This window comes from Pollicipes pollicipes, unplaced genomic scaffold (genome assembly GCF_011947565.3).
Source record: "Pollicipes pollicipes isolate AB1234 unplaced genomic scaffold, Ppol_2.1 Scaffold_6575;HRSCAF=7793_pilon_pilon_pilon, whole genome shotgun sequence".
Lineage (NCBI taxonomy): Eukaryota > Metazoa > Arthropoda > Thecostraca > Pollicipedomorpha > Pollicipedidae > Pollicipes > Pollicipes pollicipes.
Genome location: NW_023596900.1, coordinates 12,821 through 82,587, shown reverse-complemented (window position 1 = coordinate 82,587; position 69,767 = coordinate 12,821). Strand labels below are relative to the sequence as shown.

Genomic DNA, 69,767 nt, shown 5'->3' with positions numbered 1-69,767 from the left:
GACTGGGACGGGAGACCAAATGCCAGAGGGCCTCTTTCGTTAATCAGGGCCCTATGGCAATGAAAGGAAGCATGATAACTTATGATACGTATTCAAACGGAAATAATGGAATGGTCCTGTGTCAGTCAGGGCCTCCAGGACCAACCATTGAACCCTTGAACCCAATTTCAGCACGAGCCCGTTAAGCCAAACTGGAGTCTTCTTGCCAATTATTGGACCACTTGCGGCGATCAGGTGTTGTTGCGTCAAAGAGGGCTCCTGCGTCGATCTGGGGCCAACTCCGCGGGTCAAAGGGCTCCCGCGTCAGGAAGGGAACAATCTATGATGTATTTCCCTGAGGGCATCCGAATCGACCAGGAAGCCCCGACCCCTTGTCGCTACAATTGCAGCCATAACCACCCCGCGCAGAGGCAGAATTGGCCGTCAGCCCTTGGCCGGGAACGATAGTTTGTTCCCTAGTGTTCTGCCCAAGGGACTCCTGGTCCCGTAACGTAAGAAATCTCATTGGCGTTTAATAGAGTGGATCGCAAAAATGTTGAAACTGAAAAAGGACGACCCATGTTTGTGTGAATAACATCGGCCCTTTTGCAGAATCGGATTGGGAAACACATGACGAAGAAACGTTTCGAGTCTGGACGTTCGCCATCTTAAGAGCAGGAACAGCGATGGCAGGTTAGCGGCTTCCGTGAGACTGAACGGCGTTGACCGCCGCAGCTGATGCCCGGATGTCACAGCAATGGGCATTTGGTTAACTCGTGCCAGTCTGGAGCTGGGTGCTATCGAAGCGTTGTGGCAGCAGTAAGATAGTGTGAAACACAACAACAGAGATAGAGACAAAACGACTGGCGTAAAATTTCCGGTATTCAGCAGAAGACGTGGTGATGACCAGTCTATGATCAAGCATATGCTGTCGCTTCAAGTTTGCGTGGGACCATTTGCATGCCGTGTTGTAAAGGTCCGGCTCGTTTTGACAAATCTTTATGCCCGCACCGCATTGAACTCGGTGATCAGTGAACATCTTTGAGTTGCCCCCCCCCCCCCCTCTGTTTGGGACGCGCAGAAGTAAGTCGTACATTTGAAATCATCGCAAAATTAAAATTGCGTAGCCGCGTTGAGTTATGCCACCGATGCTTGGTATGCACGAACCGTTCACGGCCACTGTTTAGGTACACGCCCCTGGTTGTGTGTAAGATCCAAGCACCAGCAAATTGTCGGCGTTTTATATTGATATGTAAATACAGACTGGGATGGGAGATGTTTGCGCAGACCATGTTGCAGTGCGCTGTACTCAAGGATTGTTCCACAGTGCATCCCATGACAATCGAAAGGAGTCAGCACAGGTGGCGAAAGCGAATCAGGGGGCCACATGCGAAAATGCCTCCATTATATCTCCGCCCCCGGGGTTAAAACGAAGTGACAAGTGTTGAGTGAGTGACGCTGGGAGGTAAGCTACGTCCCACATCCAAAAAATCTGACGTAACCATTGCCGCGTTGCGTGGAAAGAAGCGAGGGATACATCGCGTTTGCCTCCAAAACTTCCCAGACGATTCGTCGTAACTGGAACTAATTTGACCCAGGGTGGACAGATCCCGGGGCAATGGGATTGATCTCACTTGCTATTGGCTGCACTCGCACGATGTGTGTTCGTCATGCTCGGAACAGTACATTTTGCTTGGACCCGCCAGCTGGATTCGCCGCATTATGGTGCGGTCCTGCTTATCTTGTTTGCGGTCGCAGCTATTCATAAAATTGAGTTTAACAGTCAGAATGTAATCCGGCAGAACTGCAACAAGCATGAATAACACCTGTTAGCATAAATGAAAGCATTAAGATATAGAAGCATGAAAGCGTGAATATATAACACCTGTTTGTAGGAATGTTAGCATGAAGCATGAACAGCAACTGTCATATCCTTGCCCAGATATCGGCACACATCTGTGGTCGATCACACTCCAGCTGACAGACGTAGGCACGTGAAAATAGGACCGAGAACATGCGATGTTATTTACGGTATGCAAGACATTCTGGCTGTTTGCTTGACACTGTACTGTCTAGCCTGTGCGACACATAACTTTCTGACCTTTGAAAAGGAACATCTCGCCAATTTGCAAAAAATCGTTTTTCTTTCTTGTTAACCACGCGCTGGGGTGGGGGTCAATTTGAGCCCCGAAAGTTTTTCCGGAATTATTTCCAAACAGCGCGGCGTAGGCCCGGCCAAATCTTGTCCTGGTATAAACAATTAAACAGCGAATCGTTAATGTCAAAAAATTTGGACGCACTTTGCAAGTTCGCTGACCTACGATAGGTCAAGTCAAGCCATGGGCTAAGCAAAGACAATTTCTAGGGAGGTCTTTCAATCTAAGGCATTAACGGAGTGTTGGGCGAAGACATATACCTTTGAGATAGCTTCTTAAACAACCCAGCAATTGACTTAATAATTTTCATTGACCTGGGGTCAAGACTTGATTTATTCCTTTAGAGCGTGCTGTATGGAGTGGTTTCTGGTGCTCATTTTTAATTTGTTGATAATAGGAACCGCAATCATATATTTTCCACGGACTTCTTAAAGGTCAGAAAAGGTCACTAACTTGAAATGAGCCAGGTCAATGTTTTGCTTTTTAAGGGCATACTACCTACCACAGTCCTTGACACTTATACAAATACAAAATTCAAACCAATCCTGTACAGTTTTGGTCACTATGATCTTTGAAAGGTCAAACAAGGTCACTGACTTTAAATTGGCACCGGTAAACCTTGGATTGGAGCAGATATCTAGATTCATGGCGGTTCCATGACAAGGTCTGGGGCATGGCCTTGTTTGACCTTGTCCGATCCAAAGGTCATGACCCAGGAACCTAAAATGTTGAAGCAGGCGAGTTCACGTATAGGCCAACACGCCCTGTGAATTTGGTGTCTTTGGCTCTCTTACTGTCTGAGATCTCAGGTCAAAGACCCCCTCCTACCCGAGTGAAGGTTATTTAACCAGCCACCCGGCGCACATGAGCTCGAGATAAGGAAGATGTAAGATAGGTATTCGTTATAATCGTGCTCGACGTAGGTAAACACAGTTAAGCAGAACACACCAGAAATAAAAACATCTACTCAAGATTGGGCAGTGTTGGGGAAAACCACACCGCCTGCTGTTCTTCAGGCATGATTTAAAAAAGGAACAGCTTCTTTGTCGACAGCGTACGAGGCGGTAGCGCGGGGTGGCGCCTGTTGGCCGCGTGTCAGCAGCAAGCTGAGGTCACGTCTCGTGGCGGATTATCACGCGTGGCTGAAGCCGGCGAGACCCGGTGACGGCGGCCGACCGGGCCGGTCCGGTGCCGCTGACCTGGGCCTCCGTCGGTGTCGCCTCACACTGACCCCCGACGGCACGGCCGCGGACGCCGCAAAACGGGAAACGCCGGTTCCGGGCGAGGTGTCATTAGCCGCGCCTTTGGTGTGCAGTCGACGCCGCAGGCCGCGGAGGAGCAGTGCACCGTGTCGTTGGCGGAACTGAGCGAGACTGGGTCATCGGATGGCGGCGGGCGGTCCCGCGCCAATCACGGTCAGTGCGCTGGGCAACAGGCAGATCTGAGAGCACGGAGAGAGAGGAGGAGAGAGAGAGAGAGAGAGAGAGAGAGAGAGAACGAGAGAGAGAGAGAGAGAGAGAGAGAGTGTGGTGTGTGGTGTGTGTGTGTGTGTGTGTGTGTGTGTGTGTTGTGTGTGTGTGTGTGTGTGTGTGTGTGTGTGTGTGTGTGTGTGTGTGTGTGTGTGTGTGTGTGTGTTGTGTGTGTGTGTGCGTGCGTGCGTGCGTGCGTGCGTGCGTGCGTGCGTGCGTGCGTGCGTGCGTGCGTGCGTGCGTGCGTGCGTGCGTGCGTGCGTGCGTGTGTGTGTGTGTGTGTGTGTCCATTCGGCGACTGATTGCTTCCCCATCAACATATTTCCGAATACTTCATAACAGCCTGACTGAGAAGTACGCAAATAGCGCGATTTATGCGGCTCATCTACCAACAGGATTGAGGATATGTGCCAGAGAACTATCTGAGGTTAACACTACATATTTCCAACATTCAGACAATTCGCATTAAAGCTGTACGTGGCCAAACAGAAGGCTGGATGTCTCAGGTAACAAATAAGCACCACCAAGACGCTGTTTTTACATTTCCCTGAAGTAGCGACGTATTCTGGCCAAAGCCCTCAAACGTACATGTGTGCCGTCGCGCACACGCACTATAGTCGCCTTAACACGGCCTGAACAAGATATCCTCATCAAAATTTTCTGACTAGCCGTAACAGCTCCTTCAACATTACAAGTTTTCAGGACTCCTAAATGGGCTGTGGAGGGCATGTAAAACACTAGATGAGCTGAGGCCAAGAATATTGTAAAGAGCGCAGCCAAACATCCTGTACTTACACTAAGCGATGTCTTATAACGTCAAGACTGGAACGATTGACTCCACTCTGAGGTTCATGTCCGTTCAGGGGTCGAAAAAACTCATCTGTCTTGCCCGCAGGAGCGCCAGAATAGTCGCAGTACTTGGTGCAAAAAATGTTGTCAGAGCGATGTCGCTAGCCATATGGGGGACTTTGTCTTCTTTACGTTGCGCTTTGCGTAGCAGCGAGAAAGGGGCACATAGTTAGCTTTAGTAAAAGAATAAATCACCTGCGTAGTTCAAAAACAGGACATTGCAGTGTAGCTAAAATAATCATGCTTTTCTGGGCTAAACGGTTCTATGTGTAGCGAAACGCTTCCCGCAGATAGCAATTGCCCACGCGCCTTGTGACGAATTCGAGCGAAAGCGAATCAGGTGCTGATCGCTACAGCGCCTGGTTGTGGTCAAGTCTTTGCTGTAGAAATAATGGCTGGTATATATTTTTTGCAGCATAAGCGTTGTCGTGTAGTACTTAAGTTGTGTATGAGTTTTTGCAGTAAAAGTGATGTCACCTGTAAGCAAAGACTGTAACAAGCTGCTATAAAACTGGTGACGGGGATAAAATTTACAGTATAAGTTCTGAGAATGCGTCTTGCAACATTGTATCAGTTTTGCAGTAGACGTAATGTCGCGTATGACTGATGTCGTAGCACTCTTGTCCGTATGAGTTTTTGCCGTGGCACTAATACACAGATTTCCCGCAGCTCAGTTAACCGCTATGGCGCGCAACTGTTCCTTGTAAGTACAACGGATGTGGTCAAATAAATTTGGTCATAGAGCTCCACCAGATACCACGTACTGATTTCAGTCTAAACGTGCTTCAGAACAAGGCCGTGGCCTGGTTTGCATAAATGTACCGTGATGAAATCACATCTCATTTCGGAGTCTTCTACGAAAAAAGTTCGGACTCGTCATTCAAGTGTTACCGCAATAAAACGGATCAGAGTCGGGCGTCTTCTTCCTCTTTTGCTAGAGTGCGCACCAAGCCCCTAAGCAGTGATCGACTCATCAGCCGACTGGGCTGCACCGGACAGCAGAGTGGCGGGCGGTGTATAGTCCGCGTCTGATGACTGAGGCACACCGCGACGTCGTGAATATTGGGCTAAATGTTCTGTGGTGCAGATGGTTCCCAAACGTAATACTTTCCCCGAGTCATTGAGCATTACCAAAATCTGCATTCCGGACGGTCCTGAATGCCCGCTTGGATTGGACTTATTGGTTTGATTTGACCCGCGCCAACTCAAACTATGACCCAGAGTTCAGACCCCACTTGGCTTGATTCTGACTCAGTCAGGATCAGCCGCGTCAATGTGCTTGAACCAGCATTTGATTTGAATCGCTATTTGAAGCGAGCCTGATTCCAATGTTGGTTTGGGTCCGAAATATTTTAAATCAGAATCCAAACGAATCACAACGGAACGCTGAATGCATCACAGTTCTGACGACAACCCACCGTAGTATCATTAAACTCTAGACAAGAGGGGTGCCGCTTCAGCCCCTTTCGGTGTCCATACCTGATTGAACGAGGCGAGCTTGATGTGAACATATTAATACCGTATTTAGAATAGCAGGAGGCACGAACACACGACCTGCAGCATACCAGGAGGCGCCAATAAAGACTTGATACACAAAATATATTGAAATTACTCCTCTGAATCTAGCATTTGTTATGACTCAAGCAGGTAGAACGTGGGGGACATTAGGGGTGTAATCTTGCTAAAGGGTTCATGTTTACTGTACTCACCACCCGCCCCGCCGTTCTAAGTGCAAAAAACAACACCCTGTGTATGAGAACAGGAAATGCAGAATTTTCGCAAGTGATCTTGCGGCGAGGGTGAAGAGAGACGGTCACAGCGCGTTTTTGCGTAGAGCAGTAGTTGCCGCCTGATCCCGCACCGCCCACGGCCCGCTCATGGGGACAGGAGCTGTTGGTAGAATGCGATTGATATATGACATACATGCTGTTAACAATAGCATCCCGGCACAAGCGCTGTAACATCAGCCTACATGAATAAGCACAGCCCATACCGCGAGGCCGAACCGAATGTTTGAATGTTGGAATGTTTGACACCTTGCCTAGACCGAGTTTAGCTTCAAAAGTTGACCGCGACGGAACCTGCCGCGTTCACTGGAAAACACCAGCCGAATCAGGCAACTACAGACTTTCACCACAGAACAATCAATCTTCGATGCGATCTGAACACCGTCGCCATGGCGATGCATAGTCTGACGACACACGAAGGCTCCTTCCCATTGGACGCACGCTTGCTGGGTGAGCTCAAGATCCACCGGTTCCGGTATCTCGTGTCCCGATCCAGCCGCAGCCTCTATACCTCAACCGGTTCCAGTATCTTGTGTCCCGATCCAGCCGTAGCCTCTATACCCCCACCGGTTCCGTTATCTTGTGTCCCGATCCAGCCGTAGCCTCTATACCCCCACCGGTTCCGGTATCTTGTGTCCCGATCCAGCCGCAGCCTCCATGCCGGTTGTGGCGAGATTGTAGTACGGCCTATGAAGAAAACCTGCCCTTATATCCGTAAAAAATCCGTATTTGATGGACCGCAACTTTGATCAAGCTTCTCTCACAAGTCGCGGCAGGCTCTGTAGTCAACAAGTTCACCACTTCGATGCGACTGAACCAAAACCTCACAATTACCCCCTCCCTTTCTCCAAAACCATGAGCCCGACAGTACAAAGGGTACTCTACAGCAATATCAGGCGTACACGTACAAGCTATCCAGTCGAGAGCTGTGGTTGCTACTGGTATTGGAGCCGGTTTCCAACGCTTCGATACTAGCTGGCTTTTCATCCGGTAAAAAACTCGCCGTTTTACAACTCCAGGCACGGCTATAACACCGGAGGTAACGATTCGCTACCAGCTGCGGACATGGTGGCACCGTAATATTGTCAGCTCCTTGGTGCAGAGATTGAGAGCATGTCTTGCAGGGGTGAGTTCAGGATTCAAATCCATGCCAAGCACCACTTGCTGCAAAACCGTTCATACTCGCATCCGCGTAAGGCAACTCCGGTTCAACCAACATGTTTTGACAGATTTTGAAGTGTCTCACGATGCCGTGGCATTCTCATGTAGCCTCCCTCGCCTGGCCAGCTGCCAACTGACAAAAAAAGTTTAGCTGGGAGCGAATCGGTACTGGTGGTGCTGTAGCGGTACCGACGTTCTTGGCACGTGCCCCACATTGATCATTGTCTGGCGCCCACCTCTTGAGCTGCTGGGGTGGTAGACAACTACACCTGGCTCTGAAAATAAACACTGTCACACGTCCATGATTCACTGAGATAGGTCTCGCCTCTCCTCCAAAGACGGACCGCAGGCGCCATTACAAAACTTGGCAAGAAAGACAGCGATACCAGGACACACTGCATAGCAAAGGTAGCATAGAGCACATCAGATAGGGAATCCAGCGGCATTCCAGGCCAGCAGCGTGATATCCGTCCGCCGTCAGCGGCTTCCTGCCCCCACTCTTGACCAGCTGTGGCTCAGCCACCGGCCGTCCACCCACCTCAGCACTTCTTCCAGACCAGCAGCTTGTTGTTGGCCGGCATGTCCACCTCGGCGTGCAGCTTCAGACCGTGAGGCGCCGCCGCCTGGCGCAGGTCCCGGATGTCGCGCACGCCCCACTCCTTGTTCTCGGCACGCAGCCGTGCGTCAAACACCACGTTGCTCTGCGGGCTGAGCGTGCCGTCCTTGGCGTATGGGCCGTAGGTGACGAGCACGCCGCCGGCGGCCAGCGAGCGGCCGGCGCCGGCCAGCAGCCCCAGCGCGCACGACCACGGCGCGATGTGCATCATGTTGATGTTGACGAGCAGCCGGAGGGAGCCGGCGGCCAGCTGCGGCAGTTGCGCGGCCCAGTCGCCGGCCACATCCAGCCGGCGCGCCGCCAGCACGTTGGTCAGCCCGGCCGTGTGCTGGTCGATGCTGAGCAGCAGGCGCGGCTCCAGCTCGGTCGGCTGCCAGCGCAGCGCCGGATAGTGGCGCGCCAGCAGTGCCACGTGCTGGCCCGTGCCCGAACTCACTTCCAGCGCGTGGCCACTTGCTGTGCACGGCACCTGCTGAGACAGCACCTCCAGGATGGGCGCTGCGTTGCGCTGGGCGGCTGCATAGTTCATCATTCTGGTGTCAGGAATCTGGAGGTGCAGGCAGACTGTGGTTACTGCTGTGGTAGAGCACTGTGTTTGGATGCTTCATTTCAGACATTTTGATGTTATACACCAGGTCTAATCACTAAGCCTGACACAGATGTAACCAGCTGCATTAAATCACTAATAACTTACAAACATGTAGGTGATGTTACATTGCAAGTGATTAGAGTACACAACATTAAGAATGCATACCAACAGGTCCGACCTGTGCATTGGAATAAGAGCACTTCAGCCCAGACAGCCCAAAAGGCACGGACACAATGATGTAGTGGCCTCATGCTAGCTCATATCACACTGTGTAGATGTGGCTCACCATAGTCTTGGTCAGGCATATCATTTCCAATTAACACAAATGAAGAACATGTAACAAATCATGTTGTGGGCATAGGCCATATATTGTAATTTTGGAGGAAAGTTATGCCAGCCTATATATCAAGCATGCAAATGTCTTCAAAATGAATGGATCAAAATTAAGCACACCTTTGACAAATAACACTGTTGCTGTTAACTGCATAATGCAGTAAGTTGTGGTAACTGGCTGCAAAGATATAGGCTTTCGAAATGCCAAGTTCCAAGTTTAACTTGATGACGGCCAAGTTCAACAAGCCAGATCATCAAAATGAAAATATTTATCACCACGGAACTGCTGCATAACCACTAAAAAGTCTACCGATCTGCTCAGCGCCCATTCGTACAAAACATCGCGAACAAACGTGGCCTTGATCCTTACGTAGTTTGAGCGCCGAAGGCCACACACAATGTAACGTCTGCACACCGCCCGCAGCCGGCAATGCTCCCGCAACACTATCACGACGAGCACAACACACAACCCAACCACTCAACATCACCCGCCCACAATCATCTGCCAGATGTATCGACTGCGCAGTTCTCGTCTACTTCGGTGCTGAAACCTGAATGAACGCAACCGCTAAATCGAAACAAGTGCAGCATATGCGCGATCACGATGGGAATCCCATGAGCGCTAGAATTCCAGGACTGGGAAGAAATTAATGTTCTGTGGAACACGCTTTAGCCTAAAACCCACTTTGAATCTAAATCAGTAGCAAACATGAACTACTCAGGGCCACCTTGGATAATGCAGTACGGCATTAGTGTGAATCTGAGTTGGCAGCGTGGACAGGCACGCTGACCGGGCTGAGTTGACCGAGACAGCCTGCTGCCAGCATGCGCCGCGAGAAGCACTGAACGGTGGCGGGTTGGAGCGCAAAGTACTTGTTTTGGAAAGAGCAAGGTACTGCTGTCAGCATTTTCACGTGGTGCTTTCATCACCAACAGGTCGCGGCAACTCTGCTGTCGTTGGTGGCAGTCCCCATCACAGCGACCTTTCACACCAAAGATGTGCTCCGACCTCACAGCGACCAAGCCGCTGCCGGCGTGACCTATGACCACAAGGACCGCCATTACGCCGAGAACAAGGGCGGTTCCGACTGCGAGCCAATCACGAGCGACCCGGGTCTGGGCGCCGGGCTGGCCGACGGCGGCGGGGCCGAGCCCTGCCGCCTGCTCGACGACAGTCCCGGCGTGCGCCGCCTCCGGCCGCGCCGGCAGAACCCGCTAGAGGCGCTGCCGGCGGCGGCGAACGTCAGCCAGCTGGCTCCGCTGCCGGTCGGCGGCCGCATCCGCGACCCGTTCCTCCCCAGCGACACGGCGGTGCTGGGCTCCCACGCCAGGAAGGTCAACGTCACCCGGCTGCTGACGGAGCAGCGGCTGCTGGAGGCGCAGCTCCTGGCTGAGGGCCGGGTGCCACAGCCCAACTCAGCCGCCTACAAGCAGATGTTGAACGCGCTCTCCACGGACGAGGCTCAGGAGCTCGGCCGCGCCGGCCTCCGGCAATCACTCACGCTGTGCGGCTGCAGCGGCCTCCGGGACAACAGCACCGGTAACGTGACACAGGGAGCGGACAGGAGCCCGCATCCAGCGGTCCACCTGCCGTACTGCGAGCCGGAGCCTGTCCCACTCTGCCAGAGGAGCAGGCCGTTCCGCACCAGCGACGGAGAGTGTAACAACCTGATGGTGAGCGGTTCGGGTAGAGGCGTCGGCACAGAATACCGTCTTACATGCGCCGTCGATCGTGTTCAGGAAGTTACAAACAGTAAGCCCGTTGTGAAGGTCTCTTCTGATGTGGTCTTGTGTCACGATTATGGAAATACGTAGCTATTAACGGTTTTCGTGGACAAGACTTCCTTTACAGAATCCACCCGTGATCCATTTCTGATCAGCTGGCCCAGCAGTTTCCAGCACGCATGCATCTGTTGTCACTGCATTTAAGTTTTTAATTATGCCAAATTCAGAAAAATGTTGCGACCAAAGTTCACATTTCTAATTTATGACTGCAAACGTACTGTGAATAGATATAGCTACGACTTAAAGCAATGCAAGCTGCCACATTGTATAGACATTCTCGATGTACATGTTCGGTATCTCGCGAACATTTTATCCATGCACGTACCTATTCCCGACATTTTACTGATTCCCGTATTACTCGCCCTTCCTGCTAGGGAGAGCGCAGGCAGCAGACAGGCAGGCAGGCAGGCAGCGCCGTAAAGCCAAATCAACTGAATGCGTTGTAAAACCTCAATGGCGATGATCTGTATCTAGTTATCCGAAACATCCATACCCTATCCAGCCTGTCACCCATTCCATCTGAGTAGCCGTGGGTTCACTTGACACGTGAAGTCCTTTTGTAGCTGCGTAAGATTCAAGACATTGGAAAAATATCAGGAGTACCCCATACTTCACATACATATAATCATACCCATATTCTATTTAACAAGTTGGATATGGTTGTAGCTTGCTGATATGCATTCGCCTTCCAACAATGAGCCACATTGTACGTAGGCTTCATGGCACAGCGCATCTGCTTCCATCACAACCCCCTTTCGCGTGTTTCAGCACCCGCGCTGGGGTCGCGCTCTGACCGGACTCGGTCGCCTGCTGCCCAACACGTACGACGACGGCCTGTTCCGGCCGCGGCGCCGCGCCGCCGGCGGCACAGCCCTGCCCTCGGCGCGCGCCGTCACCGCCGCCGTGCTGCGCGACAGGAGCGTCGAGTCGGACGCGGCGTCCGCTGCCCTGGTGGCGTTCGGCCAGTTCCTCGCGCACGACACCATACAAACGCCTGTGTACCGGATCAACGCGCACACGGGGCTGCAGTGCTGCGGCGCCGACGGCAGCGCGCCGCCCACTCCGCCGGTGCACCCGCAGTGCTTCCCGATCGAGGTGGCGGCCGACGACCCGTTCTACGGCACGCTGGGGCGCCGCTGCCTCAACCTGGTGCGCTCGCTGTTCGCTCCCGACCCCGCCTGCGAGGCGCGACCCGCGGCGCAGCTCAACGCGCTCACAGCCTACCTGGACGGCTCGGCGGTGTATGGGGTCGACCACTACGCCGAGCGGCGGCTGCGTGAGGGCCGCGGCGGCCGACTGCGGGAGTACGGCGGCCTGCTGCCGCCCAGGTCCAAGGCCGCGCTGACGTCCACCGGCCGCCTCCGCCGGGACGTCACCGGTGGCCGGCGGCCCGAGCGGGACCCGCGGCTGAGTCCACCGAACAAGGACAACTGCGACGGCGCGGAGTCGCACCGTCGCGCAGTCGACGCCGAGTCGCCGAGTCGCGCCGCACCGTCACACAGTCCCCGGCAATCTCCTGTCGCTAACGGAACCGTGGTATCGATCTCAAAGCTGTCCTCAGGACCCGACCATGATGAGCTGGAGTCCTCAGGCCTCCCTCCTGAATCCGCGCCCCGCCAGCAGCCTGTCTCTCGCCTCCGATCTCCAGCGAGCGTGTACAGCGAGCCTGACCCTGTACCCGGGGCCAAGCACCAGCGGCGGCGGGCGGCCGACAGCGCCTGTCACGCGGGCTGCGTGGGCTGCATCTGCTTCGACGCAGGTGACAACCGCGTCAACGAGCAGCCGCCGCTGGCACTGCTGCACACGTTGTGGGTGCGCGAGCACAACCGGGTAGCGGCGGCGCTCGTGCGGCGGCACCCGCATGCCGGCGACGAGTGGCTCTTCCAGACGGCGCGCAAGGTGACGGTGGCGGAGCTGCAGCACGTCACGCACAACGAGTTCCTGCCGAGCCTGCTGGGGCTTGACTTCAGCCTGCGACACGGCCTGCTGCCGCTCAGGGAGGGCTTCTCCACCTTCTACGACGACGAGGTCAGCGCCGAGCTGTCCGTCGAGTTCACCACGGCCGCCTTCCGCCACGGCCACTCGCAGGTGCAGAACGACCTGTGGCTCGCTTCGCGCTCCGGCGACGTAGCCGAGCGCTACCTGGTGCCCGAGCTGTTCGCGCCGTCGCTGCTGCTGGCGCCGGAGCGGCTGGCGCGGCTGGCGCGCGGCCTCCTCCGCCAGCCCGCGCAGCGTGTGGACGGCAACTCGGAGCGCGCCGTGTTCGGCGACCTCTTCCGCAGCCAGCAGCCGTCCGGCCTGGACCTGCCGGCCCTGAACGTGCAGCGCGGGCCGCGACCACGGCCTCGCCCCGTACGTGGACGCGGTGGCGCTGTGCCTGGGCCTGCGGCTGACCACCTGGTACAGCCTGCGGCAGCTGATCCCGGAGGAGGACGTGACGCGCCTGCGCACGGTCTACAGCAGTCCGCGGGACGTCGACCTCTACATCGGCGGCCTCCTGGAGCGCCACGCGACCGGCGCGCAGGTCGGTCCCACGTTCCAGTGCATCATCGGCGACGCCTTCTTCCGCCTGCGCTTCGGCGACCGGTTTTTCTACGACAACGGCGAGCTGGTGCACAGCTTCTCGCCCGTGCAGCTGCGCGAGGTGCGCCACACGAGCCTGGCGCGGCTGCTGTGTGACACGCTCGGGCCGCTGTTGCCTCACGTGACGCCGCTGGCGTTCAGCCTGCCTTCGGCCGAGACCAATCCGGCGGTCAAGTGTGACTCGCTTGCCGTGCCGGAGGTCGACTTGAGCGTGTTCTGAGCGATGCTTTCGCCTGCCGTGCCGGAGGTCGAAATGAGCGTGTTCTGAGCGATGTGTTCGCCTGTCGTGCTGGAGGTCGACATGTGCATGTTCTGAGCGATGTGTTCGCCTGCCGTGCCGGAGGTTGACCTGAGCGTGTTCTGAGCGATGTGTTCGCTTCCGTACCGGAGGTCGACCTGAGCGTGTTCTGAGCGATGTGTTCACCTGCCGTGCCGGAGGGCGACCTGAGCGTGTTCTGAGCGATGTGTTCGCCTGTCGTGCCGGAGGTCGACCTGAGCGTGTTCTGAGCGATGTGTTCACCTGCCATGCCGGAGGTCGACCTGAGCGTATTCTGAGCGATGTGTTCGTTTGCCGTGCCGGAGGGCGATCTGGGCGTGTTCTGAGCGATGCGCAAGGGATTTCTAGCGAGGTGTGAGGTTTTTAAACTGTGAGTGTCACCGTGATGTGACATCGTTGAACTGATCATTTACGCCACGCTGCTTTGGGTATTGGGATTTATGTGTCGCAAATACCTTTGGACATCAATAGATGTCAATATGGTGGCAATAGATGTTATTTATGCAAGTCTGGATTACAAAAGGCTTATACGCAAAAATGCGGTTTACGAAATAATACCCCTTTCGGTGACTTTTTGCCAAAACACGCTCAGGCTGAAATCCAGGGAGGTAAAGACCCAACCCCTTTTATGGTTCAAAATCATCTTCCGAGCACAGGACCACCAGTCAGGAAAATAAGTGAATATTTTCATATAAAAAGTCGCCGACCAGGCCTTAACGTGCAGGGCTCACCATGGCCGATTATGCGAACGTGATATGTGTCTTGATGTGTGATGTGTGCTTGCTTACAATCGCTCATGCGTGTAAGTGACACCTAACACGTGATCCACGATGTCTGTTTAATTGAAATCATTTGAATGTATAAGTGAACGGCCGCCAGAGCAGGCTCCTGGAGCTGGAGTCGGAGTCAGAGCACCTGCGCTCCCAGCTGGACGCGCCGCGTGGCCAGCAGCGGGACACGGCCGGCAGCCCGGACGAGCTCCGGACGGTGCTGCGGGACATATTCGCTCGCCTGGGTCTACCGCTGCAGCTCGTGAGTGATAACGGCCCCAGTTTGCTTCAGAGCAATTCGCCATCTTCACAGCAACCAACCGCATCAGACGCATGAAGCGTGCGAATCCAGACTGCTGTCCCCGGCTGGAATGGCGTATTTGGCGCCCGGCTGTCGTGTTAGCTGGTGGAGGCGACACCACAAGTACTGCCCCAGCAGGCTGACATATAGGGCCCCGGCCAGAGCACAGGGCCCTCTGGGCAAAGGAAAATTACCGAACGCCAAGTAATGGTTTCATGTCCCTATACGATCAAGAGTATCCGCGTAGGCCAAAAGAAAGGGACCTGACGGGACTGAAAGGTCCTCCGCCAATGAGATCAACATAGAGAGCCCTAGTTCAAAGGATAGAGCTCCGGGGCATCGCGTGGCTTGTTACCTTACCTTTCATGAGCCCTAGCAACGGCGCAAGGCCCTCCGAGCAAGTGGAAAGAATCCAACATCAATGTGAAGGGCCCCTGAGCAACGAGTGTACCCTGGGATATGGGACCCCGGAAAAAGCGTGTAAAGCTTTTCGCGCGAATAGGAAGAATCTGTGGAGGAAACTCCGATTTATCAAGAGTGCCAAGGCATATAAGCAGGTCAGGGTGTCCATTTGTATTCTTTTGTGAGCCCCCCCCCCCCCCCATTGTTGAGTTGGGCTCGTTCAATATGGGCTTGGTCCCCCTAGTGTTTTTGGCTTGAATGCTACAAAAAACGTGAAAATGATCATAACACAAATACTATGTTCTTTAATCTTTCCACATAGGGGCATCTCGTATCACTCTCATAGCTGAAAGTCATGGTTGCTCTCACTTCAAGATAAAAATCGTAACACTTGAGCGGATAAACAATGCAATAAACTTCACATACCTGGCGCAATGGTTTGTGAGGTTAAAGTAAAAAGCTCTGGAACATGGAAAAGGCCTAAATCCATCATGGTTAACCCAGTCCCCGTCTCCCACAACCAAACTCAGTGCCGCCTCCCATGACCGCCATAGGCGAGCGCTATCGGCGCCCTAAGATGGCTTCTAAAGGGGCACCTTTACATGCTGATCAGAAGAGACGCGTGCGTTCAGTGCCTGCTCCATGGATCCAACCCTGCATGACTTCTGTACTGCTTAACTTTGAGACTTTTATGACTTATGCGAAGGTTGAAAACACATATTGCGTTTAATCAAAATAAAGTGGGCTAAATTCGGTGAGAAAAAAGTATGGGGGGAGGTAACTTGTCGGGCCTTCGGTTTATCCCCCCCCCCCCCCAATAGTTTACAAACATTGACATCCCGAAACAGATAGTGTTCAAACAGCAGCGTAGGGCCCTACGAAAAAATGCAAAGATATCAGGGACAATGTGGAAGGCTCCTTAGCGATCTGACTGACCCGGTAAGTGTGCACATAGGGCCTGTTCAGCGTATAGGGTCTGGACAAGAACGTAAGGCCTTTGGACAGCGTAATGATGCCCAAAGTTTTCCCCGATTCACACGTTTTCAATCCGTGAAGACTTAACTTTGTCTGGGAATGGGCTCTTCATTTTCATTTGCAACTATTTTTGGTCGCCTGTAGCCCAAGGGCATCCGATTTTGCTCTGCTTTGTGTTAAAAAAATGTTTCCGTTCGACCAGCTATGGGGCCCCTCAAAGTCTATGGCCTCCTTCGGAGCAGAAGGCACAGGGGAGACATGGGCCCGTGCCTTCTCCCCCCCCCCCCCCCTCTGTATCTGCCAGCGGCCTGAGCAGCTTAATTAAATGTTCCCTACCAAGAACATAGTCATTCATTCAAATAAGAAGTACGCAACACACGACATGGAGGACCCCCCAACGAAAGAGTGTGCCCGAGCAGGTTAGCAGATAGGGCCCTCCACTCCAACAAAAAGTACCCAAGATCTAGTGTGGAGGGCCTCCGAAAGTTCGAGTGTACCAGAACAAGTTATCAATGGGCCCCCTACAGGAGCGTAGGGTGCAAAGTTCTAATACCCAATATGCAGGGCCTTAAACAATCCAAAGTGCCCGAGCAGGTTATGCAGGTGGTCGGCCCAAACAAGCGTGAAGGGCCTTCCATTGAGAATGAAAATGCCAAAGACCCAATTTGGAGGGGCCCGAACGACCGAGTGTACCCAAGCAAGTTATCGCATGGGCCCCCGACAACAGCGTAGGGCCCTAAGAAAGTGACAGGGAATTAGAAGCACTCTGAACCAATGTAGAGAGTCCATGAGCAAATCGCGAGTATGTCGTAAGGCTAACCGCGACTAACGTGAAGGGCCCCCGAAACAATCGAGAATACCCGGCAGGTTAACATATGGGGTCCCCGGCTGTAGCGTACGGAGCCTTTCGGGCAAATGGGAAGAATTTGTGGAAGGCCGCTGATTGACAAGAACACCCCGGCACAGAGGCAGGAAGGGCTCCAGTGACAACCCAGAGCCCGCGAGCAATTGCAAAGAAAGTAACCGCGGAAGGCTCCTTAGCGATCGCATTGACCCAGCCAGTGGGCATATAGGCCCCGGAAACAGCATAGCGCCTCCGGACAGCGTAATAAGCCTTGTGATATCACAATCACGACCATCGCAAAGAGCGAAGTATGGTTTTCTCTACTTGTGGGCCGTTCACTTTCGTTTGCGACTGTTTTTGGCCGCTTGGAGGCCCAGAGAAGTTCAATTTTCTTGCGTTCTGTTTTAAAAAAAATACTTCTGTTCGGCCTGCTCCGGGCCCCTTCTAAGTCAATAGGCCTCTTCTGGGCCCAAGGAGGGCCATGACCTCGTAGCCTTCCCTGGATCCGTCCCTAGCTGTGGTAAATGCTTGTCTTTTCGCTCCACTTGCCTTACTCACGCTGTCAGGCGCAGCGGAAATACCGCCGCAGAACTCAGAGGCGATGGAACAATGCCTGAGACTTCCTCTCTATCTCTCTCAAGTACCACATATTTATTCGGCTGAACCGGTAAGCCATCAAAAGCCACCTGTTGCCATGCCTGAGACACTTGCGCTTGAGATATGTTAACACACCGGCTAGGCATATGATGCTAATAATCTTTTAAAGTGATAACATAAACAGACCAATAAAGCGTTGGTGCAAACCCAGGGTAAACGTTCGTGTAGCGTGGTGCCTTGCCACTTCGTCTTTGGACCAAGCCGCAGCGACACGGGAAGATTGCATTGCTGCCCCATCTGCAGGCCAGCTTTTCCGCTCGCCAGCTCGGAGGGGATCCACTGCTTCTTTGACGAAAAGTACCCGCAGTACTCGCTGGTAGCCCTTCTCGTCCTTTTCGACCCGATTGCCGTCGACAGGATATTCTCGCCATCGTTTGTTTCAGTCTGGACATTAGGTGGACGTCGGCTGGAGTGCGGAGGTAGGTCGGCTGGAGAGGAGGGGGGGGGGGGGGGGTACGTCGGCTGAAGTACGGACGAACGTTGGCTGAACGGCGGGCGAAGGTCGGCTAGAGAGCGGGGAACGACGGTTAGAGAGCTAACGAAAGCCGGTCGGCGAGCGGGCGAACATCGCTTGGAGAGCCGGCGAAAGTCGACTGAAGAGCGAGGATGCGCCAGCTGAAGTGCGGGCGAAAGTCGGGCTGACGGCTTGCCGACGTTTTTGAGAAGCGTGGAGATGCAAATTAATGGTATCATTTCATCTACATGTAGAGCTACCTTCGTATTGAGTCGGCCTACAATCGCCAAGATCATTGAATAAGTCGCAAGATCGCATAAACTGCCTGTTGTCTCAGCCTGAAGTCCGCCATTCGGGACGCTGATAGCAGTGATCACTTCTGCAGCGACCTAATGACTTTCCTCCGCCCACGTAGATAGAAAAACTTCACCCTTGCTTCACGCATTGAGTGAAAAAAAATGCAGCCTGAGCGCAAAATAGGGCGAAGAAAGAGGTCCGTTGTCCGTCCTGGTGGCTCAGTTTGTCCGTCCTGGTGGCTCAGTTGGTTAGAGCGCCTGCCTTCCGTTCCACCCACCTGTGGCAGGGTTGGTTCGAGTCGATTTAGGGCGCTCGCTATTTGCCCTTGACAGGTATGGTCTGCGGTCGGTAGCAGCGGTCGCGCTAAAGGTCAGTTGACGTGAGAGGGCAGGACGGACCGTACCGAGCATTGCGGCACGTTAAGCTTTCGTCACCAAATTCTGCCGTTGCCTGGAATTGCGCGATCGGATGGTGGGGTCAGGGCTCACACAACAAGCAATGCTTGGCGTGAGCGCTGATTCCAGAAATCCATCCATTTAAAGGGTTCGGATCAAATTCATAAAAAGCCGAGTGTCCTACTGTATTTGGCAACATTTTCACTGAAAAAGTACAATGTGGGTGAAAATGCCTCAAAGTGGGATAAAATAGCGCACCACATCGCATAACACAAAAGGAGAGATTTTACTGCGAATGTCCTCAGAAATGGCATGGAAATAAATGATTTCCCGTTGATAACCACGAAGACAACATGGCGGGGTCTAAAAAACCGGCATATGAAGCAGACACACAAGTTCTTCGACACGGCTCGTCTGATCGCCTTGAAACACTCACCAATCGCTTCCGTGCAATGTGGCGCGTCATGGGGAGGCAATCTCGGGACCCAACGTGACGGTCAAACACCGCGAAAACGTGAATGCAGAGTTTTACATGCAAGTGCAAACAACTCAGACCTCAGAGCCTGCTGCACCGATCGCTGTAAAGCCTTCTACCATCGGATGCCCCATACTTGATTCCCGCGTGCAGCTGAAAATTTGGTACCCTTAGGTCTGACCAAATGTAGTCAAATTTCACAAATTCTGAAATCAATACCTGTAAACAACCCATTCAGGAACTATTGCTTCAGTCATGTCCAAACCTTCACTACTCGATGGGGCATACACAGCAGCTCCAACGTTTGCCATGAGGCCATACCATGGGTGTAGGAACAGGAGGGGGAGGGGGGGGGGGGGGGCAGGAGGGCCATCGCCCACTTTTCAAGGTGGTGGTGGGGGGGGGGGGGGGCAGCAGTGTTGACTGCCCCCTCCCCTTTTCAGATTAAGGTTGTGATTAGCTTATTCTGCACTACATTAAACAAACATGCTGATTTACCTAGTTCACCAGCCATCTTTTCGACATGCGTCATTCTGTCGTTTGCTCATTGGCCATCACTTAGTGTCAGCCACAGGCCGACGCCGCGCGGCCTTTGGAGACTGCAACGCCGGGTGTCGATTCTAGTGTTGCTATGACTTGCAAGTTCAAGCAACCGCAAGCGCATGTCCAAAACCTTATCACATAGGTTTTATCAGCAATCAATTCCTCCTGAATCTTGAATTTTCTAAGACGAACGTGGATTAACCATGGTAATCCAAATTTGGGACCCTATTTCGTCTGCAATCTACGTTCAGGGAAGTCCTCGATGCCTTTAAATGGTACAGGAAGGCATGGGACTGGAGTCTATGAGACGATCATTAAGCCACCTGCGGCGATCAGGGATGTTGTTGCGTCAGTGAGGGTTTCTGTGCTGATTCGGCGCCAACTGTGCGGGTCAGAAGGCCTTTACGAGTACGGGAGGGGAGCAGTGTGATACGATATATTCTTCTAATGGTCCCTGAACCGACCAGGAGATCCCACCCAGTGCGGCCAGAACGACAGCCAGAAGACGCTTCGCGATGGAACGGAATGGACGTTTGACGCTTCACCGAAATGGTATTGTGCCCCTGGCGTTCTAATCAAAGGGCCATTGCCCGGAAGGAAGTAAGGGGTCTCATTATTGTTGAGTAGAGTGGGATCTCATTACTGTCCATAAGAGCGGGTCGAAATGAGTAAAATGAAAAACGAACGATGCCTTCCAATCTTTGCCTGAGAACATCTGTTTTTTTCAGAATGGATTAGTGCAACGAATGATATCAAAAGTTTTGGACATGCCCGCCCGCAGCCTCGAGCGCAAAGACAGCGATGGCCCGGGTTGCAGCTCCCATAAAACCGAACGGCGTCGGCCACTGCGAGTGTCACCATATAGCGGGAGCCGTGTTAATCTGTCTTCTGGAGAGGTTAATAGTTACAGAAACACGAAAAATAGAGATTGTACCTTTACTGTAGCAGTTCCACCACCAGATTCCAGTACCATTTCGCGGTGCTTCAAGGGCCAATCCGTTCTTATCAGCAGTCTGAAAATCGCACACGTGAAATGTACGGCCAGACTGCCGTGTAGATATAAGATTTGATGTCCTGAAGCGTCCAAAGATACTTCTCCCACAAGCGTCATCATTTTCACCCGCCCGTTGGCCACGGCTCAGTATTTTAACTGCTGAGCCAACTACGCGTTGTCTACGGAGACTGCAACGCTTGACATCGATATTTTTTAAATTCAAATATTTGCGAGTGCGCATGCTCAAAATTACGCCATATAATTTGCATCACTAATCAATTTGAGTGCTTGAAGGTAATTTCTTCGGAAGCACCATCATTTTCGTTCACCGGTGGGCGACAGCTAAAAGTTAAGCACTGGGCGAACGCTCCGCGGACCATGGCGAATGCAACGTTTGTTGCCGAGTTTTTTGTTGCTAAGATTTGCGATGGCGCGAATTAAAAAGCCACGCTACATTTATTGTATCACTTATCGATTCTGACTGAATGTTGAGCATTTCCAGACAAGCATGGCTTGGTCATGTTAATACACAGTGTTGATCGTACGAACCACAATCAAATTTCCATCTTCAAATTTTGGTCAAACATCTTGATTTACAATCTACCTTTGCGATGTCCTTGCAATTCCTGTAGAACTCAGATAAAGATATGATGAAGTTTCTGAATTGTATCGGTTTAAGACGAGTCCGCCAAACCATTGTAAATTAAAGGCGTCAGTGATTTAATCTATGCGGTCATTCAACGCCTGCTTTCTGCAGCTTATTGACCCCAAAATACAAACTGAATTGATTTCAGCTAGCGTCTGGTTTCTGTTCTGGTTACAATGTGAAAATAACAATAAAACGAAGAAAACCATGCCAAGCTATGTCGGTGATTTCTTTTAGGGGATCACCATTAGAGGGGCTTTTGTCAACCCTGTGTCCCCCTTGGTAAGGAATTTGCTACACCCCTGCCTACACACAAAATAAAATCAAGTTGTTTGAGCTGAATGATGGGCGATAAAATGTCCATTGCGCCAATTTATGCCTGAGGCAAGCAGCTTCTCGGAGACTTTTTCTGCGTTGGTGCGGTATAAAGAAAGATAATTTGGAAAAAGCTACTGTCGCAGGTGTATATCATATGGTTACACACCAATTAGTACTAATGCTGATCCAGAAATATGCAACAAAGCGCGGTACGATCAGTACGAAGTCAGTCATGCGGGAGACAGGCCAGGGCAGTGGCCGTCGACGGCGGACGGGAGTAGCATCCAGGTAAGGAGTATGTGACAGAAGAGCCTTCATTCTATGACTTTTTAAGGAGAATCTCCAGTTTTATCTCTTTTGTCACATTGCTTTTGGCAGCTTCAGGCTTCCGAATTTGTTTCACTTAAAATGCTGAAAAGCAGCCAGCGAAGTGGAGGCGCATGAAAAAAACTGTCGCACTATTAGCCACCGATACACTTTCAAATTCTCACCAGCCTTCGTTCAGGTCGTATTTTCGCATCTACCCTGTGGAGCCAGACTGATGGGCGAGAGCCTCCTCCTCCTCCTCAAGAGCCTCCTCAATGACACAAAATGCCTACTCACACGTAGAATTTGACCTCCTCATGAAAGACAATGTTGAAATGCATGAATAATATTGGGAAGCTGGATAGCCTTATCTAGCATGGCAACCATGACATTTGAATGAAGAGCAATAACAACCTCCATCTTTACCCCCTCCTCCGGTCATCGGGTTTGCTTTCCACAAAAATTTCCTTAAGTAACCCCTGAGCTCGGCCCCCCACTCGTTGAAACGTTGCTATGCCTATGAGTCATACGCTATTGTTGCATAGTACTAGAGCGCGCGGCATTTTTAGTTCTACTTTTTGCGGAGGTGCACATTACAGCAATATAACATCTGTCAGGGGCGTATCCGGGATTTCGTCAAGGGTTGGGGGAAGGGGGGCACGCAACGTTGTGGTCCCCCTAGAGTTGGGGGCCTTCCAAAAATATCATCGCATTCTGGCCATCAAATTTTAGGATAAATAATAAATACCATATAAATATACATGTTCTATATATATATATATATATATATATATATATATATATATATATAGTAAATGCCTAAGTGAATACGGGACCCATCTTACTGTGCGCAGCCCTGTAAAGCTGGGTGTGCTACGCATGTACACACATGGAGATCACTCATTTTTTCCCGATCATGTTAAATCCTGTGATTTTGAGGCTAAGTGTATCGGAAAAACAGGCAAAATAAACTCAAGCTGGCATTTGAATGACATCAAAACCAAGCACGGACTTAAGTCATAGCTTATTTGCGAATAGACGACTGGGCGATGTAGTCAGCTGATGACTGATAACCAATGCATAATTTTTATTTGATATAAACGAGCACAAAACATCCTAGCATTCAAAATATGCTAAGAACCTGATGCACAAGTCTGATAAGTGTCAGAAGGGAGAGGAAATGACGCATGCGACGTTGGAGGCACGTAAAATTACATGCGACAATCGCTCGTAAAAGTTCATCGGTGCATATCCGATCGCTGCTCTGAGGCTGAGGACAATACCCAGTCACCAAGACCAGTAGGAACGGAACCTAACCGATTATGGGTACCGTGCGAAGCCAACAAAGAGGCTCCCGGCAACAAGTATAGGGTCCTCAGGGTAAGTTAAAAGAACCCAAGACCGACATGGTGGGCCCTTAAACGATCGGTAGTGCCCCGGCAGGCTGACATGTAAGACCACGGCCAGACTACAGGACCCTCTGAGCAAAGGGACGTTACCCAAGACCAAGAATCAATACCCCTGTGTAATCAAAGGTGCCCGGGTGGGTTAACAGAAAAAGTCCCGATGGAAGTGAAGAGTCATCGGCAAATGAAATCAAAGGGAAAGAACCCTCGATCGAAGAAGAGGGCCCCGGAGCACCCAGTCTCTCGCAACGCTCGAAAGACGCTTCAAAAGGGGCAAACTTCCAGATCGACGTGAGTATTCGATGGAACAGTTAGAAAAATTTGACGGTTCGACATCAGCCAACCAAGCCGATAGCGGCGGCCGTCCGACAATGACCACCAAAACAGCATTATCCTTGTCGAACATGCCTAACGCGAGTGCTGCGCTGCAGTTTGCAGCTCGCCTTACGGCTACCAACCGGAGGTTTCGGCTTTTATTAGTGACGCGCATCAACTTAAGCTCTTCACTGCCAAAGCCGCGTTCGTCAAAAAACGTCTGAAGGTGTTATATATAAGGTGTATTATATAGGTCACGGCTTTTATTAGTCACGCGCATCAACTTAAGCTCTTCACTGCCAAAGCCGCGTTCGTCAAAAAACGTCTGAAGCCAGATAACATCGAGCTTGCGTCGATTAGCGAATCATGACTTCCACAATCGACGCCAAACAAAACTACACTCACCAAATTCTCAACTGTTAGAGACGATCAGGTATGGGGCATCTGATGGTAAAGGTCTAGCAGCGATCGGTTCGGTAGGTTCTGAGCTATGAGTCGTCTGCAAGAAATAATTTTGGACTTGGTGAACTTTGACGACTTTTGACCTGAACTAGGTTGATCAGATTTGCAACTGCAAAAGGAAATGAGAGACAGCTCTAGATGCATATCATCCAATGGTAAAGGTTTCACGGCGATTGGTGTAGTAAGCTCGGATGCGTATTGAAACTTCCAGAGTTCATGAAGTCCAGTGGTCAAAAAGTCCAGAATCGCAGCATCCAACGTTCATAAGGTCCAGAAAACGTCCAAAACCGCTGGGCAGAAAAGAATCATGAAGTCCAGTGTTCAAGTCCAGCGTTCATAAATTCCAGGTGCGTGAGATCCACGGGTTGGGATGCTGTACCACTTCCTCGCAACCCTTCAACTAATGGTTCGGATATTGCGCGATAGAGGGATACCGGAGCTGATTTCGCCCGCCTCAGCCGACGAGTGACGTCATGCGATACAGTGCTGCCCAGTTAAACTACCGCATATGGATATGGATAACGTTTTGTTTGAGCGCACAAACTTTGCCGCGTCAGCACGCCCTTGGCAGCACGCGCATTAAAAAATTCAAAACTTTGATCCCTGGCTCGTGGCATCGGAAATAGCTGGTTATTCCGCAGTAGCTGCACGTTAATCGTGGAAAATACTTGTCGGGTTGCCTGCTGTTTAGTATTGAGGGTTGTGGACGAGATTCTCCGCGGTATATGGTTTCGTTATTTACTGTATGTGTTGGTGATGTTTCTCATTTTTTTAAAGGAATTGATGACTGATGTGTAAGGTTGACTGATTTGATGTCTGCTCCAGGTAGGCGCGCATATATATCTCCAGCTCCTGGCACGCTAGCCTACATTGTTCGCGATTTTATCTGACTGATTCCCCACCCTCCTCCAATTGCAAATTATTTATCACTCCCCTGCAAACGGGACTTGTTCTGAATTCTACATGCTTTTACTCTCAAATAGAGAGGGTGGGGGCTGTCTCATCAGCTGAATCCGGGTACTGCTCCCTGGTGAGACACGTTCAATGACCCAGCCTACTCTTTTCTTCGATTAAGTACGTTTTAAACGGGTGTGGTTTACCAAAATAAGTTGGTTGGCTGAGCGATAAAAATGCAACGAAGGGTATCGTGATAATATGCCAACGAATTTATTTCTTTCAGAATTTGGCTCACTTTCTAACAAATCTGCAGGCTGCAACCCAAGTTACAGCGGGGGGGGGGGGGGGGGCTGAAACCCCTGCAACTGAATAGGGAGCCACACTCCTGGTTGCAAGTGAATAGGAAGCAAAAAAGTAAACGTTGACTGTGAATGTATTTAACTGCCTGCCAAACATCACACAAAGCACCACGCACGAACCGCGCTTAAAGACGCTGTTGATTCACCATCTAAACAGCGAAGCCGAGTGTATCTCACTGAGTTGGTTTGCGATAGATAAGCTGAACGAACTGGGAGAATCGTGGGCTTGTATTCGCCATCCACTTCATGAATCTTGACGCGCTTTCTTCCTTTTACGCTTCAGGACCTTTTAAGTATAGAATCTGGGGTCCAGCAACACCAGTCTGGAGTTTATCGAGACGAGTGCAGTTTGCTCCGCAAAGGGACAATGGTGGCATGGTGGTTAGTGGTTAGGCTCCTCATCTCTGGACGTTTCTATCCTGGGATGGAGTCCTGGCCACACCACTACCACATCCCACGTACCTAATGTCTGATAAATGCGTAATAGAAACGTTCCGTCTCGAAATAGCCATAGCAGCCGGTGAGGCGTAAAGCCCCAATCGGTACTGCAGCCCGTCCCGACAAACAAACCGCCGCCCGCCAAATTTCCAGACAATGCTTCCGCTCAATCACTGAATACATGTGGGAGTAATAATTTGCAATCGGTTGGACGCGGAGCTCGAACACACAGGCCAGCCCAGAGGCTGCCCAGCGCGACGGTCCGGCCGGCAGCCACGCCCGCGGTGGGCCGGCGGACGAGGCAGTACGGACGCCAAAAAAAAGAACGTATTCACGCGCGCGCCGTCCCTCGCCCAAGAACCGAACCCCGCCACACGCGCGCGAGGCCTGTTCGTGGGGCAGCCCGTCCGCGGTCGAAACGCTGCCAGCTCAGTCGGCAACGCCGCCATCTTCGCGTCAGAGCCCGAGGTCCCTGACTCGGTTTCACTCGGTTCGCCGCGGTACACATCCCGGCGGGCCGGACATCTCGGGATCTCGCTCGTGCTTGACCGGAGCCCCCTCTTCCTCCTTCCTGACGGACGTCTTATTGGAAGAGCCTCATGCCAGTCAAGAACCAGCACCGGACAGGGTCCCTCTGCCCGTTTTCTCTAGGGCCCAATTGCGTCGAACTGGCATCCCTGTGCTGTTTATTTCACCCGCTACGCTTGGGACCTTTTTGAAACGGTCGGTGGCTGCGCGTTGATCCAGGGTCAACCATCCCAATCAGAGGGTCTTCGGCGTCAGAGAGGGGACCTATGTATAATGTGTAGTAATAGGAACCGATTGGCAATCTGAAAGAGGGCGGAAATGTCCTTCAGCCCCAATCGAGAAATGCATGGGGTCTCAAGCCTTGGCTGAAAACTCCATTGGGGTCTGGCTGTTGAAGGCGGGGTGGGGGGGGGGGGGGGGGGTAGGTGGGCGGTGGGAGATGGTCGAGGGGGTCCAGGAACCTCTTGGGAGGAGCTCTTTTCGGAGCCGTGAAGTCCAAAAAAGGCCATAGTGGATGAGAAGAGCAAAAATATTGCCAAATAAAAATCTTGATAATGCCGCGGCAGCGTCTAGCAGTCAATGAAGCTCTCTCTGGTAAACTCGTGAACCCCATCTGGCCGCTCAGTCGGGACATGCGGTTAAGTCATGCATCAGATTTCGCGCCAGGTTGTGATCTAGAATCGGCCAAGACAAAGTGCCAGTGTAGGTTAAGTCGATCGGATTTGTCATCGAAAATTAGCTTCATTGTGAGTCCCCGTTCACTAACGACAGTCTCATGGCAGGGCAATGTGAATACAGCTTCAAAAATACCTAAGTTTCAAAAACACTGCCACGCCAAATGCTCGCATGCATCTTATATGTTTTCGTGATTAACGGTGAAAAATTATTTAGATGACTCTTTCGGTGAAAATGATAGCATATCGTGCAATTTTCTGTTTCTTGTGAAGATTGTCTAGCATTCGGAATATCTGGCCAAATTATGACCAGAGTGACACAACGGGAGAGCTTTGGCACACACAGATCGGGGTGCAAAAGTGTGGATTCGTGTAATGTTACGTTCAGGAAATATGTGGCTGGTAGTAATATCCCTTCTACATGCGCGTTGTACGTATGTTTAAGTACCAATGCTCGCTGTATGTCTTAGCCATCGCCCTGATTCGCCGTTTTGCATAACTCGGACTGATGGGGGGAAAGGGGGTTGATGCGACCCTCAACCGGCGTTTCCAAGCTTGTAAAGGCAGAGCTTGTCGAGAACAGCAGCATGTTGTTCTGAACACGATTTCACGGTCGGCACTAGTTTTTATGCTGTTGACAGGTCAAAAGAAGAATGTTACAGGAAACCGCACTTAACCATAAACTGGGGTGTGTCTTGTTCAATTCTGAGTACATTCTGTAGTGCAATTCTCTTGCCACCCGCCGCCCGAGCCAGCCATGGATCGCCGTGGAGTGCTCATCATAAACTGCTGCTGCTCCGAAAACAGAAAATCGAGGAGCACGTTTTGGTATCAAAACACGTGCCATAATCACCGCCTATCATGGCGAGGGTTAAACGTCATGTTATTGCCGCGTTGGGTATCGGTAACGATTTTTCGTGAAACGATATTCCTCATTTTGCTGATAACTGAAGCCATAGCGGGCAGAGCAGGAAAAAACAATGCTTGCTCCTTCCATAATTGCTTGCTACTAGCTTGACCTCACGCTGACCTCGTCCCAAAAGACCAAGTCTCTCGCAACAGGTTGTGCTCTATCCATGGGCTGGCGCCGAAAGGTTCCGATGCTCACGAAACTTTCCGGCCCGAACAACGAGAACATCTCATTGACGGGCCAGACTGTTCGCACGCGCTTGGCGACAGGCAGGTTGGCGCGAATGAAAATGGCGCGAACGATATGATGATCGATCAAGGCAACCGATCGCTGCTATCGCGTAAGACGAACTGAAGTGAACGCATAAGGCCGAAGGAAGTATGACAAAGATACGTGTATGCCATTTGAATATGATCATAATAGTTTTCAATATGTCCAGCTCATTTCATCGTTTCGCTAAGTCTTTGATCATGGATGTAGTAGCACACAGTGCGTTTACGGCAAGCCCAGTGTGTGGGGCATGCTACGAATGCTCTTGAAACGGGAGATGCAAAAGTGTAGGCGTTAGGCGACAAACAGCCAATCACATGCAGGAATACCGGGACAAATGTCAGAACATCATGTTATTGTCGGTATTTAGCGGATGCGTGGCCTGTAGGCAGTAGGACGGCGGCAAGTTCTGCCATTTAACTCGACTTTTCCGCCATTTCAGGCGGAGGTAGGTTTTCTCTGATGCGTGTCTCGGTTGAGATGACAGCATACCATGTACTGATGTTTCTTCTCATGCTTTTTCTGGTCTCCATATCATGCCTAGTTATGAACGGAGTAATATTACGGGAGATATGTGTCACCAGAATTAGAGTGCGAATGTGTGAATTCATATCACGTAATGCTTGGAATATGTGGTTAATGGGGACATCCCTTTTGCATGTGTTATGTCGTACGTATGTGTAAGCACCCACTCTCGCTGCCCTACACGTTATCTTATTGCTGCATTAGATATCGACAATGATGTTTCGTAAAAATGCGATCCTCATTTTGTCGACAATGGCAACCATGTGGGGCAAGAATGCTTGCTTACTTCCATATTTACTTGCTCCTTGTTTCATCTCACCTTAAGCCCGCCCCCCAAGGCCGACTCCCACGCGACAAGTCGCGATCTGTCTGGGGTCCGGTGCTAGACGACTACGGCGCTTGAGAAATTCAAATCGGAAAACGTCCCTGTCCGACCAATTATGAATGCCATGAGAACATTTTCATCCGCGCACCGAACTACAGGCGCTTGACAACAGGCAAGCTGGCGCGAATGACAATGGCGCGAACGGTCAGCTGATCGGCCAAGGCAACCGATGGCCGTAACCGCGTAAGTCAGAAGTCAGTGAACCAGACTTCGCATAAGACCAAGGGAAATGCAACCATAGAGAGAGAGAGAGAGAGAGAGAGAGAGAGAGAGAGAGAGAGAGAGAGAGAGAGAGAGAGAGAGAGAGAGAGAGAGAGAGAGAGAGAGAGAGAGAGAGAGGATAGAGAGAGGAGGAGAGAGAGAGAGAGAGAGAGAGAGAGAGAGAGAGAGAGAGAGAGCGAGAGAGAGAGAGAGAGAGAGAGAGAGAGAGAGAGGAAGAGAGAGAGAGAGAGAGAGAGAGAGAGAGAGAGAGAGATAGAGAGAGAGATGAGAGAGAGAGAGAGAGAGAGAGAGAGAGAGAGAGAGAGAGAGAAGAGAAGAGAGAGAGAAGAGAGAGAGAGAAGAGAAGAGAGAGAGAGAGAGAGAGAGAGAAGAGAAGAGAGAGAGAGAGAAGAGAGAGAAGAGAGAGAGGGAAGAGAGAGAGAGAGAGAGATAGAGAGAGAGAGAGAGAGAGAGAGAGAGAGAGAGAAGAGAGAGAGAGAGAGAGAGAGAGAGGAGAGAGAGAGAGAGAGAGAGAGAGAGAGAGGAGAGGAGAGAGAGAGAGAGAGAGAGAGAGAGAGAGAGAGAAGAGAGAGAGGAGAGAGAGGAGAGGAGAGAGAGAGAGAGAGAGAGAGAGAGAGAGAGAGAGAGAGAGAGAGAGAGAGAGAGAGAGAGAGAGAGAGAGATATAGATATATATATATATATATATATATATATATATATATATATATATATATATATATATATATATATATATATATATATCTATCTCTCTCTCTCTCTCTCTCTCTCTCTCTCTCTCTATATATATATATTATATATATCTATCTACCTATCTATCTATCTATCTATCTATCTATATATATATATATATATATATATATATATATATATATATATATATATATATATAGATAGATAGATAGATAGTTCGTTTCCTTGTTTTGCTACGTCCTTGGTAATGGAGGTAGGAACACCATGTGCTCGGGGCAAGGGTAGCAGAGAGCACTTTGAACGGCACTTATTGCAAATGCTCTTGTAACGGGATGAGCGATGCAGTACGCAATAGGCGTCTAGCAGCGGCCCGTATGTAGCAACACAGCGTGCGTACCTGTTCGCGTACGTACCTGAACCGCTGGTGGGTACCTGTTGACGCGAAGGAAACATGGGCTTAGAGCCTGCGTAGGGAGAGTTTAGGTGCAGCATGGCCAAATACACATGTCTCGTGCAAAGGAGGCACCAGCTACATGGCATGTACAAACAACACTTTCCGGGACATAGAATTGGGTTTTGCAGTCATAAACACAACACGGTATATGTTCAGATCCACACCAAAGTTACATAAATGGGGCTTACGCGAGGAGCCAAATGACAAATTGGGAAGAAATAACGGGCCACGCTTTGAGGCGATGAGGTGTGTATTGCCAAACGACCCTGACCAATGGCGGATCAAGAGTGGTAAGGGGTGGGGGTTAGATGGGCTATGCCCCCTGTTCCTTGGGGTGAGGGGGTAACAAAATATCATGGTGAAGGGGTAGCAAAATCTTCTGAAAGATCTGCCTGTTCCACGAGGGAGCACCAAAAAACCTTTATTACCGGGCATCTTAGCTTTTATTTTCCAGAGGCACACAAATCCTGAGGAACCACAAAGCAGGGGCGGGTCCGGAGCGAAAAGGGCCATGGGGTCATTCCTCTCTCCTTTGGGCTCAAGGAGGTTTCGATGCCCTGAAGAGGCACCAAATCTCATCGCAAAGGGGCAACAATACCTTCATTTCAGACCCACATAACGTATATTGTTATGAGACACCAAACTGCAGGAGCACCACGAATTTCGTGCCGTGGCCTCGACGAAACCCTGCGTCGGCCCATGGGGTGAGGGAGCACCAAATCCTTCATTTAGAGGCAACACAACCTTTATTTTCAAGAAGCACCCAACTCCAGAGAGTACCGGAAAGGCCCTAACCCTTTATTCTGAAAGAGCAATTAAGGCCAGGGTCATAACTATGTCGAGCTTTCCGCCCTGATAAAATCCTGGATCGGACCCTTGGGCAAGGAGGCACAAAACCGTTTTTACAGGGCGACATCATCTTGAATGCCACGGGGTACTAAGTCAAAAGCGGGCCAGTTATAAAGCCCAAAAACGAATAATTTTAAAAGGGCACCAATGCCCACTCGCATAACAATCGGTGTGCCTTTCACTTTGGAAAAATTATGGATCAGACCGTTCAGGGAAGGAGCACCCCGTTCAGGAAAACAGGCACCAACAGCCTACGTTATCACTGGGGCTTTACGACGAGTCATCAAAATGCCCGCGCCTCTCCATTAACGAAATCCTGCATCCGCCCATTGGGCCAAGCGACACCTTTCTTTCGGACCAGCACTGCATTTATTTCATTGGGACACCAAACGCAAGTGGGCAATTGAAAGGACGATTGAAGGCGCTCCAAAACTTCCCTTTCAAGGGACGCCGAAATACAGGGGCAGCACAGTTGCCCTGGGTTACACTGTTGAAATCTTGGTTTGGCTACTACAGTGAAAAGGCAGCAAGTACATTGTTTGCGGGGCATCACAACATTTATTTTTATGAGCCCCCATTTTAAATTGGAACACCACAACCAGCCCAAGCATTCATTTTAAAGCGATGCGAGATTCCAGGGGCACTTCAAATTGCCCCCAAAGCTTAATTTTCGCGGATAACCGAATTAAGCACGAATTCCTCCACCTCCTCCTTAGGCCATGAGGGTCCCATGGGTTCCGAAGGTCCTTCTTTGGTCCCTTGGGGACGAAGATCACCTTTGGGGCCAAAGAAGAAGGCGCCTGATGGAAGGGTCCGAAGGGCAGGCCAGAGGTCGTATGGAGGGACCACAGCCCGAAGGCCGGACGCTAAAATGTAAGAGCAGCTCTATCACTGATCGGAAACCCGTGTGACTATGTCTTTATTTGAAGCAACTGACTGGGAACAGCCATATCGAACAGTCCGTTCCGTATTATTCTGGGGCCTAGGTGTTGTTCTGGGGCCCGAGCAGAGACAAGGCCAAGATCTCTAAATGCCAGGATATATAGAAAGAGGGCATAGAGGGCACTCTGCACTGGAGGGCAATAAATAGAGGGCACCCTGCACTGGTCGGGACACCTGAAACAATGAACGACCCACATTACTGGTCAGTGACCACAGTTCCTAGCAGGAGACCATGTGTCTGCAATAAGCCCCAGGTCGGCCAGGCGCACATTTGCTGAATAGGGACGATGCTGGGCCCTTGTATGTTAAAGGGCCTATCGTCCTCGTCTGGTCTGGATCCTCCTAACAATGAGAGGATTCATGATAAATGACAAAGGGGGGTTCTCGTGTACAATGAGACATTGGAGAGGCCTGGAGAGGCCAGCCAGGACACCGGAACCGGGCAAGGGATCCTCTGTACCATTTCAACCAGAGACCGATAAGGCGAATTAGTACCTCGATACCAATGATTGGACTTCCTGTGCCAGTAAAGAGTCTGTTTGCATCAGCGAGGGCCGCTGCGCCGATCCGTTGCTGGATGTCTCAGTTAGAGGGCCAGCCGCATCGAGGAGGGGACCGGTTGTGACGCATCCTTCTAAAGGGTCTTCGCACGGTCCTGGGGGTATCACTGGACTAAAAGCCACTGGGAACCCCAGATGAGACGTACTGCCCTTCAGCTGCTGACCAGAACGTGTAAGCAATGCAATTTCGTTGACTGACCAGTCGATTCTCTGCACGGGTTCAGCGTTGCAGCGTTACGAGCAAGAGGGATTACGTCATTGTGCCTTCCCATTGAGCCTTCATTGAGCCTTCCCGCGGTCCGTCCCGAATACCAATCTAAAAATTGCACTAATGGAACATCCGGCAAGGGGACACCTTTTACACGCACATCCATTGACGTCATAAAGCGTTTGGAAAGTACCGATTTCCAATGCGTGGTCATTTCTACCCGTCTGTTGACCGCTGTCAGCTGTTGCTGCAAAGCTCCGTATGCTGCAATGGTGCAACTACAACATTTTTGCTCCGACGTATCACAGAGCACCTCACGGAGGGGGCACCAAGAAATCACGTACAGCCCGGCCACAATGCTCTCCTAGCGCGCCGAGCGCTTACACAAAACACTGCAGTTCTGCCATCTACACACAAAACCATGAAACCCAACATTCTGTATGCATTTCTCGTTCGTGACCACAAACGACTTCTAAGCAAGAAATGAATCAAACTGCTGAATTATCTCTCTGGAGCAGCATCACAAATAACGCACTTGGACAGGGAACAAGGCACCGATGAATGGCGCGAGTATTGGGTGATTGGCATGCAGTGTTGTGATTTACTGTGTTGATTGTGCTATTCACAGGGTTTGGTGCAAATGATCGTGTGTGTGTGTGTGTGTGTGTGTGTGTGTGTGTGTGTGTGTGTGTGTGTGTGTGTGTGTGTGTGTGTGTGTGTGTGTGTGTGTGTGTGTGTGTGTGTGTGTGTGTGTGTGTGTGTGTGTGTGTGTGTGTGTGTGTTGTATACATGTATGTATGCATATGTGCATGTATACATCATTATTAAATGCCTTTTGCGATTCGGGCAAAAACACCGGCCAGAACAAACACAACACCATATTGGAGTGATCAGAAGCAGTAAACTTCACGGTAACTAAATCTCCACACATGCACACTGCGAAAATGCTAGAAAACTTAATAGGGCCTCTTACTTTGTGAGCTCCCTAGTTAGTTATTTTGATCAACAATGACAAGAACGAGTTCATCGGCGTAATCAGCACAGCCGCAAATTCAGTCATCGGCCGGTAGGAAGAAAAGCCTCAATAAAAATTATTAAGATTTAGGTCCCCGTCAACGGCGTAGGCCTTCTTATGATATGGAAAACCAGAGATTAATAAGGACGGCACCTGAGCAATCGAAACTGCCGTGGCAGACCAATAAAGAGGCTCCTGTGAACAGTGAAGGTCTTCATAACAACCGAGAAGAACCTTGCACCAATATGGTGAGACCCCTGAACGACCGGGAGCACTCCGGCAGGCCAACATATAGGACCCGGTCGGAGTACAGAATCCCCTCAACAAAGGGCAATAACCGAAGATCAGTGTACATGAATTAACACGCCTGTGTAATCAAGAGTGTCCGGGCAGGTTAACAGAGAGAGCTCTGACAAGTGAAGGGTCCTCAGCAAATAAGCTTAAAAGAGGAAAGAGCCATAGGTCAATGAAGAGGGCCCCTGAGCATCGAGTGCCTCGGAGCGTCGCCTTATATGAGCCCCCAGCAACAGCACGGGGTACTCCAAGCAAGTGGAAAGAACCCAATATGCAAAAACTCGATACCAATATCAAGGACTCCTGAGAAACCGAGTGCACCCCGGCATTTGGGGTCCCGGTAGCAGCGGCGCGGCGGGAGAGCCCGCTTATCCCGCAGGCGCAGCGGCCCCCGACGAGCCCGCGCCGCCGCCATGTCTCCGGCCGCGCCGCCGCCCGGCGCGTCTGCGCCCAGTCCGCCGGTGAGCCCAGGGACCGCGGCCACGCCCAGGCCGGACACGGCCGACAGGTGTCTATAGTAACCATGCTTGACTGTACGCATCACGTGATTATCAGTGGAATGCCAGGTTGACTGTGCCATCTGTTGACAACAGAAGGGAATAGCGGCAGGACTCAAAGATGCTTCTGTAGTGTTAAATAGCGGCAGGAGTCCAAACTAGCCCGGTTGCCATGGATACTGGACGTTTTGAACACTGGACTGTATGAACACTGGACTTCGCGACTCAGGACTTTGCGTCCCTGGACCTTATAAACGTCCCCCATGGGCACGGAATTGAACGCTTTCTGGACTTTATGAACACTAGACGCCGCGATCCTGGACGATATGAACACTGGACGCTGCGATCCTGAACTTTATGATGGCTCCCCGTTGGCTCTTGGATCGAGTTGACTGCATTTGTATGTCAAATCTTCCCTCCGCATTTTAAATGTGTTTGACGTCAGCTCAAGTCTCAAAGTTGCCTATTTAAAACTATTCTTATTACGCAAAATCGATTGGTGAAGGTTTTAAGGCGATCAGATAGGGGTCTATAGAGATCGCGCGTGTCTGCTTTATATGTCAGTTTTTTTAGACCCTGTCCGCACTACGGCGGAAACCGGCGCAGTCGTTACGTGTTTATGCAAGGAGTTGCGTGCGGTTGTGCTCAAGGCCATTTACAGCCGGCTGTCGCGTTTCATCGCGATTCATGGCGGTGAGGTTGTGTGATTTGTGAAGGGCCCTATAACAACCGGTTCATGTTACTGTGGGGTACGAGTTTCTCTGTGACTTCTCGATAAGAGCAATGCATTTTACTTTTGGGCCTCTTGAGTGCGTTGTTTGTTGTGTGAAGTTACACGGATTGAATGAAAATTGTAATTACGACTTGTTTTGATGGCTGTAAGATGTTTTTCGTTGGTATGTACCCGCTACTATGTGAAAATCTTTGTCACTGTCCATAACATGTAATGGTTGAGGAGATCAGGCAAAATTTTGCACCATACACAAGCTGATATTGCAAAAATTTGGCCTAGGTTTGCAGGGTCTTTGAGGGACATCAATGTGTCTCTTCCCTCCCTAATGCACATTAGGACCCATTGTGTGATTAGCACCCATTTCCAAGCCAGGAAAATAGTGCTAATGGTGTGAAATGATGCTAGTCATTTTTCTTTTTCTTTTTTTGCTATTTGTTTTGATAAAGGCATGCTGCAAAATACTTATGTATCTATATCTCCATTCTCCTGGTTTTTCTCCCAGGAATAAGGCTATAAGTAATGTCTCATCTGTGTGAAAAATGTCCCTCATTAATGCTTTAACAACTTGCCTTTTGAGGGCTATACAATTCAGGATAGCACAGATGGTTTCACCCACTGAGAAGTTCTTGATTTGGAGATTATGATGCATGTTGTGCCTTCAGTTTTGAGCAACTGGCGATCTGATGTCACCTGACTGGTGTTTACTGAGTTATCTCTTATCATAAGACCTGCTTATCTCTGCCATAATAAGATAATTCATGTTGTGTCACATTATAAGCAATGCGGCCATCAAGGTCAGTAAAAAAGTGTTGAGTTATTCATGTCTGGTGTTTGTGAGCATGATTTCCAGATTTAACAGCTGTCATCTGGCTCTCAATCAGTGTCTTGCGAGAGGTCGCGACAACCAAACATTGATGTATTTAGAAGCAGATTTACTTAACAGAGAAATTGTGTTGTCTAGAGCAGTCTTTTTACTTGCATACCAATAGCTAGAGGTGGGCTTATTTCATTATATCTGATGCTTTGATATCTTTGACTATGGAACATTCACAGGGAGAAATGTCAACAGTGAATGAATGCATGTGTGCAGTTGTAAAACATCTTACATATAAGTATGTTTGGCCTCTATACTTTTCAAAGAAAGTTTAAACACAGTATTATAAATTTCCATGAAAACAAGCCAGCTTTGGTGCATGCTTCCTGCAGCAACACTGAGCATCCATCGATAAAACAAGATGTGTGCACCGACATGATGTTTAAAAAAATAGAGAGGGGCTCAAAATGGTAAGCATTTACGACTTACTCACAACAAATGAGTTTTATTTTGACGGCCTAAAAAAAATTATTTTGCGGTAACCAGGTCAGGCAGCTTAATAATTTCAGATTATGAGATCACGGCTCGGTTTTTTGTTTGAAATTTAAAACTGAGATATGCATTATGATGTCCAATTCATGAATGTTCCAATGGTATATAGATAAACATCATTTTTACATGCTGCATACCTATAAAGTATGTGCATTTTGCCGTTTTCATGAAACAAGCCGCTCACCATAAAAAACCCTCGGATTGCTGGTGTAAAACATTAAAGTGACCTTATCTCAGAATCGTCGTTCAGATCGAGCTCAAATATCAGATGACTTCAGATTATCATATAGCTTTGTGGGAGAGCTGTTCACCCGACTTCATGTTTGGTGACAATATTTTTACGTTTTGGAGCGCGTTTTGTGTTGAAATGGCCCACTATTCTTTAATCCATATGAAAGGACACCATGCGCGTAGCCAAAATTTGTCGTTTATGGAAAGCCAAATTTTCTCAGAAATGCAGCGAATTTGGCCGAAACTGTGCGAAATTGTCGGGGTCTGGTGTAGCTTGTTGACTCAGGGGTATAACCCCTTTGCTCTCCACATGGCTACGTCTGGAAACACGGCAATTTGATTAAAGCACCTTCACTCAGAAATCCAAGCAAAAAATGGCACCATCTCACCTGATACAGCTAGCCTGAACTGGGGCTGGTATCGATATACTTTTGGGGGAAATACATGACAATTAGGAAACAACACTGACCACACCCATGATCATCCCAAAGCAGCTGTACATGTTACGAACTGACCTTAGATGACAAGGCTTACTATGACTAGTATTTGGTGGAATGTACTGCGGTTGAACTGAATGAGGTGCCACCGTGTCTCCTTAAGTGAGAGGTATAGTGGTGCTTGGGAAGGTAAAAATTGTGATGCTCACATCTTGAAAACATTTTCATTGCACTTGGCTGCCTCTAAAAGATGTTATTACCGCTTCACAAACGTACTGTGGTTACTTATACACTTATATACTTTTACTGTGTTACTTACACCCTGTTGTTACTTATACTGTTGTTACATAATACTTTTCCCGTTAACTGGGCGTCTAATTGCTTATCGTTATTTAGCGTATTGCAGCATTCGTCCGTACCATCGAGATGCGCAGTGTTTTTTCGTACATGCCGGTAAACCAAGTTTGTCAAGTGCGGGTATGTGCAGATGTGGCGCGGCTGCGATAACACGCATGTCACGCTTTTCATGTTCAGAACGAAACATCGCACGCCATCGCACTAACGCGTCACCTGGCGCACGTCTCAGGCTGGTCGAAGCCGCCTACGCCTCCTGTCCGGCTGAGCCGCGCCGCGCCATGAACCTGGCCGACGCTCCCGGCGGCGCCCGCAAGCTGCTGAAACTGCGACCTTCGCTGCTGCTGACGCTCGTGCGGCATGGCCAGTCAGAGGGCAACCGGCAGCAGCTGATCCAGGGCCAGTCCGACTACCCGCTGTCGGAGCTGGGCGTGCGGCAGGCGGAGGCGCTGCGTCACCACCTGGTCGAGCGCGGCGTCACGTTCGACGCCGTCTACTCCAGCGACCTGCAGCGCGCGCGCCAAACGTGCGACGTCGTCGCCGGCGGGCTGCCCGTCACAGAAGACCAGCGGCTGCGCGAGAAGAACTACGGCGTCTGTGAGAACCAGCCGGTGAGCGAGCTGGCGCGCGCCGCGTCGGCCGCCGGCCTGCCGGTGGCGCAGTTCGTGCCGGCGGGCGGCGAGTCGCAGCAGCAGGTACGCGCGCGCGCCGGCGCCTTTTTCCGCGACGTGTGCCAGCACCACCTGTCCGATCAGTGCACGCGCGTGCTGGTTACCAGCCACGGCTGCCTGATCCGCGAACTGATCGGCCACCTGTTCGAGACGTACCACGGCAACCTGAAGAAGGCGGACGCCAACCGGATTGCGCCCAACACGGGCGTGTCGGTGGTGCACGTGGCCAGGGCCGGGTCGGAGCCGGACTCACTGACTCTGCACTTTCTGAAGATGCACAGCGACGAACACCTGGGCAATGTAGCCTCCACAGCGCCGCCAGGTGTTTGATGCTGGCCAACTGTAGGCTCCCAGAACGCGGGAAAGGCTGAAATGGCTTTGGTTCGTGAAGGGGAAATTGTCGTCTGCGAATCAGCCTCAGGTGTCGCCCATCGCTGGGTGTAATGCTCAGGTGGGGCGCTGGGGATTTGGTGATGCAATAGTGGCAAATTTGAGGCTTACCTTGCCGAACCCGCCGCACTGCGTCAAACTGGGCGCCAGCTGTGAATAATCGGAGCCCAGCAGCTAGTGTGGGTAGCAAGCTTGTGAATGAGACGAACATTATGAGTGAACATGCGCAACGGGTGAGTTTCAAAAATTTGGTTCCATGCATAATTTCTGATGACACCGACATCGCTCAAGTAAACGAGATGTTGTATAGAGATTTATTACTTGTGCAGTTAACTGGTGGCGGTTTGCCGGGGATTTCGCGGTGCTGGTCACGTACATACACACGCTTGCGAGCTTCGCCTTATTTATTTTGTCTCATCATCTTCATTCATCGGCACCCTGTTGTGTTGGCGGTGTGAGGGATTGCTCAAAATGTTTTACTGTTCCATCCATATCTAATCGGCCGCGAGTCACATCTGTGTGCTCAAAATCCGTAGACAATCTTCATTTCGCGGATCAGCTGTGGATTTTCTGTGGTCGTCTTCAAGCTTGGTCGTCCGATGGTGACCCCGAGGCCCGCCGTCATCCTGTTCGATAATCTCACGCCAGTTCATTTAGTTGGAATTCATCTGTTTGTGCTTGACATTTCTTTTAATTCGCAATGCGCTGATTGTATAATTACGGAATATACACGTATCTTCACGAAATTGGAGAGTTTTGGCTGTAGTCTGCGCTCTTGTCGGTTGATTTCCGTCTTCGATGTGCATGATTGGTATTACAGAGCGCTTCGGCTACTTGGGTCTGTTCGCGTACACAGTTAATGCCCGCGTCACGGGCATCAATAGGCATGTACGCACCACGATCAAATTGTCTCCTTGGCATTGCTGAGATTCGAACCAGCCCTATGCAAAACAATCGTGCTCCTCCCGTGCATCTGATTACGCTAAGTAGTATGCTCCTAAAGCGATATGTTGCCATGGGTCATTTTAGGTCAGTGACCTGACTTCAGAAGACCATGGGAGATGTAGAATGCGGCTTCTGTTATCAGTAAAATTAGAAATGAGCACCAGAAAGTAACTCATTCAACAAGCTATAGTGTAACAAAACAGGGTTAGTTTTGACCTTGGTCTGACATAATACCGGACCATAGGTCAATGCAATTTGTCGATTGAATTGCTGTGTTGTATAAGAAACTCAGGAATGTGTGGTTTCGTCTGACACTCCGTTGTGGCATGAGATGGAACGATTTCCTAGAACCTGACTGTCCTACTGTGGGTCAGCGACCTTACAAGTTACATATAAACTTTTGCTACCAAACGATCCGCCTTTCAATTGTCTACAGCTACGCAAAACTTGGCGCAGCTGCGCCGCACCGTTTGGAAACCATTCCGGAAAACCACTGGAGGGGTAAAATTGACCCCACCCGACCGCGTGTTAACACACGCCCGGGTGGCCGTATGGATACCCTTTACTCGGCTGGGGGTCACTTTGATTGCCATGAGATATCAGGAACTAAAAGAGCTAGACACCAAATTCGCTGGGTATGTTCGCCTTTACGTTCGTTTACGTTTGCCAAAGTTTGATGTTCCCAGATCATGACCTTAGGGTCAAATAAGGTCAGACAAGGTCAAACTTCAGATGGGTCTTCAAAGTGCCCCCCAAAACCTAGATACCTGTTCCAAGCAAAATTTCACATGCTCATGTAAGGTCAGTGACCCTGTTCGACCTTTTGAAGATCGTGTTGACCCAAATCATACAAGACTGCTTTGAGTTTTGCATTTAAGTACGCGACAAAGATTGCGCTAGGTAGCAGTTTTCTCAAAATAAAACGTTGGTCTGGGTCAGGTCAGTTTAGGTAAGTCACCTATTCTGACCTTTAAGAGGTCCATGGAAGATGTGTTATGCGGATCCTGTCATCAATGCCCTCAAAATGAGCACAATAAACTATCACAAACAGCAAGCCATAGAGCAATAGAGCAGGCTAGTTTCGAACTCCTGGCTTTAACCTTCCAGCTTCGTCTACCATTCCGTTCTTGCATCCGATTGAATGATTCCCTAGAAGCTGACTTCGCTGAATCCATGGCCTGACTTTGACCTGCCGTAGGTCAGCGACCTCACACGGTGCAACTGAATTCTTGAAACCGAATGATCCGCTATTCAATTTTCTGCAGCTACGCAAAATTTGGCCAAAATTCGCCACACCGTTCGGAAACCATTCCGGAAATACCTTAGCAGGATCAATTTGACTCCCAACCGGGCACGTGTTAATGCGAGGAGTGTTCGCGGATCGAGGCTTGAATACGCGCCCGGGCTTTTACTGCGGACCTAAAAATTAATGTTGGTGTGGTGGCATGTCGGCAACCAGGTTGTTATCAACATATGTATGAACTATTCTACCCGAAACGTGGATAATTGCGAATAAATAAATTGCAATAAATTGCGAATTCCCCACATGCGCAAAATGGACTCGTCCAAGCAACCACGTCAGTGGTTAAGCCATGCAGCCAATGATCGCGAGCTTCCAGATGCCGGGGACAAATTATGACCCTCGTACCCACAGACATTCGGAACTAGATAGGACAGCTGGAATGGAGTGGTTCGCTTGCTTGTACGCAAGCCGATCAGCATATTGTTGCACGGATAGGATGTCGAATGTCTGCATAAGATGTCGGAAGCAAAAATGAAGCTAGAACCGATTACGAAGGACTTTACGAGATAAGTTCATATGCCAACCATCCTGAAGCATCCATTTCTTCTATTTCACTGTTCAGTGAGTTACCCGCATGGAGAAATCTCCGCCGCCGACTTCCACGACCGCTGCCTGAGCGGACGGACCTACGTGGTCGCACCTGGCGATGGTGGGGCAAGCTGCCTTCACGTTGACCTGGCGCTCTAGAACGCCGCGGGGTCGGCTGCAATCGTATCGGATGTTTACTGTTGACATCCATGGGGAAAGCCTGTGGAGCGTGGGCCCACCTCAGGTGACGACCGTCACGGCGCCGCCGCTGGCCCGGATCAGGCCCGGAGGGATCCGCGCTGCTCTCCCCGAGCATCAGTGGAACTGTCGTCCTACCTGACGTTCGTGGGACAAGGTTTGACAGTGATCGGTTCGGTAGGTTCTGATAACTGAGTTGCCTGCAAGCAAAAATTTTGGACTTCGTGAAATTTGATGAATTTTACTTGACCTAGAGTAACCAAATTTAAGCTGTACGAAGGAAAACAGGCATGGCACATCCAATGGGGGAAGGTTTCACAGCGATCGGTGCACTGGTTCCTAGGATCTGGGCTGCCTACCTTTGCATACACAATTTTCCCTGCACATTTGTAAGGTGTTTGACCTCAGGAAAGGTTTTGATATTGTCACCTCATGGCTCATCTTGTTGCACTGAATCGATTGGTGAAAGTTTAAAGTCGATTGGACGAATGGTGTCGGAGAACGAGCGCGTCTGCTTCATATGTCGGCTTTTTAGACTCTGCCCGTGCGTTCGCTACTGCGCTCAGTTTGCGAATTTTGGCGCGTTAGTTGCGTTGGACAACGCGGAAACGCCGGGAATCTTCGTCGCGGTGTAAACGTTGGAAACGTTTTTCGGGGTTGTCCGGTTTTCACCGTTCATCGTGGGCTTGTAGCTGACATTCTGCGATTTTAACGTTACAGGCAGGTGGCAGTTATTCCATCAGCACAGCGTTGCTAACAGTACCTCTGCTATGGCGTGACAGGCAGCATAGCAAGCAGCTTCGTCAGGGAGGTGTATTTGGCACCATTTGGCTATGATTTAGTGTACTCATGCCTATTGAGGGAGAAGACCTTTTTACCTGTTAGGGAAGGTCCGGGACAAGTGATCATTTTATAATGCTCCTGCGCCTGTTAATCCACCACTTCCCTGTGATTGCTGCTCTTGTGCAGCATGGTTTTTGTGGGATTTGGTGCATTATCATAAATTATATTTAGCTCATCAGCTTCCTTACTTGTGAGACAGTTTTAATAAACATTTTTGTCAACATTTCATCTTTCCATCTCTTTCAGCCCTCAATGCATTACTCTTTCTGCAGCCTGATTACTAAACTGGTAAAAATGCAATGCTTGGAACATATCCCTGTGGCAACTGCACTAGAAATTCATTACATATAAATGATAGATCTGAGTGGTCAGAGTTTGGCTGTTTGGCACATATTCAGCACTAATTGCAGTGCATAGAGAGACAATGTTTTTGGGAATTATGATGTTGGGACAGTATAGGTGAAAATGCTCTAAAACATTATTTTCTGCCAGAATGATATGCAATTTTAGCTCAATTTGGTCTGCCTTGAGCTTTGTTCATGTGAGTGCCTAGTTCAGTGCACCAAACTGGTCAAGGTGTTTGGGGCAGAGGTGTGACTTGTTGCGGACTGGACTGACTGCATTTTGCAAGCAAATGAAATGTACTGTAAACTTGTAAGGCTGGTGTTGCTTTTGCACAATTTTATGTTTTTTCATTTATCACAAGTAAAAGGACAATGTCCATGTTGATAAGGTTTCAATTTCCATGTACTTTTACATATTTCTGGCCTTTAGAGCCTGCATGGTGAGTCGATTGGTGCTGCATTTTTGAGTGATTAGAAACATGCTTCAAAAATGTATTTTCCCAATACTTGATCATTACACTGTGTCATCTTTTCCATAGTGTTATATTCACTAATTTTGACTAGATGCAAATGGATGTACCAAATATGTTGCACCACATATAGCAGACAGTTTTCAAACCTGGGCATCTTTGATATAAATAAATTTCTAAAGACATTTGGAAAACAGTTACAGGCATGTAACCAAGCTGGCTATGCAATAAAATGTCTGGGCAGTTGTAGCAACACTGGGTGTCAATATGCATATGGACATGTTTGACATGACACATTGCCCTGTTGTGTTAGATGTGAGAGGCAGGAGTACCCAGTTTGACCAGTGGGCAGAAAACACCAGCATAACACCAGCAGTTATCTGGATGGCACCCAGCTACAACCCTGCCCTAATGACCCTGAATTGGCATAGAGGGAGAGCTTTCTCACAGCCAGCAGCTTCAGCAGACAGGCAAATGCATAAGACTGAGGAGGGAGCTCAGCAGCTCAGCTCAACCCTTGGGCTGCAAGTTGGGGAAGGGGGTGCTGAAGGCCCCATCTCCAACTGAATATGATCCTGCAACTTAAACCCTAGGGCAGAGTGAGAAAAAACCTCATCAGCCAGCCATCCATAATGGTCAGGGCTTTATGTGTCACCAACTGCCAGTGTTATTTTGAGATGGATCATTGAGCCATTACAGCCAATTAATGCCTCCTGTTTAGAAAACAATCTTAACAGACCCCTATCCCTTAGTTCATTGTAATGAACTGTACACTCATGAGTGATCAGAAGAAATGATTTATGGTGAAAAAGAGTGAACTACAGTACCATATGTTCTTTTCCCTATTTATCTTTCAATCAAAGCATTTTGAATGGATGGATGTCAGGAATCAAGACTTCATTCTAACCAGTGTGTGTTGTTGGGTCCTGATCCCTACAATCTGATTGCACCAATCCAGGTCAAGGGCAGAATTTAGTGGTGAAGGTTTAACATGCCATAATGCTTGACACATTTCTTCCCACCCTCTGACGTCAAACATTGGGCGCCTTGGGTTTATCTTTGTCAAGGTTCTCGGCCCTGGTCTCCCACGACAACGCATCCGGTGCGCTAACCGGACCCGCTGCTGTCCGCGCCGCAGGCCGAGTGGGTGCGCCATGGCCTCCAGCATAGAGTCCTACGTGGGCCACACCGTCTCTGTCATCACAGCAGATGGCCGCAACATCGTGGGCACGCTGAAAGGCTTCGACCAGACCATCAACATCATCCTGGATGAGAGTCACGAGCGTGTGTACAGCCAGAGCGCCGGCGTGGAGCAGGTGAGGCCCGGCTACAGCGGTACGCCGCCCTGAGCTCCCAGAAACGCTGCTTTTTCCACCGAGACTTACCAGACATCAGGCCTACATATATATATATATATATATATATATATATATATATATATATATATATATATATACATGCAAATGTTAGCAAGACGAAAAATTACGGGATATCGCCTTTCGACATGTAAAATACAAGACCGACCACAAAATAGGCATTATCATTTATTATCGCAGAAGGAAAATCTCTAAGTTTCTTATGAGAAACAGCCCAGACCAACCCGTTGAACTAAAATGCACCAACGTGGTGTATCAATTCAAACGCAATACCGAAAGCTGTAAACTTCGTTCCATACACTACCTTGGTGTAACCACAACGACACCCTCACGACGGCTGTCAATGTACTTTTCTATGGCAACTTCAAATTTGGGAAAGCATGTTTATTAACGACGCCGTCTCCGTGGTCTGGGGGAAAGGTGCTGGCCTCGTAATCCAGCGGCGCTGGGTACGAGTTCCAGAGCGGGCGCATTGTTTGGCCCAATTCAGATGGAAAAGTCAGCTGACAGCTGGCCAACGAGCGTCGACTCTGGCCCGGGGCGGCCGTGTCGCAGCATTGTGCGGGACGTAAAACCATCCGCATTCCTGTCTGGCGCAAGGGCGGAGGCTAAGTTATCCGGCGATCTGGACAGTACGGCTTGAGTGGTGGGTTCAGGGTGCACGGAACAAGCCATGCTTGGCAGGCACTATGAACCCAAGGTCACCCATACAAACCAGTCGGAGTAATTTAAGGGAAGCGAACTCACCAGGATTAAATAGGCAAGCAAACTCTCCCACAACCCTTGAGTTATTAAGTGGTTGGCGGTGAGTATCATAGATGTGATTGTGGTAATGTGTTGATGTCTTTGTATTATTCCATCGTGGAGGTATTTTATATGAATTAAATTCCTTATAGGATTCTGTCTTACTGCAATTGGTCATGCTTCATTTTTTTCTCTGAACTTAAATATGTTTTTCATATAGTAATGCACAACTTGCATTGTTACAATTGTAAAATTTATTTATTTTGCCTTTAGAGGTCTCTGACGGTGAAGTAAGATCTCGAAACGTAGATAAATATAAAGTAGACATTTAAACATTCGTAAATGGTTACATAGGTTACAAATTTGTATTCCGGTCGTTTTCCCCGCTAGAAATAGATACGGATATGACATTCTAGACTGGATGAAGGTGACTTGTTTGGAACAATCGCATTGCTTTTGCATGTGAATAGAAGTAACGTTGGTGAACCATAATGACAACGTTTGTGACCAACTACTATCGCCTCCCCCCCTCTCCAGGTGCTGCAGGTTCTGTGCCTGATCCGTGGTGATCACGGTGGTGACCAGACCTTCCCCCCAGGTGGTGTTGGGTCTGTACCTGATCCGTGGCGACAACGTGGTGGTGATCGGCGAGATTGACGAGGATCTGGACTCGCGCGTCGACTTCCAGAACGTGCACGCCGAGCCGCTGATGTCGATCGTGCGCGGCTAGCCGGGCACGATCGACATCACTGCCGGACGCGGCTAGCCGGGCCGGGCAGTGTGGCCTCCGCCGCGCTCGCTCCAGTGCGGTACGTGTCGTCCCCGACCATGGGCTCGCCCGCCGGCGGTGACGCCCGGCCGCGGGACGGCACCGGCCAGGGTGGTGGCGCCGTCCCGCACGGGGACGACGCTACAGAGAGTGTTGGTGACCTCGCCCGGGGTTGTGACGGCGACCCACCGGGAGGTGACGCCGCGAGGCATGCTGAGTACGCCTGCCCGGCGGCGGGCAACGCGGCGCTGACGGGGGAGGACGTCACACTGGACGATGCCGCCAGGCGGCGCCACATGGACGCGGCGTTCGCGGCGGCGCGCGAGGCGCTCCGCCATCAGGAGGTGCCCGTCGGCTGTGTGATGGTGCGCGCCGGCCGCGTGCTGGCCACGGGCCGCAACACCGTCAACGCCACCAAGAACGCCACGCGCCACGCCGAACTCAACTGCGTGGATGCCATCTATCGGCAGTGCGGAGCGGCTGGCGTGCCGGCAGCGGCCGTGTGGGGCGCCACGGACGTGTTCGTGACTGTGGAGCCGTGTGTGATGTGCGCGGCGGCGCTGGTCCAGCTGGGCGTGCGCTCTGTGAGGTACGGCTGCGCCAACCAGCGGTTCGGCGGCTGCGGCTCCGTGCTGAGCGTGCCCGGCCGGCTGCTACCCACGGACGCCACGTTCGTCCAGGACGCCGAGCGAGTGGACGAGGCGATCGCCCTGCTCAAGGAGTTCTACAAGGGCGACAACCCGAACGCGCCGCGTGCGGAGTGAGGGGTTCGGCGAGTGCATTGATGCGTTTTGCCTGGGGCAGTGCACATCGTGGCTAAACTGGCACATGTCGCTGCCAACCTAGCGTTCATTTGAGTGGCCGGTTTGGTTCGCATTCACGTTGGGGCATGCGTATTTTGGTCTCGGAGGGGGGGGGGAGGGGGCATGCTGGTTGTACGAGCAGCCCTCTTCGGAGGACTGAGCCACTGTCCGCCGCTGCAGTGTCGCCGGGTGACGGTCGTCGGCTCGGGCCGCTGCAGTGTCGCCGGGTGACGGTTGTCGGCTCGGGCCGCTGCAGTGTCGCTGGGTGACGGTCGTCGGCTCGGGCCGCTGCAGTGTCGCCGGGTGACGGTCGTCGGCTCGGGCCGCTGCAGTGTCGCCGGGTGACGGTCGTCGGCTCGGGCCGCTGCAGTGTCGCCGGGTGACGGTCGTCGGCTCGGGCCGCTGCAGTGTCGCCGGGTGACGGTCGTCGGCTCGGGCCGCTGCAGTGTCGCCGGGTGACGGTCGTCGGCTCGGGCCGCTGCGGTGTCGCCGGGTGACGGTTGTCGGCTCGGGCCGCTGCAGTGTCGCCGGGTGACGGTCGTCGGCTCGGGCCGCTGCAGTGTCGCCGGGTGACGGTCGTCGGCTCGGGCCGCTGCAGTGTCGCCGGGTGACGGTCGTCGTCTCGGACCTGCACATCGAACGTTCGACGGACATGCCAGATGGCCGGCCCATGTGGTCGCTTCAGGCCGGTAGCATAAAATAACAGCCAGCGTGCTACAGATTGTGGGAGCACCGCGATACCAGGCCATATCGAAAACGGTGCGCCGGGGAATCAGACCTGAGGTGTAGCCAGTCGCTCTAGCAGTGAGGAGCTTTGTAGGTTTTTTGGTGACATTGTGTCATCTGTAGTCCGGCTGTTCCCGGAAATACATTGTCGTTGGTAGATTGTCGGCGGCGTCGCCACGTGAACGGCATGGTGTAGGCCAAACCCTTGACTACACGACAGCGCACCTGATCACGGTCTGATGACCTTAGGCTCTCGTAATGCGTGATCCATGTCCGAAGAACTACACAGATGTTGGAGGGCTGCTGAATACGGACTACGGCATCCTGGAAGAGCACGTAAGAATATATGTGACTGAATAGCAATAGATCAGTTCCTGGACTGGGCTCGCGCCGTTCTCAGAGTTACAGGCCTACCTGAGTCCCCGGTAGACGAGCCGGTAGCAGCCGGCGGACTCGCAACCAAGCGTGCTACCGAACCCCGCTATATCCATGGGGTGGGAGGAAAGTAGACAAATCTGCTCAACGACGGAAAAGTCACGAGGTCTGCACGCACGCATGTCTGCTTTTTAGAGCTGCTTATGAGGCGCAGCAGGCAAGTGACTCGAAGTTGCACAATTATGAGGCGTCTGGTGTTGATCTAAGGACAATTTCATCCCACTCATGGTGTAGGTGTGGGCGGCTCAAACGACCAAATGCGTTTGACGAAATCGCCCGCAAAGTCCACTCTCAGAGTAATGTGGACCGCTCGGGTCTTCTCTTCTGCCGCTCTGACTTGATCTCAGTGACTGCCTGCAGCTACCTTCATAGACATGGTCTCTCAGGTGTCCCCACAGAGAGGAGGCGACTGATCCACTTATCACCGAAGTGATTCTGGAACCACTCTTGATCCTTGGGAACAACAGGCATGGACCCTCCTATTGAAGCCATTGCGAATGGTGCGCTTCTATGTGCGTACCTGCCCAGATGACACCAGGGTTTCTCCAGGACTTCGATATACTACCATCATTTTCCTTGAACCAGACTCGTCCGACAAAACCATGGCTGCGTGTCGCTATCCATACGGTTCATTTCACTGTATACAGCTACGGCGTGCGGCATGTCAAATCTGCCCGCCGCCGACCTCATGTTTTTTGTGGAGTTGTGGCGGTGGTGGGGGCGGGGGAGGGGAGGACAGCGTACGAGCCGGCGGTTTCTTGCGGCTTTTGGCACGGCCGCTCTTTCTGGACATGCGCGCCAGGATGATTAATAGGGGGTGGCCCTGTGATACGCCGACCCCATCGGGGGAAAGGCTACGTCCATACGGATATTCAAACATTCACGGCGTTGAAACTTTATCGGCCTGGCGCACCGACAGCTAGGTGCTGGGCGCCTTCGCCTCTACGCTATGTAAAGCCGGCGGAGGAATGGTGGGCATGTAGGTAGTTAACAACCCTGACCCTTTTCCATGTGCATATAACTTTGCCTTGCATCTAACGCAATTTCAGGAAATGGAGTTCTTCAGAAATTTTGAGATAACACATTCGCATATCAATCCTAATTTTTCGTTATATGTCGTACTCCCTCCGTACTGGCATCGTTTTGTCTCAATATGCATACCTAATATTCGAGGGTGTCACTTATAAGTGGTGTTAAGACGCGTGCTGGCCTTAACTTGGTGTTCCTCTACGTGTCTAGCGATCAATTTATTGGGAAAAGCAGATCGATCAATGCGTAGCCTCAGAAAGCAGGTTAAGTCAGGTTAAGAAGGACGCGTCGTAGTTGGGTTCATGTTTCGGTAACGCCTTTATCTTGCATGGCATCTCTACGCATTCCGTAAGGGCTACTAGAAATTTCTCATGATTTCTCATGATCATTTCTCATGATCATAGAAATTTCATCGAGTTTTTTTCTCACGGCGAGCTAAGTGCGCCACAGGTGATTTAACCAATGAGTCCTGGCGGGCAGCGATGGAGGCAGGCCCACACGTTGCGTAGGTGAGGGCTCCTCGCGAGCAGCACGAGAGAAAGTCCTACGTGGCACGTACGCAGCTTGTATGGCCTTGTGCCGAAGGTCCCTTTCCAACAAAAGCAAGGGAGCTGGCTGCCAGTCGATCGCTCCACGACCAACAGATGAGATAGGAAACACTTTTAAGCGTCGCTGGCTGCTGGTGAGAGAAGCGGTGCAGCATGTGCTAGGTACAAGATTCGCGACTCTCAGAACGTGAGATTCCATTCTCAGTTGGCTGCCAGCGACTACAGAAGGCGAGGTTCGCACGTATGTTTCCGAGAAAAATGACATAAAATGAGTGGAAATAACCTGAAGGTGATAGCACGCAAAGGATATAGCGCACAGAGCACATGGCACATAAAGCACATACCACGTAAATCTAACAGAACAAAAAGGCGACTTTGTGGCAAATATCCTTGGATATGCCCGCACATAATTTATTCCCCTTCATGCGTCGCTACAATTTCGGCGCAAATGCGACAAGTTCCGCCGAAAGTCACTAAAATAGCTCTCATTGACTTCGGCTACCGAGGCATTGGTTTTGGTTTTGCACTTGGTGGGCTTCGTTAAGTTATTTTGCTGTTTCGGTTTGGTTGGGAGTGGCTAGGTAATGCTGAGTACTTCATCGAAAGGTTAAGGTGCCCTGCGTTGAATATGTGATGCCTCGTAATATGAGTGAAACATTTGTGCCCATTTGGACGCTTTTAATTTGGAAGCGCATGTCTATGGAGTACCTGACAACCCCACACTTGGCGCCTGTGCGATAGATCAACATCAAACCATCCCCATTTTATCCTGATTGGCCAAAAATTCATCCTGGTGTGAAGCCAGTGACTTTTGGTCACACCAAATCCTCCCAAAAATGCAAAACCAAGAACAAAAAAGGGTTGCTGAGGGCCCCATACCACAATCCTTCAGGACATCACCAGATAATCTTGTCCAGTTAATGTTCCATACTTAACAGAAAATGGTGACCTTGGCTGTTGTGGATTGGGTCACATAACCAAAAATGCCTGAAACCATAGGCAGATGTATTGGTTGAAGTGTTAGTCTACATATATGAGACCAAATAAACTATTGTACAGGCTAACCTATGGCTCTTTTGATGCCCTCCTTGTACCCATAATATCCCAAGTTTTTTCCTTAATTAAGAATTTGTTTGCTTTGATGGACTGCCGGGCAACAGCATGCATGATGCCAGTGACAAATTTGGCATATTTCATGTTGGCACATGGCTGTGACTCCCATACAGCAGAAGTGATGTGAATGGCTGTGATGGCTGTGACTCCCATACAGCAGAAGGGCTGTCTGATCATTGTTAACCCACAGAAATGAACATGGAGCTAGCAAGGGAAAGCATTGATATGTTTCTGAACAACCGTGTGGTGGAAGCTGAAGAACTCTTCCGTCATCACGATGAAAACTGGCATGTCAGGATGGCACAGTGTTATGCTGCTGTCATGGTAAGTGCCCTTGCTGCTCTTTGGCATAATGATGATGCAAGTAAGGACAGAATATATTATGATCCAGTATTGTAAAATAATGTTTTTTATGGCAGTGGTTGAGCTGATTTGTCATGCCAGTAAGACTGAGATATTTTCTCGGTCAGGAAACATTACTGGATTTTCTTGTGATATGAAAAGTAGGCCCTTATGTTGTATGCACATTTTTCAAGTCTTATGTCATTCATGAAATTAATTACATGATCAATATCTCAGTTTTTAAGGTTTGCCTCTGTCTTTTGATTGGATGGCTTTTTATATCAGAGCCAATGTTGAGTGGTGTGTGGCACATCAGTCTGATCTCACTAACTGATTATCAAAGTCCAGTACAATTTCATAATGCTACAACAAAAGCTTAACATGCTGTGGTGTTTGGCACTGATCCTTCTACCCTGTGACATTACCTGACCTCAAATGTGAATGTTACCACTTTTTGTGGTGCATCTTGGCATCTAAGGGGGCATGAATCTACCTGGAACTAATCTTGCCACATGAATCCAAAAGGCAGTGCTCTAATCATACAAACTACCAATCTAGAGACTCTTCTCTGTACAATATTGATTGTGCTAGGAGCGTAAGCTAGGAGCTTAGGAGCTGAGGAGCTTAAGTGGGGCATTTCTACCATCTTTGAGTGATGAAGTGTTAAAAGTCTCCTGAAGTCATGGGGTAGTCATCTGGAACTATTTACAAGACTAGGGACTACATCACATTATTTATGTGGGTTAGTGGCACTCATCCAAGTTCCCATCAGTGAATAATCTGGGTTGATGTTTTACCAACAGAGTGCTGTTGTGACATTTGAAACAGCTCAGCTGGAGCAGACACTGCAACTGCTGAAGGTGACAGAGAAGGCTGTGGCACCTGGCTCCGGCCTTGTCAGCCAGCTAAAGAGCAAGCTGAAGGGCACTGAGCAGCTCCAGGCATGTCACGTCTTCTGTTGCATGTGATCACATCATCCCACTCAACATCCCCATAAAGAGGGTCCCATTTTGTGGACACCGCATACCACAGGCTGCCACACAAGTGCCGCAGGCTGCCATAGGCTGCTTCAGACAGCTCAACTGTTTATCATAGATGGGCTTAATGGGAAGGAGTTGGTGCAAACCTTCACAGTCTGTAGTGTACGGCTGAAACAATAGCATCCATCCAGCCCAGCAGGCTTGGTCCTGTCACTGGAAACTTCCATTGGCAGGCTCGCACTAAGGTGCTGCAAAGCTGACAACATAGCCCTTCCATACGTCCATTGGTAACCACTGATGTCCGTGGCAGGAGGCGGAAGTGGTGGAGCTGCTGGAGCGGCAGATCGTGGTGGCCGATTGCCAGGTCTGTGCTGCCGTCCTCAACTTCCTGCAGCAGGTGAGGTCAGCAAACAGCAGACCGCTGCCAAGGTCCTTCACTGGGCTGCTTGCTGCCACATCTTGTGCTTCATCTATCCCTTCATCTTTCCCTTTGGCGCCAATAGTTTGGAGAGGAGTGCACTTCATAAGCCTTTGTTGGATGACATAAGAAATATGCACCCCAGATGTGTGGTTACCCATAACCATTGTTAAAGAAGCCTTGCAGTTGCTTTATGATGACACTGGATCTGGACTTCCAATTTGTATCTGACAGATGCTTGGCGGAGGCAAACACAAATGTCCTACATAACATGTAGACAAGGCCATCTTGAAGAGGGTGCTCCTTTTTGAAGATGCAGAAGCAAGCTTCAGATGTGGTGAATTTAGCTCACTTTCGACTTTTAGCATACTCTAAAGTGGAAAATACTGCTCTATATGACACAAGTTCTCTAGCGAATATGCCCCCTAATACTTCATGGTGTGATTGTGTCATCATACCTGGCACAACATTGTGTAAAGGGAGCTTTCCTCATTTATGCGGGGTTTCGAACTAAAATAGCTATCTTGAAGACGTTTGGTGCCATCCACAATCCTGCCTTTCTGAAGACGAAAGCCCGTCTAGTTTCTGAGCCACACGCCCGCGAAAATGGGGAAGGTATATCGGGAAGAGTATTTCATTCAGCTTAGCACTCATGATGTCATAACAACGTCATTGAAATCCTACCATTTCATATGCCATGCGGCGATCAAGGCCAATAAAAATATTATTGTCGAGGCGTTCATATCTGGTGTTCGTGAGCGCGATCGTCAGATATAACGGCCGGCAATGGGTTCACAATCAGTGTTGTGCAAGGCGCGACGACGTAATCAACGACAACGACGACGTACTTATTATAGCAGCATAGTTACTAAACAGACAATTTTGCAGTCTCGAGTGGTCTTTTCCACTTGAAAAGTATACCAATTGTTGTAAGTGAGCTTGTTTCATCATATTTCATGCTTGCTTCAATATTTTCCAATTTGAAGCACTCCCAACAGCCTACGGACGGCCGTTATATCTGAAAATCGTGCTAACGAACGTTAGATATGGACGACTGGACAGTTATATATTCCCAGGCCTTGATTGCTGCATAACCAATGAAATGGCAGGATGGAAATGCTATCATCATGGTGTCATGGATACCTGGGTGACCTTGAAATAGTCTGCACATCTTCATGGGCTCATCAGCTCAGAAATAGAGGAGCTTAAGTGTGGCAGCGCTGCTAACTGCACGGAATGATGTTCTAGGTGACTGTTTCAGTTGAAAACTGCATACAGATGTGGAACACTCCCTTGTAAATCTTTTGTCTCTGTTCTGTTGGAAGTCTCCGCTGGGGTGCCGGTAGTGTAGCGTCTGGAAAACCAGAGGCATGGGCTTTGATTTCCCGCGGTATCCGCCCTTCCTGCCAGGGTGAGAGGCGGGCGATGCCATGTAGCCTTAGCAGCTGAGCGCGTCATTAAGTCGCGGGAAGTCTCCTCTATGGTCCTCTCGGTGTGGTAAGCTGGTACCTTGGGGAGGCCCTCGCCACGCTTCTCCTCCCCCGGTGTAGTGAGTCGGTCCCCTCCGCTCTGGCAGGACCTGGGCAGCTGTGTGAAGGGCAGCTGGGGACTGCGGCGCGCCTGGAAGACCTACGACAGGATCTACGGCCAGATCAGCGCCATGTACCGGCAGGTGCAGCAGGAGGTGCCTGTGGACGGTGAGCGCCCGTCGCCCGTCTCGTCCGGGCCGTCCCGTTACCAGCGTGCCTCCGCTAGACAAGTGTTCACGGGCTTCGGATCGGGGCTGTTATGAGAGCGGTAGTCTTATTTGGTTTGCGTCAGTCAAGTTTGCAAGGCGGCAGCTGTCGCTAGCAGCTGTATCATTTAACTCTTGCGTAGGAAACTCAACGGTTGTATACCACGGTGCAAGCGTATATACGCTAACGCCCGTGAGAACGACTGTTACAGCAACAGTCGCGGCGATTGGGCGAAACAGAGCCTGTCATCAGACTATGCAGGAGCAAGCGTTAGGCTTTCTGATGATCCTTGTGCATGGGCCGGCGCGGGTGATGGTAGGGCCGTTGACGTCGGGGGGCACGTGTGTGCTCTGTGCGGTGTTCCGCGGTTATCGTTGTAGTTTTTGCTGCAGTCGCATTCCCGTTGCTTTTGCTTACTCAAACGCTAGAAGCGTTGTTTGGACGGTGAGACGGCCGTTGCCGTACGTGTGGTTGTCGATCAGAAGCCCCGAGCTGTCGATCTTTCGCCTGCCTCACCGATGATTTCACACGGGAGTGCATGGGCGCTGCATGGCCTTCAGCAGTCGATGCGCCCTAAAACCCCACATCATCATCATCATCATCATCACACAGAAGTGCGCGTCGGACGCTGGCGTGTTTCCCCCTCCCCCTCGATGCTCTGTCCGCGACCCGGCGCCGGTCGCGTAAGCTTCACACCCCCTCGACGATTCCACATTGATGATACAGTTTCCGTGGGCTGTCCCGATACTGTTGGCACGAGTCCTGTGCTGTGATGACGCCGTTGATCCGGTGCTCGGTCGTTGACCCGGCACCATTGTCGTCTCAAGCGGCCGAGCCGGGTGAGCCGGCCGGGTGTGAGCCGCCGCCGCTGCCGGCGCGCCCGCTCCTGCCCACGTCCTCCTCCTCACCGAGCCTGAGCGCGGGAGCGGCCGCTGGCGGCGGCGGCGGCGGCCTGCGCCGCTCGGCCACCCGGCTCCGTGTGGACCAGCCGAGGTGAGGGCGGACACTGGAGAGAAAAGGGGGAAGTGAGTGTATCTGAGGTGAGGGAGGACACCGGAGGGGACAGGGGGAGTAAGTGTAGCTGAGGTAAGGGCGGACAGCGGAGGGGACGGGGGGAGGGGAGTGAGTGAGTGAGTGAGAGTAGCTGAAGTGAGGGAGGACACCGGAGGGGACAGGGGGAGTGGGTGTAGCTTAAGTGAGGAAGGACACCTGAGGAGACGGGGAAAGTGAGTCTAACTCAGGTGAGGGAGGACATCGGAGGGACAGGGTCCGGGGGGGGGGGAGGGGGAGGGGGGGAATGCGTGTAGCTGAGGTGGCGGCAGTCGCCGGCGGGATCGGGTCCCGCGGGAACATGTACCTTTGGACGGGAGGAGAGTGTGAGCTATCTGGATTGAATGGGATAACTGCGAGCCCGGCTTGATTGATGCAGACCTCTTGGGGAATGTGTGGACTGTTATGGACGCCCTGAAAAATTGGCTCTGAGCACTGAATATTGGACAGAAAGGGCGGTATGGACCAGCAGTAGTGAGCGTTGCATTGGCCGTGAACGCGGGGTAGTGAGTATGGTCGCGGGGATGGGACCACGGTTTGAAAAAGAACGCATCGGTCCGGGGACATACGTTGGAAGGGGAAGCGTGGACCAGCGTGAGCGAGTGTGAGCCATCACAGTTGATGCTGGTATCTGGAGGGAAAGTGGGGCAGTCGGTGGTCAGGGAAGTTAGTGTTGACAAGAGCGGTGGCCTGCCGTGACATCTGTCTTACGAAGGACCCGTCAACGGAGGGAACCCCACCCGCAACACTGCGACGGCGGCTCGCGTGCCGGGCGGCCGCGGGCGCCCAGGCGTTCCTGCGCTGCGGGTGAGGTGTGTGAGGTGTGTTTGTTTGTGTGTGTGACGGGCGCCGCCGGCTGTTGCAGCGCGGTCTCGGCGGAAGCTGTGCGCGCCCTCATGGGCTCCGTGTCGCTGGGCTACGGTCTGTTCCAGCTCTGCGTCTCACTGCTGCCGTCCAAGTTCGTCAAGGTGTGGAGCCGCGTGCTACTGCTCGCCCCCCCCCCCCCCCTGCCCGATGTTTTTAGCGCGAGCACGGCGGCCAGCGCGGTGCCCGCGGACTTGATCTTCCGCCGTAGCGTTCAGCTGCTTGGAACTCAAGCATTTGGCCGTTTGGTGTTTGCTCAGCCAGCATTCGTACCCACCCAGTGAGCTGTTGTGGTGAGAACATTCAGAGGAGGCTTCCGGGTAGCCATGATACAGGGCTTTTATATACCTCATTTTTTGTCCCATGTCTACGGAATGATGCGATGACGGCACTGCTTTTGGGCAGCTCTAAGTACTCACAACAGAGTGGCGCTTGTTGTCGATGGGTGGTGGTTGAAGCCGAATGCAGCTCAGGCATCACGATGCTCGGATCAAGACGCTGCAGACCGGCACGCCGAGCGGAGGTGACGGACACCGCCTGACCTGACTCCGAGCGGCGTTTTCTTCGCAGGTGGTCCAGCTGCTGGGGTTCCAGAGTGACCGGTCGGCGGCGCTGGCGGCGCTGATGTTCTGCAGAACCTCGCGGGACATGAGAGCGCCGTTGGCCAGGTACCTGGTCGGAGAAATCGATACTACTGTCGTCCTCATCCGTGTTGGGATATTGTTGGTGTGACAGACGTTAGTCGGAGGGGACATTCGCCATGCGATGGATTCGTCGGGCGATAGAGCTGTGCTGATGACTTTGACTGTCATGCTGGTTTTTGGACGGTGTTATGTGATCTTGTGATTTGGTTAAACAAAGTGATCGGGCAGCACGCCCACTTTCTCCATGCCCGGACATCTCGCCCGTTTCCGTCCGGACGTCTCGCCCGCTTTCGTCCGGACATCTCGCCCGCTTCCGTCCGGACATCTCGCCCGCTTCCATCCGGACCTCTCGCCCGCTTCCGTCCGGACATCTCGCCCGCTTCCGTCCGGACATCTCGCTCGCTTCCTCCACGCCCGGACATCTCGCTCGCTTCCTCCACGTCCGGACATCTCGCCCGCTTCCTCCATGCCCGGACATATCGCTCGCTTCCTCCACGCCCGGACATCTCGCTCGCTTCCTCCACGCCCGGACATCTCGCCCGCTCCCGTCTATGCCCGGACATCTCGTTCCCTTCCTCCACGCCCGGACATCTCGTTCCCTTCCTCCACGCCCGGACATCTCGCCCGCTCCCGTCTATGCCCGGACATCTCGTTCCCTTCCTCCACGCCCGGACATCTCGTTCCCTTCCTCCACGCCCGGACATCTCGTTCCCTTCCTCCACGCCCGGACATCTCGTTCCCTTCCTCCACGCCCGGACATCTCGCCCGCTCCCGTCTATGCCCGGACATCTCGCCCGCTCCCGTCTATGCCCGGACATGTTTTTTCCCTCGGACTACTCAGCCTGACGCTGCTGTGGTACCCCTGTAGTGGTATGTCTGACCACCTCCTCTGGCGCTGCTGTGGTGCCAGTCGGTGATGTGTCTGACCACCTCCCCACCCTCCAGCCTGGCGCTGCTGTGGTACCACTCGGTGGTGCGGCCCCTGCTCTCGCTGGACGGCCGTAACGTGGCAGCCGGCGTGGCCACCTCCGAGCTCCTGCTGCGGGAGACGGCCGGTCGCTACGGACAGGCGGCGCTGTTCCAGTTCTTCCGCGGCCGCGTCCTCCGCCTGCAGGTAAACACCGGCGCCAGCGCGGCCCCGTCAGCCGCGTGTGGGTGTCACGCAGGACATTGCTAGCCTTCTAGATGCAACTGTGTTGATCATGTAGTCGCTCCCTGGTTGTTGGACTGCCCCGTTACGTCAGATCTGTGCGTGAGAACAGCCCTGGCGTTGCAGTCGGATCTGGAGGGCGCCATCGCAGCCTATGAGGTGGCAGCTAGCCAGGGTCAGCAGCAAGAGGTGCGACTGCTGTGCCTCCATGAAATAGGTCAGTGCGACGAATGCGACATCTGTTGTGGGAAAACGGGACGATGGATTACTCCCGGACACTTTGTGGGCTGTGACGCGTTTGTATTTGTTTTACACAGCTTGTAATGGATAGCCCTTAGACAGCACGTAGCATCGTCGAGGCCGTATAATTTTATTCGGATGCCCGATTTTGGAATTTGTGACAATTCGGATTTTTCATCGCGATTTTGGCTCAGCTCACTCCCACGTCGGCCATGCGAGGTGTTTTGTGAACAGCCTGATGGCGAGTATTCATTGGCACCGGGCCGATCGGTCGTGCCAGTTGGTGACGCGCCTGACGTCTCTTCAGGCTGGTGCCGGCTTCTGCAGCTGGACTGGGTCGGCGCGTTCGTGGCGTTCTCCGAGCTGGCGCAGCAGTCCCGCTGGTCCCGCGCCTTCTACCACTACTTGGCCGCTGGTGAGACTCCTCCGAGCGCCTGCTGGAGGTCCGGGGGGGGGGGGGGGGCTCCACTCCCGGTCCGTCAGGACTCACCCGAACACACCCTCGCACTGTGCAGCGCTATTCGCTATCTCAGTGCGTTAGTCAGCCCACCTGCACGTACGTTTGGCATGCGGTATGAGATGTGTAGATTTGAAATGTTTGCCTGCCTGCTGGCATACCCGGGTATGGTTCTGGCTTCCGGAGTGGAGTTTAGCCACTCGTTGTTATGTGCTGCTGGTACCAGGTATGTGATTGTCATGTTTGGCTGGCCTGGCTGACAAGCACAGTTTTTTTCTTCGCTTCTGCGGAGCTCCCAAACTACTGTCATTAATGAACTCGTAGTGGGTGATGTATAGACTGTCAAATCAGATATTTGGTTGTTATTGTTAGAATATATGCTGGCCGTCTACACCTAGACATGCTTTGCCTTGGCCTTCTTGAAGACGTTACATTACTGTGCGGTTTGGGTGCCAAAAGTGTTTGCGCGCCCGTTTTCAACGGTGCTTCGCTCTGAATACGGACGTTTTACCGCCAGCTATTCCGTTACCTCACCGACTGCCAGTCTTCCCCAGTCTGCCCCCAGCTCTCACGAGTGCGTTCCGCCTTGGTGACGTCAGGTCAGGTCACCCTGTCGGCCGGCGTGCCATCTCCCTGTCCCCTCACGCCATCCCCGTGCCTCTCCCCCAGTTTGCTCGGGCGCCTCAGGTCAGGTCACCCTGTCGGCCGGCGTGCCGTCTCCCCGCCCCCTCACGCCCTCTCCGTGTCCCTCCCCCAGTCTGTTCGGGCGCCCCAGGTCAGGTCGCCCTGTCGGCCGGCGTGCCGTCTCCCCGCCCCCTCACGCCCTCTCCGTGTCCCTCCCCCAGTCTGCTCGGGCGCCTCAGGCGATGTTACCCTGTCGGCCGGCGTGCCGTCTCCCCGCCCCCTCACGCCCTCTCCGTGTCCCTCCCCCAGTCTGCTCGGGCGCCTCAGGCGATGTTACCCTGTCGGCCGGCCTGCTGTCGGCCGCGCTGCCGCCGGGCGCCGGCCGGCCCGACCTGGACGCCTTCCTGCAGCGACGCACGGCGGCGCTGCGGCAGCCGGCGCCGCCGCCGCTCGCCCAGCTGACCTGCCGTCTGCACGCCTACGAACTGCTCTACCTGTGGAACGCGCTGCCCTCCTGCCCGCCGGCCGTCTGGAGCACGGTGCTAGAAGGTGAGAGGCGCGAGTGCGGGGGACCGGCGGTCGTGGTGCTGCCCTCCTGCCTGTCCGCCGGCCGTCTGGAGCACGGTGCTTGAAGGTGAGAGGCGCGAGTGCGGGGGACCGGCGGTCGTGGTGCTGCCCTCCTGCCTGTCCGCCGGCCGTCTGGAGCACGGTGCTTGAAGGTGAGAGGCGCGAGTGCGGGGGACCGGCGGTCGTGGTGCTGCCCTCCTGCCTGCCGGCCGTCTGGAGCACGGTGCTTGAAGGTGAGAGGCGCGAGCGCGGGGGACCGGCGGTCGTGGTGCCGATTCTCATTTAGCATCACGACCTACCGAGTGGGGATGTCTCCAAAGCAGCATTGCGCTTCAGGCTTCTTGTTACTTGTTATGATATTTTCTGTTCTTTCTTTAAGGCGTTTGTTTATTAAGCTAGAATAGCCAGGGCGTTGGGAACGCTCGAGGGCTGAATCTGCTGCATTGCTATTTCGTCTTTTCTTAATTTTCAGTCCCCCCACCGCCGGCCTGCCTATTATCACTCGTGATTGTGATAGTTGGGTCCCCTGCCCTGGCGTGTGGCCAGACGACGCGCTCTGCCTCCCCTCCACCCCGCCTCAGTGGGCGGGCCGAGTCCGCTGGTGCTCCTCTGCCGCCTGTCGCTGACCCGCCCCCACCCCGCCCCAGACAGTAGGCGGGCCAGGCTGTTCCTCTGTGTCACCTGGCGGGTCCCGTTGCGGTGACGTTCTCTGCTGGTGCTCCTCCGCTGTCTGCCGCTGACCCCTGCCCCGCCTCAGACTGTGAGCGGGCGTCGCTGGAGTTACCGGCGCTGGCGGCCGTGGCGCACCTGGTGAGCGGCGGCGTGCTGGACAACACGAGCCTGCAGCAGGCCGAGCGGCACTACCGGCGCGCGCTCGTGCTGGGCCGCGACGACCGCAGCCGGCCGCACGTGGCGCCGCACGCCAGCTACGAGCTGGCGGTCATGTACTGCGGACAGCCGCAGGTGAGGCGGCCCTGCGAGGCGGTCACGCAGTGGCGGCGGCACTGGGCGCCATAGGCATGGGGATGTCTCAAAAAGTGTGTGGGGCAGGCTCAGGGTATACTTAGTTATTTATTACTGGGAAGCAAGGCCGCCGCCCCCCCTCCGATGACCAAGGGTGTGTGGGTGGATAATTAGATGTCATGTTTGACATGCCATATATATATATATATATATATATATATATATATATATATATATATATATATCTACAGTTGTTTCCCACCTGTGCACAATCTTGCCTATTCGACTCGTCTGTGCCATTCGGAATATAGAAATATCCAGCTTTACAGTGTTATTCGTCTACTTTTCAACGTTGTTCTCTGGGGAGGCGAAATTCCACCAGCGGGTAGGCATTTTGGGTCATTGGTGAGGCATCTGCCTCCACAGAATAGATGCCAAGGCACGACCTGAGCAAAGGCTGATCAAAACTTACAATCAATGGCCCACAATGTGCCCGAGTTTTCATACGCCTAGGTTTCGCCGGTTGCTTTTCAAGGGATAATATTTGTCGCAGCATGTTAGCTGCGAACCAATTTGGAGGCCTCGAGTGCCAGCTGTCAAAAACAGTGTGGCAAAAACCATAAAACTGGAGTTTCTCCAGCAAGCAATGAAATCACAAAATTAAGGGCCTTCTTTCAGGTATTTTTTATCTGAGCCCTGCTCCCGTGCGCGGTCGGCGGCCACTCCCCTGGCCCGGCTATCCCACGCATGGCTGACTACGATCTGATCGTACGACTGCTTTTCTGCGTGTTCATGGATCAACATCACTACTTATTGGTGTCAAGCATAGATTGGACTCCTGCTACATCATCTGTTGTCGAATTTTCTGCCCTTTACACCACACCGCAGCAGAAAATAAGCTTTCGGGTAGCTGCCTGCCTTAGGTATGAGTTTAGGTCCAGCGGGTATTCATTTGCCCCTCATTTAACATAGCTGATTTCATCTGCTTTTGTATGCAGGCAGGTCATAGCCGGAGCCATGCCGGGGGGAATGTTTGATAATGATGACACTGATTAAAAATGTAATGAATTAATTTTAACTTGATGATGAGGACGGATTAACCTTCATGACACCGAGAAGTGGTGCTGGCATCTGGTGGTGGAACTACAGGATCAAAAGTAGAATATCTACTATTCCTGTTGCTGTAACTGTTAATTCGACTTTGGAACATCCTGAGATCCTTTGGGTTGCTGAGATTGCGAGCGTGTAAGGCTTAAGACAGTTGATGTTATTTGTTTTACTAGTCGATTTGGGAAACAACATTCTCAGGCGAATAGGGTGGGTGGGCCCTTGTCGTTTTATAACCTCATTTCGATCCACTCCATCCAACACTTCCGAGACCCCTTGCGTAAGTAGAGCACTACAGGGCACATTATCATTACCAGGGCTAAAGGCCATTCAGTCGTAGCGTGGGCTATGTTCCGGCTGCTGTTCTGGCATTGCTGTCATTTGCATTGTCATTGAATGCAAGTCATTGAATTCATGTCAATCATGCAAGTCATTGCTGACCATGTCTGATGAACGTGTATGTTGATCCCATCTCCGTCGACCCGTCTCTGTTGACTCCATCTATGTTGACCCATCTCTGTTGATCCCACCTCCATTAACCCGTCTCTGTTGACCCCATCTCTGTTCACCGGGCGTATGGTGACCCGTCTTCATTGACCCGTCTCTGTTGACCCCATCCCGGTTGAACCGGGCGTCTGGTGACCCGTGTCTGTTAATCCCGTCTCTGTTGAACCGGGCGTATGGTGACCCGTCTCTGTTGACCCCATCTCTGTTGAACCGGGCGTATGGCGACCCGTGTCTGTTAATCCCGTCTCTGTTGAACCGGGCGTATGGTGACCCGTCTCTGTTGACCCCATCTCTGTTGAACCGGGCGTATGGTGACCCATCTCCGTTGACCCGTCTGTGTTGATGCCATCTTTGGTGACCCGATGACCCCTGTTGACCCGTGTCTGGTGATCCCATCTCTGTTGACCCGGGCGTCCGGTGATCCGTCTGTTTTGATGCCGTCTCTGGTGACCCGGTGACCCCTATTGATCCGTCTCTGGTGACCCCATCGCTGTTGACCTGGGCGTTCGGTGATCCGTCTCTGTTGATCCCGTCTTTGGTGACCCGGTGACCCGACCCTGCCCTCTCTCCGCACAGCGGCGGGCCGAGGGCCGAGCCCTGCTAGAGTCGGCCCGCGACGCCTACAAGGACTACGACTTCGAGTCGCGGCTGGGCGTGCGCATCCAGTCGGCGCTGAAGCGGCTGGAGAAGGTCACCAGGGAGGAGAGGGCCAAGTGAGCTCACATCGGCCGGCCCGGTGCGCGGCGCCGCAGTCGCCAGCGCTTCAGGATCGGCGTGAGGCCACCAGAAGGCGGTGCCGACTGCTGCGAGGCCCCGTGCCGAAACTACACGTAGGTCCCATCGTTGGAGGTTGCTCCTCAGGTGTGGGACAGCGGTGGGTGGTGAGAGGACGGCGGAGCACCGGGATACAAGACGGAGCCCGGATAACACCCTGCAGTGAGGCCTGGGGTCAGACCGGGCTGAGGGTCGCGCGTCAGGTGTGCTGCGGTGCCGGCCGTGGCGCGGCAGGTGCCGGCCGTGGCGCGGTAGGTGCCGGCCGTGGCGCAGTAGGTGCCGGCCGTGGCGCGGCAGGTGCCGGCCATGGCGCGGTAGGTGCCGGCCGTGGGGCGGTAGGCGCTAGCCGTGGCGCAGTAGGTGCTGGTTATGGCGCGGTAGGTGCCGGTTGTGGCGCGGTAGGGGCAGGCCGTCGCGCGGTAGGTGCCGGCCGTGGCGCAGTAGGTGTCGGCCGTCGCGCGGTAGCCGCTGGCCGTGGCGCAGTAGGTGCCGGTTGTGGACCTCAGGCAGTGATAAGGGCCGCCGCGCAGTATCTCATCCTTGTTATCCGGCAATCGGCTGGCGTACCTAGAGTAGCTGAGGGAAACTGACTGATGTTGTTAGGCATATAGCGGACGCTTTTAGAGAAAGCAAAGTCGTTGAGTCATTGAAGATCATTTAGACATGTAACACTTTCTCGGCCGCAGCTGAAATATTCTTGCCTCACGGCACACGTATAGTATTTTTTCCCCAGGGCCGTATACGGACGTGCGTGGTCGATCCCCGACAACAAGCGCGTGGGTTCTGGCGCCCCACCGCCAGCCAGGGCGCCTGCCGTCCTCGGCCGTCCGGAGCCGGCCGCGGGGAGGCTCGTCTGCACGTCAGCGTAGCAGCTACTCCGGCCGCTGGCACCCTGCGCGGCGCCGCGGGGCTTTGGCAGCCTTGGGCGGGCGAAGGAGGTTGTAGATGCTTTGTTGGTCGAGTGAGGCTAGTTTTGGGGACTCCCAAGTAAAGTTGTGTGTTTCGCCGAGCCAGGCAAACAGCACTATAACTACCACTGGCCTGTGCTGTGTTGTGGAGGGTGAGTGATAGGTAGGGTTTTCTCGGGTCGCGTCCCATCGGCGTTCGACGGTTGTGCAGGGTGGCACGTGGGCTCGGTCCCAGGTGAGTAACGGTATTACTTCGGGTTTGTCGTGGTGCCTTTGTATTTCTAGTCAATGTCTCCATCATTTGGGGTGATATCTTTTAACTACGGAGCTGATGAGTCACCGGACATCAGTTTACCTCTGTTGTTCAGGCTGACCGTCGCCTGGTGTTTCAGTGACGGTCGATGTCGGACGGTTAGGGATGTCAGCTGTTGTTCGTAGTCTTGCCTCGGTCATCACCGGACATCAGTTTACCTCTGTTGTCCAGGCTGACTGTCGTCTGGCGTTCCAGTGACGGTCGATATCAGACGGTTTTGGGTATCAGCTGTTGTGCATAGTCTCGCCTCGGTCTTCGGCGTCGTCTACCAGGACATATGGCGTGTGCCGTAGTTTGTTTCGTCGCCGGGTGGCTTGTGGTTTCAGGGAGCACGTGTTGTTTTCACTCCTGCGTTTTTTTCTTGTGTCGATGGAGGGGCGCTGCGGCTATGTTTTAAAGTCATGATCGCATCTCCTCGTACAAGCTCAGTGACAAGGAGCGCATACAAATGCATGTTGTCTCCGTATTTGGGATTTCCACAACTTGCATCTCAAGAAAAAAAAACGCGTATATCTTGGTACGGTATGCCGCCCGGGAATCACGCGACACCGCGTCATATATGTACAGCGTGCCTAGACTAGCCCCCGCTGAAGGTACCTTGCTGTGTGTGTGCGCTTTAGCTTGGCGGTAGCCGAGGTGCGCCGAATGGTTAACTTGCGCGCAGGAGACCCGTAGGAAGTCTGCGGCAGTCAGCAGCAGTGTGTGATGTCAGCTAGAGCTGGAACGGATCTGCAATACTTTTTGATATTGTTTTGCCTACACCAGCGCGCTTTTCGCTGTGTGCGGGGGTAATAAACAGCAGGTCGACGCCTTAGATGTGAAGCTCAGTGCCGACCAGTTTGTGTTGTTCCCGTGATTCTGGACCACGGTTGGTCAATGGTCCTCTTCTTGACCGATCGCGCCAGGTTCTGTGCTGCTGGGTTTCCTTCGTCCAATAGCTTGGCTATCAGTAGATACCCCTCGCTGTCATTGATTGAATGGCACATGCTAGCGCTGTTTGTCTTCTTCCCCGTTTGGTTCCGTCTGATTTAAAATCCGTCGCGTTGAGAGCTGACGGCGTCCAAAGCTCGCCGAGCTCTCCGGCGGCGCTGGTCTGGCTGCTCTGCGTGGCCCTGACCGCTCGTCATATCTAGCACCTGGCGTCGGTGGCGTAGTGTAGCGTTGCCCAGCCGCACGGAAGGAGTCGTCGCGACCGATGTCACGTGACCGGTACGATGCTGGGGCTCGAGGGGCGCCTCAGTTGTCCTGTTGCGGCAGACGACATTCAATAACTCCAGCTGTGAGGCGGTGGCGGTGGTCGTAGCTGTGACCTTTGATCGTTACGGTACTGTAGGCTTGTCTGCGATGCAATAAAGTACTCCGAGGTCTCGTGCTGTTTGTGACCAAAACCACTCCGCCATCCGAGGTAGTGTGCTGAGGACATGTGCATTTAGTTGATGCTGCCGTCCGAACTAAGCTCTGAAAGGTGTGCGACGGAGAACGTACCGCGTAGCGGGTAAGAGTGAGCCCTCTTGGTTATACGCACGGAAGCTCCCGTGTGTAGTTTTTATGGGAATAGTCATCTGCCTGAGCTGAACTATGACCGCAGGTGGTTTGAACCTATAGTCAGTTCGGCGGCAACTCCACGGCAGCAGCGTCGTGTGTAAATGGACATTTTTTCAGATATTTTTGTTTTGAATCTTAGCATTTTTGAGACCCGCGGCGCGCCCTTTGATCCTCTGGTCCCGCTTCTTTTGACATGCGCTCGGGTGGGGGTCAACTTGACCCCCCCCCTCGAAGGTTTTTCCAGAATGGTTTCCGAACTGCGCGGCACAGCCCAATTTTGCATAGCTGTAGATAATTGAATGGCGGTTTGTTTAGTATCAAATTTGTGGATGTACCTTGTAAGGTCGCAGACATATGGGGGGTCAAAGTCAGGCCATGATTTCAGCGGAGCTAATTTCCAGGGAATCGTTCAATCTGATGCAACAACGTAGTGTTTGACAAAGGCATACATCTCTGAAGTGCTCTCTTAGGCAACACATGTTAAATGGGGGAATTACGTTGACCTAAGGTCAGGTATGAGTGGCAGACCAAGGTCAAAACCGACCTGTTTTATTCCTCAGGCTTGCTGTAAGGGATAGTTTTCGGTGCTCATTTCGAATTTATTGATAGCAGGAACCGCATTGTACATATGCTATACACTTCTTAGAGGCCAGAATAGGTTAGTGACCGAAAATGACGTAGGCCGACATTTTGTTTTTGGAGACATACTGCCTAGCGTAATCATTGTCGTTTATTCAAATGCAAGACTGAGAACAGTCTTTTGTGATTTTGGTCACCATGACCTTCAAAAGGTCAAACAAGGTCGGTGACCTTAAATGAGCGTGTGACTTTTAGCTTAAAAACAGTTATCTAGGTTCTGGGGACACTTTGGAGACCAACCTGGAACTTGACCTTGTTTAACCTTATTTGACCCGAAGGTCATGACCTAGTAACCTTACACTTGACCTAAGTGGGTTCACGTACAGTTCAACATACCCTGTAAATTTGGTGTTTCTGGCTCTCTTAGGTTGGGGGTGGGTGGCTTCGGCTTCTCTGGCTTTGCTCGGGTGGGGGGTCAAATTGACTCCCGGGCGAAGGGTATCTAGCCGGCCACCCGGGCGCGTGTTAAAATTGGAACGTCCTTTTTCAAGACGTCCTCGCCCTTTTAACACGTTTGTAAGTCTCAATGACGTCATTCTGTTCTTAATTTTTATTTTCATCCCTACAGCATGTTTTTTTCGTGTGCCGGGAGCGCTCCATGGGCTATTGTGGGCACCCCTCCGGGTTTGGGGACACCATATTCTTTAGGTCGTTATTCTCGGCCTCGAGGCATAATTTCTCACCTTAGGGATATCTATTGCGTCCTCAGGGACGTCCCTCTTTGGGCTAAGGCGTCTTTCTACTATCAAGGGCAGCATTTTTCCGGATTGGGAAATGTTCTCAAGCAACAAGCACCCCATTCTGCCCCTCAGGCATGCTCCGTCAATATTTGGCGCATTTTATTTTTGAAATTGTCCTTTTAAAAGGGTCTTAGACCTGGTGGTGCGACAAGTTTTGGGCGCTAGTGGCGGACTTTGAGCCCCCCCCCCCCTCCCGGGCTTAAAGGAATCTGTTTATCGTTTAGGGCTTTGCTGTTTTGCTGGCCGTCGGGACGTATCTGCAAACGTTTGTTGACCGTTTTAGCCATAGGGCTGCTTCCAGCTGTTGGGCGCCCTTTTTATTATAATGACTACTCCTTTCGTCCCCAGAGTAGACGACGGGGGAGCCGAATGAGTCCTCGTGGGGGAGGGACATCTCATCTCTGGGGAGGGACATCTCTCAGACATCTCCTTTCTTCCCGCCAAGGTTTGGGACAACTTTGAGTCTTCATCGTTTCACAGCCTGCCTTATTCAGCCTCGTGCCTGCCGTACCTTCAGGGGCGTCGCCATCAGGACTGGCGACACCGTGGGGACATGGGGTACGCGCCTCTCACAAGTTTCGGAACGTAAAGGATTGTAGTCTGCAAGCTCGAACAAACCTGTAATTGCCAGACACATGTATGCACGTCGTGTTGCGCCGTTCTGAAGCACACAATTTCACGTAGGGCGCGTAAGGAGTTTTTCATGCTTATTACAGCCAGTGGGTTGAAACAAACCAGTTTTCTTTACAAAAAAACGACGGTTTCTTCTATACTTCCTGCATTACTGAAGCGAAAATTAAAATACATTGGGTCGATGAGCAGCGGAACGAATGAGAATTTGTCAGCAACGAGCTGGATGAGCAACAGGGGTGAAGTTTCGCGAAGCGATGCGGGCTTAACCACGAAAAAAGTTATGCATCTGACCCGTAATATTTGCCAACAGAGTTTCTCTCCTCATTTGGCTCATCTTTCTATGAAAGCTGGGGGGTGGAGACGAAGTCGGAACTGAAGCCCCTCCAACTGAATAGATAATTGCACACCTGTTGACGTATTAAATAGGGAAAGTGAATTCAGTGCGAGTAAATAGTTAAATGAAGCAACTGATTGGGCCGATTATTTATTGTGTGGAAACATCACATCGCTTCTGAAAACCCATTTTCAAACTGGGTGCCTCAATCTGGTCAACGTGCCGAATAGTAGCACGTTGACAAATGAAAATGGGACATGGAAAATGGACCAGGGACTAAGTGGCAGTCGCTCCGACAAATCTCACAGCTGATCCCCTTTCTCGGCTTGACCCAGTTTGAAATCAGTGCACAGTGTATTTCCCCCATGCGACTGCAAATTACACCACGGACTTGACGTTGCCCGGTTCTAATGAGCGCCCGTCGCCCGTGAAGATAAAAGGGCGTTACGTCTTTCATGCACTCCCGGCAGAGCCGTATATTAACTCCCCTGGTGCCGGGACCAAGTGGCGTTGATAACGGGAGCGCGTGCCTTCTGTCGCCTCACCTAAATTCTGCGAACCAATGCACCTCCCCAAACACGCCAGAATATTGTGGACGGCGCCAGTTGTATGGGCCGCAGCCGGGAGGATGTTACTGCTGCACAAGGTTAAACCGACCAGATATTTAGCATTGATTAGACGTGTTCCCCAAACGGTATTTGAATGATGAAGGAGCCATCAGTGCAGATAAGGAAAGGTAGTTTGCGATTTCTTTGTGAGACTCACGCAGATCCATTTGTCGCTTTCCTCAGGAAGGTGCAGCATGTGCAAGATATGCCCACAATAGAAACACTCGGCAGTCACGCACGTATTAGTGAAGAAATTGCTGCCACAGCTGGTCACCGTATGCTAAAAACAAAGATTTAGCGGCAAGAAATGATCAAAAATCCGACGCCCAAAAAATCCAACAGGTGCCTTTTGTCAGGTGAAAAATGCAGGTTTCTTACTTAATGCTAGGCTTAGGACCATTTGCC

The 69,767-nt window shown here is 51.8% G+C and overlaps 5 protein-coding genes across 5 annotated transcripts; all 5 read left to right on the top strand.

The window, feature by feature from the left end:
• Nucleotides 1–9,675: 9,675 nt before the first annotated feature.
• Nucleotides 9,676–13,527, top strand: LOC119106991 (chorion peroxidase-like). Its single transcript, XM_037230335.1, has 7 exons — nucleotides 9,676–9,680; nucleotides 10,241–10,613; nucleotides 11,493–11,566; nucleotides 11,642–12,000; nucleotides 12,373–12,902; nucleotides 12,948–13,076; nucleotides 13,141–13,527. Exons 1-7 carry the CDS (start codon nucleotides 9,676–9,678, stop codon nucleotides 13,525–13,527), a joined length of 1,857 nt encoding a protein of 618 aa, XP_037086230.1.
• Nucleotides 13,528–35,630: 22,103 nt separating this feature from the next.
• LOC119106990 (fructose-2,6-bisphosphatase TIGAR-like) lies at nucleotides 35,631–38,985 on the top strand. The gene is made up of 3 exons (XM_037230334.1): nucleotides 35,631–35,759; nucleotides 38,217–38,607; nucleotides 38,647–38,985. The coding sequence occupies exons 2-3, from the start codon at nucleotides 38,266–38,268 to the stop codon at nucleotides 38,983–38,985; spliced, it is 681 nt and encodes a 226-aa protein (XP_037086229.1). The 5' UTR covers nucleotides 35,631–35,759; nucleotides 38,217–38,265.
• Nucleotides 38,986–42,651: 3,666 nt separating this feature from the next.
• Nucleotides 42,652–46,622, top strand: LOC119106986 (U6 snRNA-associated Sm-like protein LSm8). The gene is made up of 3 exons (XM_037230331.1): nucleotides 42,652–42,739; nucleotides 44,815–44,992; nucleotides 46,395–46,622. The coding sequence occupies exons 2-3, from the start codon at nucleotides 44,831–44,833 to the stop codon at nucleotides 46,524–46,526; spliced, it is 294 nt and encodes a 97-aa protein (XP_037086226.1). The 5' UTR covers nucleotides 42,652–42,739; nucleotides 44,815–44,830; the 3' UTR covers nucleotides 46,527–46,622.
• A 305-nt stretch (nucleotides 46,623–46,927) lies between these two features.
• LOC119106989 (tRNA-specific adenosine deaminase 2-like) lies at nucleotides 46,928–47,329 on the top strand. Its single transcript, XM_037230333.1, has one exon. The coding sequence runs from the start codon at nucleotides 46,928–46,930 to the stop codon at nucleotides 47,327–47,329; it is 402 nt and encodes a 133-aa protein (XP_037086228.1).
• Nucleotides 47,330–50,609: 3,280 nt separating this feature from the next.
• LOC119106987 (tetratricopeptide repeat protein 39C) lies at nucleotides 50,610–63,836 on the top strand. The gene is made up of 15 exons (XM_037230332.1): nucleotides 50,610–50,712; nucleotides 51,410–51,543; nucleotides 52,365–52,502; nucleotides 52,852–52,938; nucleotides 54,536–54,656; nucleotides 55,523–55,614; nucleotides 56,536–56,552; nucleotides 56,611–56,713; nucleotides 57,180–57,277; nucleotides 58,199–58,367; nucleotides 58,530–58,620; nucleotides 58,951–59,058; nucleotides 60,034–60,157; nucleotides 61,107–61,254; nucleotides 63,445–63,836. Exons 1-15 carry the CDS (start codon nucleotides 50,691–50,693, stop codon nucleotides 63,583–63,585), a joined length of 1,593 nt encoding a protein of 530 aa, XP_037086227.1. The 5' UTR covers nucleotides 50,610–50,690; the 3' UTR covers nucleotides 63,586–63,836.
• The last annotated feature ends 5,931 nt before the right edge of the window (nucleotides 63,837–69,767 follow it).

What these genes read in the sequence shown, in the direction of transcription:
- LOC119106991 (XM_037230335.1), top strand. An exon ending in CTACGCCGAGCGGCGGCTGC is followed by an intron (nt 12,001 to 12,372) that starts GTGAGGGCCGCG and finishes TCCGATCTCCAG; the next exon opens with CGAGCGTGTACAGCGAGCCT. An exon ending in CGCGACCACGGCCTCGCCCC is followed by an intron (nt 13,077 to 13,140) that starts GTACGTGGACGC and finishes AGCCTGCGGCAG; the next exon opens with CTGATCCCGGAGGAGGACGT.
- LOC119106990 (XM_037230334.1), top strand. Translation starts at nt 38,266, where the DNA reads ATGAACCTGGCCGACGCTCCCGGCGGCGCCCGCAAGCTGCTGAAACTG. An exon ending in ACCAGCCGGTGAGCGAGCTG is followed by an intron (nt 38,608 to 38,646) that starts GCGCGCGCCGCG and finishes CCGGTGGCGCAG; the next exon opens with TTCGTGCCGGCGGGCGGCGA.
- LOC119106986 (XM_037230331.1), top strand. Translation starts at nt 44,831, where the DNA reads ATGGCCTCCAGCATAGAGTCCTACGTGGGCCACACCGTCTCTGTCATC. An exon ending in AGAGCGCCGGCGTGGAGCAG is followed by an intron (nt 44,993 to 46,394) that starts GTGAGGCCCGGC and finishes CCTTCCCCCCAG; the next exon opens with GTGGTGTTGGGTCTGTACCT.
- LOC119106989 (XM_037230333.1), top strand. Translation starts at nt 46,928, where the DNA reads ATGGTGCGCGCCGGCCGCGTGCTGGCCACGGGCCGCAACACCGTCAAC.
- LOC119106987 (XM_037230332.1), top strand. Translation starts at nt 50,691, where the DNA reads ATGCTGAGTACTTCATCGAAAG. An exon ending in GCAGGAGGTGCCTGTGGACG is followed by an intron (nt 54,657 to 55,522) that starts GTGAGCGCCCGT and finishes TGTCGTCTCAAG; the next exon opens with CGGCCGAGCCGGGTGAGCCG. An exon ending in GCCGCGTCCTCCGCCTGCAG is followed by an intron (nt 58,368 to 58,529) that starts GTAAACACCGGC and finishes CTGGCGTTGCAG; the next exon opens with TCGGATCTGGAGGGCGCCAT.